Source organism: Chiloscyllium punctatum, chromosome 27 (assembly GCF_047496795.1).
Source record: "Chiloscyllium punctatum isolate Juve2018m chromosome 27, sChiPun1.3, whole genome shotgun sequence".
Taxonomy (NCBI): domain Eukaryota; kingdom Metazoa; phylum Chordata; class Chondrichthyes; order Orectolobiformes; family Hemiscylliidae; genus Chiloscyllium; species Chiloscyllium punctatum.
Genome location: NC_092765.1, coordinates 77,772,579 through 77,844,667, shown reverse-complemented (window position 1 = coordinate 77,844,667; position 72,089 = coordinate 77,772,579).

Genomic DNA, 72,089 nt, shown 5'->3' with positions numbered 1-72,089 from the left:
AACACCAGAGATGGAGATGAACATCACTCTTGTGAAGAACTTCAAAGATATAGAATACACCTAAAACAAGGAATGGTTACCTACCCCAGTGGAAATGAGCTGTCGGAATATGGTAAACACGCAGAGGAAGGAGCTATCTTTCCTTTGTTGTTCCCTCACGGGATGTGTGCAGCCCTGGTCAGGCCAGTATGTTATACCGATCTGAAACTGGGTGGCTGGTTCAGCAGTTCCACAGGACAGTAAAGAGTAAACTACATTGCTGTGGGATTGCAGTCACACGGAGACCTGTCCAGGCAAGGATGACCCATTGACTTCTCATAAGGACATGAGGCAAGCAGATGGGCTTTTTCTCACAAATGATAATGGTTTCATTTTAATTATATCAATTTGTTTCATGAGATGTCAATGGATTATTATTCGATGACAGTAGGTTAAGCGTCATTGACTTGAGCACTATACACTGTCTTACATTTGACAGATTCTGTGCAGAGAACAAGTTAAGCATCTCAAATGCAATTATTTTGTAGTGGACATGTGGTTTGAAGAGATTTGAAGAAACAGCTGTATCGGATTTAACAAAAACACAAACGTTGGTTCATTCAGGTATCGCACTGAGGCTGATGAGACGACTGGGATATCATAATGGTGGTATTGGACAGGATTGGTGGGTAGGGAGGATATGGAAATGTAAATTTGTGCAGGACAGAAAGAATTATGGAGTTTGAGTTCCTTCTCGCATATCAGTGAGTAATTTGTAAATAGTAATTTGCTTTATATATTTTATAAGGAAAGGAATTTTTGATTGGAACGGAAGACATTGATTGCCATTTCCTAATATTTACATATCATGAGCAGAAATTCAGTTCAACCCAGTTTAACAGTCGAAGAGAATGACTTACTAGGAACACCTACTATAGTGAGGATGGGATAGTAACCACCTTGAATAATTCAAAGGATTTCCTGTATCCGCCATGCTAATGATATCCAAGGCTGAGAAAGATAGTAAAGACCCAAGGATAAACTCCTGTCTGTTGTAATATTCCAGTCTAATGTTCACAGATTTTGATCCATTGTTGGGACATTCCAGTCTAATGTTCACAGATTCTGATCCATTGTTGGAACATTCGAGTGTAATGTTCACAGATTCTGATCTCTCCTCCCTTCCCTTTGGAGCTGCTGATCCCTGTTAGTGCTGTCGGTGATACTCCCTCTCACACTATGGGATAATACATTGACAGAGCCCATTTATCGTTTAACGATGGAAACCCTCCACTGGGATAATTAGAATCCACAGAGATTGACAATAATCACAGTCGGTGAACAATTAGCTCTAGTTAAACCCTTTCAATTCAATATCAATTTTATTAAAATTCAAAATAACGTTTAAAATTTACACAGTCCGCATGGGATATGTTGGAGTGGCTGAGGGAAGGAATGTTGGAGATGGTAGATTGTTTTCGTGTAATCATTCAATCTGCCTTGGATATGAGAGCAATGACAGAGAATTGTTGGAACGTAAACGAGTTATCAATGGGAATTATTGCTTGAAATTATTGATCAGTGATTATATTGATGAATTGACTTTTATAGCCCAAAATCTGATGGGAAATTGTGCTTCAGAAAACATGGATTATAAAAGGCAAACTGCATGGATATGTTAACAGAGAATTGTACATGACAAATACAATTCAGATTGTTATTTGAGAATGAGAAGGGGCAAGTAAGGGTCATGCTGTTGATGTTTGATGTCAATGAACTCTGATAAAGTATCATTTATTAGACTTCAATTACTGTGTGATTATGACATTGGTGAGGAGACAGAAATCAGAGAGAATAGGAGGAAATGGCTGCTGCGACTGGAGGGAGAGATAATGATATTGCCAGTCATCAGTATTGGAACGTGTCTCTTTATAAATCATTTGGTCAGAATCATGATGCAGCTATAGTAAGGGATGAGGACAGGCAACATTGACCATAAGACCAGAAGACATAGGAGCAAAAATGTGGCCTTTCTGCCCATTGAGTCTGCTCCGCCATTTGATAATATCTGTTCAGCTTCTCAACATCACTAACCCGCTTTCTCCCCATATCTCTTGGTCTCCCTGACAATCAAGAACAAGCTCAATCTTAAATATACATAATGACCTGGTCTCTCCAGCTTCTGTGGCCGTGAATTCCATAGATCCCCAACTCTCTGGCTGAAGAGGTTTCTCCTTATCTCTGTTCTAAAAAGTCTTCCCTTTATGCTGGGATCTCGAGTCCTCTTCTCTCCTATCAATAGAAACATCTTTCCAACATCCTGTCTGTCCACGGCATTCAGTATTTGGTAAGTTTCAATTAGATGCCCCAGATAATTCTAAACTCCATCAGGTACTGACCCAGAGTCCTCAAATGTTACACATATGTTTAGCTTTTCATTCGAAAACCATTCCTATGAATCTTCTCTGAACATCCTGCAGCGTCAGTACATCCTTCCTGAGATACGGGTCCTAAGACTGCACACAATGCTCCAAATGTAGTCTGACCAGAGCCTTATAAAGCCTCAGAAGAATATCCCTGCTTTTATATTCAAACCCTTTTGAAATGAATAGCTTCATTGTATTTGCTTTCCTTACTACTAATAACCTGCAAGTCTACCTTGACAGACTCCTGGACTAGAATTCCCAAGTCTCTGCACTTCAGACTTCCGATTTTATTCTTAATATTGAAAATAGTTCATGCCTCTTGTCTTTCTGGCAAAGAGCAGGACCACACACTTTTGCACACTGTACTCTATTGACCAGTTCTTTAACCAATCTCCCAAACTGCCCACATTCTTCTGCAGGCGAAGGTGAGGACTGCAGATGCAAGAGATCACAGCCCAAAAGTGTGGTGCTAGAAAAGCACAGCCGGTCAGGCAACATCCGAGGAGCAGGAGGTGCGACGTTTCAGATATTAGCTCTTTGTCAGGATTGAAGAGGATGGGCGAAAGGGTGCTGAAAGATAAATAGGAGAGGGTGAGGCTGGGGGGATGGGAGCGTGGAACGTGATAGTTCGATGAAGGTGGATTGTGATCGTGAAGGACAGGGAAGATGGAGAGATTGGACAGTTCAAAGGGACAGTGCGAAGTTGGAGTGTTCGATGTGACATAAGGTGGGGAACGTGAGATGACGAAATTGGTGATATTGACATTGATACCGTGTGGTTGCACGGTCCCGGGGTGGAAGATGAGATGTTGTTCCTCCAGGTGTTCGGTGACTTGGGTTTGGCAGTGGAGCAGACCCAAGACCAGCATGTCTTTGGCGGATTGGGAGGGAGAGTTAAAGTTTTCGGCCATAGGGTGGTAGGATCATTGTGTGTGTGTGTGTGTGTGTGTGTGTGTGTGTGTGTGTGTGTGTGTGTGTGTGTGTGTGTGTGTGTGTGTGTGTGTGTGTGTGCGTGCGTGTGTGTATGTGTGTGTGTGTGTGTGTGTGTGTGTGTGTGTGTGTGTCCGTCCCAGTGATGCTCCCTGAAACGTTCCAAAAGTTGACATCCTGTCTCATCAATGTAAAGAAGACAGGGAACAATGGCCAAAATACAATGTCTACGGGGTGTGGAAGGATCCTTTGGGGCTTTTGATGGAGTTGAGGGGGAAGATGTCGGCGCGCGTTTTACACAAGTTGGGATGGCAAGGGAAGGTGCTGGGAGTGGATGATGGCTTGGTTGGGTGTTTGGGCGGTGGACCTAATGAGGGAGTTGTGGAGGGAATGGTCTCCGCAGTATGCTGATAGGGGTGGGAAGAGAAATATATCTCTTGTGGTCGGGTCTGCCTGGATATGGCAGAAATAGTTGAGGATGATGATTCAATCTGGAGGTTGGTGGGGTGGAAGTTAAGGACCATGGCAGTCTATCATTGTTGTGGTAGGAAGGGTGGGGTTCAAGTTCAGAGGTGTGGGAAGCTGAGGAGAATCGGTGGAGCAACTTTCCGCAAGCTCACTACCTCTTCAATGCTATCGGACCCTCTTCATATCTTTGTACTGTCTGAACATCAAGCTGTCGGTGGCACGGTGGCTTAGTGGTTAGTACAGTGTCGGGGACACAGGTTCGATTCCCCCTTCGGGTCAATGCTAATTTGGAGTTTGCGTATTCTCCCCATATCTGCGTGGGTTCCCTGTGGGTGTTCTGGTTTCCTGCTGCAGTCCAAACATGTGCAGATTAGGTGAAATGGGTTTGTTAAATTGCCCAGATATTACGTTATTAGTCAGCAGAAAGTGGGTCTGCTTGGATTACTCTTCGGAGGGATGGTGTAGGATTTATTTTGCCAAAAGGCCTGTTTCCCAACTCTAATGATTCTAATACTAAAAATTAGCCAAAGTGCCCTCTGTTCCTTCATCTAGATCGTCATCTGTATAATGTGAAATTTGGTGCTCCCAACACTGAGCCTTGTGGCAATGCTTGTCACAGACTGCCATCGTGAGATGGCACATTTTATGCTCACTCTCTGCTGGCTTCAATCGATGCTAGCACGTTGCCTCTGACACCATGGGTCCCCTTTCTCTATGACCTCCAGTGTAGCAATTTGTCAAAGGATGTCTTGAGGTGTAGGGAGATAATATCCATTGTCTCTCCCAATCTGCTCAGTACTTCCTCAAAACATTCCAGTATGTTTGTCAGGCATGACCGCCCCTTGATGAAACCAGGTTAACTCTGCCCTATTTTACCATCTACATCCAAGTATTCAGAAATCGCATCCTTCATGATGGATTTCAGAATCTTACCCACAACTGAGGTTAGGTTAATCAGTCTGTAATTTTCTGTATTCTGCCCTACTCCCTTGTTAAACGGGGTGTCACGTTAGAGATTTTCCAGTCCACTTTGCCCATTCCTGATTCTAGTAATTCCTGAAAGATCACAACGAACGCTTGCACTACACCTTCAGCTATCTCCCTTACAAGGCTTGGGTGTAGTCCCTCTGGTCCAGATTATTTATCTGCATTCTGGCTGTTCAGTTTTCTAACCCGTTCTCTTTGGTGATGACCACCATACTCCGTTCTTCCCCTCACTCTGTTGATTTTTTTGGGAAAGTAATCGTGTCTTCCACTGTGAAGACTGACGCAAAGTTCCTCAGCCATTCCTTTGATCCCCACCACGACCTCTCTGCCATCATTTCCAATATCTACTTTTGCCTCTCTTTTGCACTTTATATGTCTCAGTGGCTTTCTTACCTCCTTATTTAATTTTCTCCCTTCTGAAACATTTTTGTTGCCCTCTGTTGGTCTTTATAAGCTTCCCAATACTTTGGTTTCACACTGCACTTCACCACATTATATACTTCTCTCCTTTGCTTTGATGATATCCCTAACTTCCCGCGTCAGCCATGGTTGCCTCATCCTCCCTGTACCATGCCTCTTTGTCCTTGCAATGTATCTCTGCTGTGTCTCCAAAATTACTCTTAGAGCCTCCTGCCATTGCTGTTCTACTGTCTTTTCTGCAAGGCTACTCTCCCAGTCAATTCTACCCAACTTCTCCCTTATGCCTCTGCAGTTGCCTTTATTCAGCTGAAGTACTGTTGCCTCTGATTCTATCTTCTGCCTTTCAAATTGTTGTATAAATTCAACCATGGTATGATCGCTGCTTCCGATGGCTTGCTTCAATTTAAGATCCCTTATCTAGTCTGCCTCTTCACACAACACTAAATCCAATATTGCCTGTTCCCTCGTGGATTGCACCACAAGCTACTCAAAAAAAATCTTGTAGACACTTCATGAATTTCTTTTCTTACAATCCACGACCAATCTGATTTTCCCATTCCCCCCTGAATATTGACATCGCCCATGATCACTGTAACCTTGCTTTTCCTACACATCTTTTCTATCTCCTGATATATCTGATGGCCCAGCTCCTCACTAGTCTTTGGATGCCTGTATAAGACACGAACTGTCGTTGCTTTAACATTGTGCTTCCTCAATTTTACATATGCAGATGCTACACCATCTGACCCTATGTTATTTCTTGCTATTGATTTAATTTCATTTCTTACTGATAAGACAACCCCACCTCGTCAGCCCACCAGCGTATCGTTTGGATAGGGTGCATATCCTGGAATATTTAGCTCCCAATCCCGATCCCCTTGCAGCTATATCTCCGTGATGCCCATCACGCCATACCTGCCAATTTCGATCTGGGTCACGAATTCATTTACCCTATTCCTCGTACTGCATGCATTCAGACATAACGCTGTCAATCCTGTATTAACCATCTCTCCTCTCATTGTCATTCGTATTCCAGTGTGCTTGAAGTTTGTTAATCATTTCTAGATACTTTATCCTATTTATGTCTGTGATGGAGATTTTAATAATCTATCCTGAATTCTGCACTCTTACCTCCTCTTTTAATTCAGGTTTCTAATTACCCATATAACTATTTTCCGTTCCCCCACTCCTATTCCATTTACATCCCTGTCTATCGCCCGAGTTAAGCGATTCATTCAGACTCTGGTCCCAACATGGATCTGATAAAGGCTGTCCCATCAGAACAGGTCCTTTCTTCCCCAGAAATGAGATGCATTTATTCAACACAAAATACAGCGACAAAATGATTTTCTCGACAAATCAAAATATAAAATGTACAAAGAGATAAGATTGTTAAAATACACTCATGATACCGAGCTGTATGATGTGAAATGTGGATTACTAAACTGTGGAAGTGGTGTGCAAACCTTTTCAGTCATTACTTGACCCACAGCTGAGATGCTGATTTCCCCTCTGACAGTGATCCCCCTCACTGAGAATCTCTGGCTCAGTCACTCGCACAGTGTCTCAGGGGGTTATCAGGTCTGATAGCATTGGCACAGCCTATTTAAATTAATCCACCTTCTCTCTGGAGCCAGTCAATTGATCTATTGGATTCTGTTGAGCTGTCAGCCACTCAACTCTGTGATATTATAGAAGATACATGATCTGGGATCACAACCACTATCACCATGGTGCTCACAGGGTATGGCTCCCAAACAAAGAGCTTTTGGTTCAGGGGAAATGTTTAAATAAAACTTCCATGTTCTGTCTATGTCTCCTCATACTGTGTCCTGATCGACCTAATTTCATCCCCATTTCACACCCCTTCATTTCTCACTCACTCTGTCACTCCGTTTTCTCTCCTCTCTGTTCATCTCCCTTCACATTCTTTCTTTCTATTTCATTCTCTCTCTCTCTCTTTCTCTCTCTCTCTCTCTCTCTCTCTCTCTCTCTCTCTCTCTCTCTCTGTCTATCTCCAATAACTCTCTCCTTTCTGATTGCACAGTTGGAGAGCTCGTGAATGTACGAAGGACTGAATGGCTTCTGTCTGTGCTCTATTAATTCTGTGGTGCTCTGAGCCACAATAAAAATATTAGGTGCCTGTAGAGACAATCTGATTCAGTGAAGGACACAGGTCACAATCATCCATGATCTCTTTCTGTTCTCTGGTGTACAGCGACTTCGAAATATCTGTTCAAATAAAATAGATTGAAATTCGAACAGTCGAGAGGACGTTCGCCAGATGATATTGCAATATGGATTTAATAAACAGTAGCCACATACAAAATGTGGATTTGCCTGAACGCTACTCCTCCCAATTAACACTCCCGAGCTCCTGCCTGATACTGACATAACTTGCCTTACTCCAATTCCATAGCTTATCAAAAGGTCCTGACTTATCCATGTTCTTAGCTATCTTAAAACTGAAGGAGTTTCCAAAATTATTCCACAATACTGTCCCCCTGAAATGTCAGTCAACTGTCCAGGCTCATTAGCCAATACGAGGTCCAGCATGGCCCTTCCTGTAGTGGACTACCCACATACCGATTCAAGTCACCCGCTTGGATGCACCAAATTCTGCACCGTCTAAGCCACTTGCTCTAAGGGAGTCCCAGTTAATATTGGGGATTTTGAAGTCACTCACTATGACAACTCTGTTTTTATTACACCTTTCCATAACTGGTCCACACATTTGTTCTCAAAGCCTCGGTGGCTGTTTATCGGACTATCGTATAATCCGAACACTGTAATTGCATCAATCTTATTTTTTGCTCTATTCATATTGCTTCAGTGGATGAGCCCTCCAGTACGAGCTCTCTGAGTGCAAATGCAACATGATCCCTGATTAGTGATACAGCTCCTCCACCTCTTTTACCTTCCTTTATATCTCATCTAACACAACAATACCCTGGAATGTTGAACGCCCACTCCTGTCCCTCTCCAAAATAAATGCCTGAAATAGCTGCAACATCATGGTCCCACGTATTGAATCAGGCTGTAAGCTCATCTGCCTTACCCATAATAATCATTGCGTTGACATAAACACACTTCAGCCCAATGCCATCAGATCCTGAGTCGATAGGATATACACAAGAAGGACGGGATGGACCTTAATTGGCAGCAATCTCCGAGATGTGGATCATTGGGATTTGCAGGTCGGTAGGATATTCGCAAGAAGAATGGGATGGACCTGAACTGGCAGCAATCTCCTGGCAGGCAGGTTTGCTGTTGTCAAACAGGAGGGTTTAAGCTAGTGTGGTCGTAGTGGGGAGGGGGGAACAGTGGGAACCAGAGCAGTAGGTCCACAAGTACACGACTGAGGCGGGGTTGGTGACTAATCCCAGTTCAGCTAAGACCAACAGCAAACAGACAGAGGTTACTGAACACAATGAGCCTGGCAGTCTGAAGTACACTGATTTTCATGTGAGGAGTATGACAGGCAAGACGGATGAACTTGGAGCTTGGGTGAGTATATGTCACTGCTATGTTAATATTATAGAGATTTGTTTGAGAGAGGGACTTGGGAATCCCAATGATACACAAATCGGAAGTGCTGCCTCCTCTACCAGTTCTTTGCCCATGTAATTAACTCTACCTCCATCCTATTCCTAACCTCACTGGCACATTGAATACTCGTGTCGCATGAAAATGTATATATCATTTCAGCACAACTCCGGCAATTACTTTTTCTTTAAAATGGACATACTTGACAATAAATACTTAAGAGTGAGTTCATTAACTGGGAAAGAGGAGTCCTCTGAATCAGTCCAGTGATGACAGGATCTGATATCTATCACCTCCACCAAACCTGCTTGACAACAACCTCAATTTTTCCAGAGCGGCGGGGAGAGGAGGAGGAGTGAAGCGAGGGCTGCTGGGAAGGTTAGGGCTTAATTTATATCTGGGCTGTTGTTATACCAAGATACTACACGTATCTCTCCCTAACGCCCCATGATGCAGAAATAACACATCCCCCGACCCACCATCGTTATTGTATTTAGCTACTGCTGAATTTTTTCTATTTTTAAATGTTTTTACATCTCTACTTATGCAACTTGTAACCAATAGATGAACAAAATTCAATTTAAGGCAGATTCATATTTCGCAGAGTCCCAATTAGCCAATCAAATCACATCCTTCCTTGTCAAACTTGCACATTATCCTCTGAAAGAATTCTGCTAGACTTGTCAGTGAGACCTCTCCTTGACGAAGTCATGCTGACTCAGCCCTATTTTTCTGTGCACCTCCAAGTACTGCATTACAAGGGCCCGGTTCTGCAGCGAAATATCCCAGGCTAAGCCATCTCCAGCTGCTTCATCAATGTCCTTCCCTCCATCATAAGTTCAAAAGTGGGAATGTTCAATGACAAATGTGCAATTAATACCATCCACTACTTCTCAGATTAAATTTAACATAGCACAATTCATTAGAGATTGGGTAACTTTAGATTTGGTCTTAGCAATGAGAAAGTCTAATTGCTAGGCCCCAAGGGATCCTTCCATATCCGCCACAAATTCACCTGCACCACCACACATATCATTTACTGCATCCGCTGCACGCGATGTGGCCTCCTCTATATTGGGGAGACAGGTCGCCTACTTGAGGAACGTTTTAGAGAACACTTCTGGGACACCCGGACCAACCGGCCAACCACCCCGGGGTTCAACACTTCAACTACCCCCCCCCCCCCCCACTCCACCAAGGACATGCAGGTCCTTGGACTCCTCCATCGCCAGACCATAGCAACACGACGGCTGGAGGAAGAGCGCCTCAGTTTCCACATAGGAACCCTCCAACCACAAGGGATGAACTCAGATTTCTCCAGTTTCCTCATTTCCCCTCACCCCACCTTGTTTCAGTCCCAACCCTCGAACTCAGCACCACCTTCCTAACCTGCAATCTTCTTCCTGACCTCTCCGCCCCCACCCCCACTCCGGCCGATCACCCTCACCTTGACCTCCTTCCACCTATCGCATTTCCAACGCCCCTCCCGCAAGTCGCTCCTCCCTACCTTTTATCTTAGCCTGCTTGGCACACTTTCCTCATTCCTGAAGAAGGGCTTATGCCCGAAACGTCGTTTCTCCTGCTCCTTGGATGCTGCCTGACCTGCTGCGCTTTTTCAGCAACACATTTTCATCCTAAATTATTCACAAGGTTGATAAATAAAACATGCAGAGCTGGCACAGCGTACGGAAAAGGAGAGATCAGCTCTGTGTTCAAAATGCGACTTCAGGCTCCCTCAGAAATGACCTTAACTACATCACTCTGTACATTCCCCAAAATAAGAACAGCAAGAGATTGTCCCACTATTTCCATCGCTGTGAGCATCATGTGGTGAGGAATACAATCTCCAAGGTTACACAGCATCCTGGCTTGAATCAATATCATTGTCCCTTCACTGTCACTTGTTTGGAAGTCTGTGGCTCTCTTTGAAACATATCAGTTAGTGTCCCTGCACCACGAGGATCACTGGGGTTCAGCACCATATTATGAATGGAAATTAGACATAGGCAATAAATGCTGGTATTGCTAACGGAATTCACCTTTCAAGAACAACTGACAGGAATCTGCTCAATTAACGGCATCCATTCTAACCTGTGTGATTTCGAACGCAGTTTTAATAAGGCTTTTACTTTGACCGAAGCAGCTGATCTTTCTGTAACTCCATGAAACTTCCACGAGTGCTTTCGCAGTGCTGATTAAAAATCACATTTGCAAGTTGTGCTCATCATTCTGAAATGGAGAGCATTTGTGCGCTTGGGAATGCTTTCATTATTTGTCAGTATCGATAGGCAATAGCTACAAAGAAACTAAGATCAGGAGTAAGTGATTGGACAACTTGAATCACGTCTTCCATGTGATAAGATCATGGATGATCTGATTGTGGCTATGCCCTATAACTTTAATTCATAATTCTTAGCCGATAAACGGTCAGGCTGTATCTTAAAATATTCATTGTCTTACCTTTCATCATTCTCTGGGAGGGAAGTTTCCACAGACGCAGAACCCTTTGAGATGGTTGAAACAATCACCAACTCCTTCACTGGGATATTCTCCAGTTTCCAGGATTCCATCCATTTCTGGAAATCTCTCGCACAAATTGAAATATTGTTTCAGCATTCAACTTGAATAGACGACTCAGAATATTATGGGTTTAAAAGGGATCATGCGTCGTTTGCCTAAACCCCAACTGATCCAAAACCAATTTGACAATGTTCTTCTAGAGATAAATGTTCCTCACAGGAATCAGTTGAGGGAATCTTCTCTGGACCGCTTTTCATGTCATTGGGCCCTCAGTTCTCCTCATGTGGTCTCACAGTGCCCGACAAAACTGTAGGATATCTTCCCTACTCCTGAATATATTCTTTTTCAAAAGGTTTGAAGATTTATATCGCCTCCCTATGATGTGCACGCAGAGCATGGAGATTTTTTGTGAGACCCTGTCATCGTTTTTTCAGCTAGCAGTGGACTCTTCCCCTCGCCCAATTGCCTCTCTGTTATATATATCTCCTTGACACAAGACATTCTTAGCATATGATTGGTTTGATATTGTTAACGCTAAAATGGATCCTTAATCTCCAGTGCCGTTTTAAGTTGCAGCATGTGAACTGTTACCTGTATAAAAATGCTGTTTGGGCCTGAAAACTAAACGGGTTTGATCCATTCTGTCAATTGGGAACCTGCAAACTGCTTACCCACAGACATTTGTTCTTTTGTTTAATCACCGAAAAGCACCTTACCTTGTCAAAGGTCATCATGGTATTGCCCAAACTTTTGCAAGTTCGCAGTTTTTACGCACCAATAGACTGATATGCACACTGACGCCTCCACCTCGATAATGATAGTCCGATCAAAAAATCCTGATGAAGATGTTTTAAAAATTCTTATTTCAAAACCAGACAGTCGATTCTTCTCCATATTCCTGTCTTCGTTTCTTGTTCTTGGGGATTCTGCTTCCCAGGTCTTTGGTTGATAAATGGTCCCTGTCAGAGAGTAGATCATTCTGCTGCCAGGCTCGACTTGTTAGCGGCTTGTTGCTCTTTGCTGCTCTGACCAACTGTTCAAAATGTTTGATATTTATACCCCAAAAGATTGGATTTTTCCATTGGTTTTAATATTTTAAAAACACTAAATGCAAACTTGATTCGCATTTGGCATCTTGGCACATTATTTAAACTGATTGGCTGAATTTGAATTGGAATTTGTCTCATAGCAACCCAGATACTGCGAGCTGTTTGACCAAATATTACATTTTTATTTTTTCCAGTACTCTGGTCAGCCTTTCAACTCTCTTGAAGGTATAGTACACTTAAAAATTCATAACACTGTCCACCCTATCTAACCGTCTGATTATGTTTTCTAAATCAATTCAGACAGCTCTCATCCTTCTTCTCTCGAATGAAAACAACGACAACTACCTCAGACTTTCCTTACAAGACCTTCCCTCAAAATCAGGCATCATTCTTGTAAATCTCTTTTGATCCCTTTCCAAGCGTTCCACGTCCTTCCTGTAATGCAGCAAGCAGAAATATATAGTACTCCAAGTGAGGCCACATCGGAGTTTTGTGCACCTGCAGTATGATCATGTGGCTCCAGAATTCTATCCCTCTTCCAATAAAAGCTAACATACTCTACGCCTTCTTAACAAGCCTATTAAACAGATTGGCAACATTGAGTGATCTACGTACATTGACACCGAGATCTCTCTGCTCATGGACACTGCCAAGAATCTTACCATTGGCTCAGTACTCTTTATTCATTTTGCTACTTCCAAAATGAATCACCTCACACTCTTGCACATTAAACTGAAGTTGCCACCTCGCAGCCCAGTTCTGCAGCTTATCTATGTCCCTCTGTAACCTGCAACATCCTTCAGCACTCTCCACTCTTCACCAACCTTAGTATCATCATTAAATTTACTAACACATCATTTTATGCCCTCATCTAGGTAATGTATTAAAATGACAAACAGCAGTAATCCCAAAACGTTCCTCTGTAGGAACTACAGTTTTTATCGTAGTCTGTGAAAACAGAAAACATTGCTTTTGTGCCTCTGCCATTTTTGAGTTTTTCATCGTTATCTTGTCAGTTTCATCCTGCAAAGAGCCATCACTTAGTTTCACTCTGCGATTCTTTTTTATGTATTAGTGAAAGCTAATGGCATCAGTATTTATGTTTCCGTTCATTTCCTGTCATAGCTTCTTTTAATGTTGTGTGTCAACCCTTTGCTGTTTTTTTTGTTTGTTTTCATTAATTCACAGGAAGAGGGCATTGCTGTGCAGGCCGGTATTTATTGCCCATCCTTGATCTCCCAGAGGGCAGTTAGGAGTTAACTACATTGATGTGGGTCTGGAGTCACATAACGGCCAGACCAGCGAAGGATGGCAGTTTCCTTCCCCATAGGACATTAGTGAAACAGGTGAGCATCTCCTGACAAATTATTCATCTTCACCATCAGTTTGTAAATCCCAAATTTGAATTCAAATTCCACCATCTGCCATAGCAAGATTCGAATCAAGCTCCCCAGAACATTATCTGGGTCTCTGGATGAGCAGTTCAGCTGCAATGCACGAGGCCACTGCCTTACCCAATCCGCGGAGCATGACAAAAATGCACAGTATGATTTGCCATAGTTTTTGCCCTCATGCTGTCATTGAATTCCTTATCTAGACATGGATAAATTTTCTCTGTCATGCAAATCCTCTTCTCTCAAAAATATACTTTACTAAAGACGTATTTGGTATCCCCTTAAGTATTTGCCAAATTTCTTCATTTGTCCTGCCTTTGACTGCTCCCCCCCACCCCCACCAACACCTTCCTTAGGCCACTGTAAGTACTATTACCCAACACTAAGACTCTCGTATGTGACTCTGTTCTCACTCTTTCAGACTAAATTTGAAACTACAGTATGTTGTGGTCATTCTTTTCAAGAGGATCCTTTCCTGCAAGATCGTTTTTCATTCCTTGCTTATATCAAATCTAAAGTACCCTGCTCTCTGGTTGGCTCCATGACATGTGTTCTTAGAAACAATGCTTCATATACTCTATGATTTGTACTTGGAGCCTACCCTTTGCCAAGTTGATTAATTGATTCAATATGCACGTTTCTCCAACCTTTGTTACCTTGTCACGAACCCTCATCATTTTCGACCTCAGAAGTACTTTGGGGAGACGGTTGTTGAAAATAACTCTTCCATAGAGGTTTCTTCAGTTGCTTTTTATTTGCACCTGGACTGATTTTAATTTGTTCCCTCGTGCCAATATTATTTCTTAATATCGCCTTGATATCATCCTTAACAGTCACAGGGCTATAGTGACATGGGATCAATCGTCAGAGTAAGGGCAGGTACTTCTGTGGCCACAGACATGAATCAAGGATGGCATTACCTCCCTGGTGCTAGGATCTGTAATAACATGGAGTGGCTACAGTGAGTTCTGCAGCTGGAGGGTAAATAACCAATGGTTGTGGAACACACAGATACCAACGACATCGTGAAACAAAGGGATGAGGGCCTGAAATATGTATAAAGGAAAATCAGAGATATATTAAAATGAAAAGTAATAATGTCAGACTTACACCCAGTGCCATGTGCTAGTGAGAGCAGGAACAAGAGGATAGATCAGCTGGATGTGTGGCTGGAGAAATGGTGTACCAGAGAATGGTTTAGATTTTCCAGACACTACGACCGTTTCTGGGCTAGGTGAGACTTGTCCCAGCCTGACTGATTACCCCTGGGCAGGGCTGGGAGAAATCTCTTGGTGGGGTGATTGCCAGTTCCATTGGTGAGATTGTAACTAGTCTGGCAGGGGGTTGGGTCTAAAGAGTGGCTTAGATGGGCCAGATTCAGGTCAGGGAATGGGAGATAGAGTATTCGTGATACAGGCAACAGCTCAGAAAGACAAAGGAAAGGAGAATTAAACGAGGATTTAGTCCTCTTCATCCATCGGTCCTGCCATCCCAGGGGTGAGAGTCAACAAAATATGAAGCATTTTAAATGTCGATGACTCTAAGTGCCTCAGCAAAATCGTGGAAATCTGAAATAAAAACAAACAAAAAAAAATTGCTGGAGATCCTCAGCAGGTCTGGCAGCATCTGAAATGGTGACAGTTGCAGGAAACATTGCAGTTTTGAAGACGTTGCATAATGCCATCCCACAACGTCCACTACTCTAGGCAAAATGTCCTCAGCCCCTCCTTATGGTTCACATGTTTCAATACTGGCAGCACCCTTATAAATCTTTTCTGGACTTTTTCAGGTTTCCCAACATCTTTCCTATACCAGGGATACTAGAATGTAAAGCAGTCTGGGCATTCCAAAAGTGGCTGAGCCAATAAATTGTACAATTGAACCATGATCTCCCAACTCCTATACTCAATGCACTGCCCAAAAACAGCTAGCATACCAAACAGCACCTTCACCGACCTGTCTACCTTCAGCCCCACTTTCAAGGAACTATCAAACCACTCTGCACACTGTATTTGTTCATCAACACTTCCCAGGAACTTGTTATTATGGGGCTGAGTCCTATCTTACTGAAATCAGGGAGACTAGAATTGAATGTAGTATTCTATAACTGGCCTCACCAATGCCCTGTACAGCCACAACGTGGCCTCCTAACTCTTACACTCAGTGACAGAATCCATACAGTGTGGAAGCAGCCCATTCAGCCCATGAGACCTTACCAACCATCGGAATAGTATCCCACCTGAACCATGTGACCCAGCATTACCCACAGTTAATCCACCTAACCTGCACGTCTTTGGATTTTGTGAGGAAACCAGAGCGCTCAGAGGATGCCCGTGCAAACACACAGAGGGAGAATGTGCAAACACGACACAGAGTGGAATCGAACCCAGGTCCCTTTATTGATGAGTGCACAGACCAATAAAAGTCAGTGTCCCAAAAGCATTCTTCAGTACCCAGTCTGCCTGAAACTCGACTTTCCAGGAACTATGCAGTTCTGAGCTCTTCAGAGGGATTGAAAGTGAGGAGGAGAAAACAGGAACAGAGTTGAGTTGTAGATCTATAAAATAACTCTCTGTTCCCCCCTCTCTGTTTCCCTCCCTCTCTGTTCCACTCCCCGTTCTCTGATTCTCCCCTGCCTCTGCCTGTCCTCCCCTGCCCCCATCTCTGTCCTCACCTGTGCGACCACTCTCAATCGCCACATCCTCTCTTTCCCCCACCCTTTCTGCCTACTCTCCCCTCACTCTCCCCTATTTCTGTATACCCCAACTACAGGGAAAGGACCTTGTCCATTTACCCTACCCATGACCGGCTGATTTTATAAATCTCTATAAGGTCACTCCTCAGCCTCCGACGCTGCATGGAAAACACCCTATCCAACGCTGGCAACATCCTTGTAATTCTTTTCTGACCCCTTTCAAGTTTGAGAACATCCTTCCAATTGGAAGGAGACCAGAATTGCTGGAATATTTCAAAAGTTGCCTAATCAATGTCCTATACAGCCACAATATGACATCCCAACCTTTATACTACATTCTCTGACCAATAAAAGAAAGCATAGCAAATGCCTTCTTCTCTATCCTATCCAACTGTGACTCTACTTTCTAGGAACTGTGAACCTGCACTCCAAGGTCTCTTTGTTTCGCAACACTCCCCAGGAACTTACTATTAACTGCAAAAATCCTGCTAAGGTTTGCTTTTCTAAAATGCAGGATCTCACATTTTTCTAAACTGAACGCCTCAGCCCATTCGCCCATCTGATCCAGATCCCATTGTACTCTGAGGTAATCTTTTTCACTGTCCACTGCACTGCCAATTTTGGTGTCATCTGCAAACATGCTAAAAATACCTCTTATGTTCACATTGATATAAATGGCAAACAGGAGTGGATTCAGCACTGATCTTTGTGACATTCCATTGTTCACAGGCCTCCAGCCTGAAAAGCATCACTCCACCACCACTCTCTGTCTTCGACCTTTGAACCAGTTCTATATTCAAATGGTTAGTTCTCCTAGTATTCCATGAGATCTAACCTTGCAAACCAATCTGCCATGAGGAACCTTGTCGAACGCCTTACTGAAGTCCATGAAGATCATGTTCACCGCTCTGCCCGCATCAATCCGCTTTGTTACTTCGTCAGTAAACTCAGTCCAGTTCATGAGACATGATTTCCCACGGCAAGGCTGTTATTGATATCCAAGACTTAACTCTGTACATTGGGGTCTGTGTTGCCCAGTTATAGGAGTTAATATTCTGGATAAAGTTCACGTACACTAGCTTTGTGTTAGTGACTATGAACTGAGTCTTGTTAATAACACCAACACAGGTGAGTTCCTTTTGAAAGGCAGTCGCTATATCCCTAACCCCCTCCGACCTGCTCTGTCTGCTCCATCCCTACCGTAGACAGTAAGTGGGAGGAGATCATGGAATTTCCATGTGTGAGGTTGAGAAAATCTTCCTTTCTTTCCACCACCCCATAACGAAATGGTGGTAGTGTCCTTTCCTCTGGACCAAGAGGATTGGGTTCAGAGTTTGGTAACAGCGGCTTTGAAGAGGATGATTAGAAAACATGCCCAAGCCACCAGGCCGTACTGTCTCCCAGCTATCCCTGCCTGAGCCTCCAAACAGAACCTTCCTGTTGTTTCTCTCCTGTCAGACTCTCCCATTACTCAGTTTGTCCAGGATCCACTCCTGATGCTGCACTGATCCTGTCCCACACTGACCTGTCCATCCCCCAGTGTCCTTCACATTCATTCATTGTTTGCAATCCCATTATTTCCCGTCCTCCAGCCCCGCCCCCTCCATTCTATTGAGCTTCAGCTGATATCAATCCTCCAGGCTCCTGTGTGATCGAGAGCATGTTCCGTAGGAAGGGAGATCAGTGCACGGGCGCAGTGCTGGCCAGTTGTTGGCGTATGTGCAGGGCGGGTCAGTGCCAGGGAGGGAGGCTGTGGATGTGTGGGATTAATCTGTAATTGGCAGCTCCCTTCCTTCTTTCCTCTGACAACCCGACCCAGGGGAATAGCCCTTTGCCTGGTGTCCTGACGAGTGGCCAAAGTATCAATGGGGGAGCATTTTGCAGCAAGTTGTCAGAACTCTTATGAAGAGTCAGGATTGTTATGGAAAATGACAAGGATGGGCCTCTAATTAGAGTTCTAATTTGGTTAATTTTAGTTCAACAAGATATGATTTGGCCCGTGTGTGCAGAATGGTTCTCATCAGAGAATGGGGGTTCAGGGAGATGGGGGGAGGATTCACCAACTCCCTGGAGGCTCCAAGTCAAACTCATTGATTTGGTTCTTAGTCTGCAGACAGCAGCTCGGAAACTGAATTCAAGGCGAGGAGAGAGACTGTGAGAACTGGGTGTGGAGGAAAGGAGGGGCGAGATTGGTTTGGATTTCAGTTAACAAGAGAGAGAAATTGTGAGACTGAGATTTAAAGCTTTGGGGGAACAAGGAAACTACAATTTAATACTATCATTGTCTTATAAATTTCCATCCTGTATTAACAATGGTGGCTTTTTTTTCTGTTGTAGGGTACGGAAAGGGTGGATTTGCAGATGAGAAATACAAATTGAACTATATGTTCTGATCTGATAGTTACTTGATCTGTGCCGATCTGAATATCATTGGCCTTTTCATCTGGATGGAAAGGTGTGCATTCTGTCCGTGGGCGAATATTTCAAATCTCAGTGTGACTGGAAAACGTACTGAGACACAGCCAAGTCCATGTTAACGTGCTTTGTGGCTTTGAATGTAGGCTAGTTGTCAGGATTATCTCCGTGGCAACGGCAGTTTAAAAAGTCTAGTTCAATTCAGCACTTTGTGTTTAAACAACACACCCTTCCCCAACACCTCCGTGGCTCAGTCAAGTACTTGTCAGGTGCTTCAGTTTCGGTCGGGTTGTCTGTCAGGATTCTCATGGGGAGGAGCCGGTGTTGGAATGGGGTGGACAAAGTTAAAAATCACACCACACTAGGTTATCGAAAAACAGGTTTATTAGGAAGCACTAGCTTTCCAAGCACGATGTAATCTTTAACTTTATCAGGTTCATCTCTATGCTGACAGACTTCTTCAGATAAGTACTTCAACAATTACATAGGCCATATGTTCCCCATGCAATAGGTTTCCTCGAGCAGTGTAAACTGCTATTCTTGCCCTGGGATAGCTACTCATTTGTATACCCAGTCAAAATCCCATCAAGGTTTTTGTTGATCTTTAAAGTATTTCTCATCTCCTAGTTTCTCCTTGGTCTTTGCCAATTTGTATGCCTTCTATTTCAATTTGATAGACTCCCTTATTTCCTTAGACACAAATGGCAGATTACTCTTTTTCCTACATTCCTTCCTTTTCACAAATATATATAATTTTGCTGTGCACTTTGAAAAATTGCTGCCTCATCCTGTTGTAGTCTACTTTGTTTTAGCACAGGCTCTTGGGATTGGACTTAATCTTCCAGCTTGCCATCTGTGTTATAAATTCAACCAAACTTCTCACATATTCTTAAAGTGCTTCTTTGGATTCATCCTAATCTTCTCAGCCAAGGTTCTTTCATATCCACTTTGTCGCCCTCCTGATTTCCATCAAAGGTAAACTCCTATATCCCTTATTGTGCGCCAGACACTCCCTTGATCCCAGTTGCCTGTGCCTGAGCCACGCATCCCTCTTTTTTCCAGTCAATGCCTAAATATCTCTTGTCATCCTGGGTCCCCCATTCCTGCCAACCTTGCCCTTCACCCTCACAAAAACGTATAGACCTTGAACTCTAGCTATCTCACGTTTAAAGGTTTCCCACTAACCAGCGGGCCATTTACCTGCAAACAAATTACTCCAGTCGACCCCTGCAAGATCCTGTCCAATCCCATCAACATTCCCCTTGTCCCAATTTAGTACTTGAACCTGTGGACCAGCTTTGTCCCTCTATATAGCTATTTGAAAATTAATAGGACGATGGTCACTGGTCCCAAAGTGCTCCCCCACTGTCACCTCAGTCACCAGTCCTGCTCTGTATCTCAAGAGTTGTTCGAGTTTTGCCCCTTCCCAAGTAGGACCCTCTACATACTGCTGGAGGAAACTTTCCTGAATTCACTTATCGGATTCGACTCCATCAAATCCCTTCCCGCTCTGGCAGTCTCAGTCTGTTACAAAAATTAAAATCCACTCTTATGACAACCATATTGCTCCTGCATGTCTCCTTTCTCCCTGCATATTTGTTACTCAAATTCACGTTGACTATTTGCAGGCCGATAGTACAACCCCGGTGGCATCATCATCCACTTCCTACTTCTTACCTCCACCCGCGAAGCCTCACTGGATGATTGGTCAGTTATTTTATCTCTGATTACTGCTGTGATAATCCCCTTAATCAGAAATTCAACTCCTCCTCCCCTCCTTCCACCATCCCTGTCCCGCCTAAAGCACCTGTACCTGATTCGTGAAGCTGCCAGTCCTGACCCTCGATTAGCCATGTTTCTATAAAGGCTATATTATCCCAATCCCATGTTCCTATCCACGCCATTAGTTTATTGGTCTTACCTTCCAACACTCTTGCACAGAAATAAAAGTAGTTTAATCCAACAGGCATTCCTTACTCCTTATCATGTTCCAGCCTGTCCTGTCTCTTCACTTTATTGTTTCTGATTACTGCATCTCCTACCAGCCTCGTTCTTGCCTCCCTGATCATCAGGGTTTCGCTCCTCGCCAATATAGTTTAAATCCTCCCTTGTAGCATGAACAAAATTCGCCAACAAGATACTGGTCCCCTTCCCAGTGCATGCAAAACCTGTCCCTCCTGATCAGGTCAACTCTGTCACAGAAAAGACAACAATGTAAAAATCTGAATCTCCCTGCCCCCCACCCCTGCACCAATTCTTTATTTACTTATTTATCTGCCATATCCTCCTGTTCTTACTTTCATTAGCTCATTACAATGGAAGTAATCAGGAGATTACCACCGTCGAGGTTCTTGGTTTTTAACTTTTCTCCCAGCTCTCACTAATCACTCTGTACGACCTCATTCCTACATCTACCTGGGTCATTTGTGCCAACGTGCATAATGATTTCTGGCTGCTCCTTCTCCCACTTGAGAATGTTCTGCAGCCGCTCGGAGACATCCTGGACCCTGGCGCCTGGACGGTAACTCAACATTCTGGATTCCCATTTGAGGCCACAGAATCTCTGATCTGTCCCTCTAACAATCGACTCTCCTATCTCTAAGGTCCTGTTAACTCTTACCCTTTCCCACTATGCCCCAGAGTCAATGGTAATGTCACCAACCTGGCTACTGCTGCTTTCCACTGGAATGTATTTCCCCTGAACAGGTTCCAAATCGGTGTACTTGTTTTCACGGAGAATTGCCACAGGGGATTCCTGCATTCTCTGCCTACTCCGTTCGCCATTCCAGGTGGTCGCCAACTTCCTCTCTGTCTTGAACACAACAGGGAGCAAGGACTCATGTTGGATTAAATTGCCTTTATTTAAATGCAACAGGACAGATAGGTAAACCTGATGTACTCACAGCATGGATCTTAACGCGGGACTGGGGTATTATAGTCATTACAGAAACATGATTGGGGCGAGTCTTGGTTGTGACCACAACACGAAAGCTCTTATCTATGAAGTTCTCAATATCTCAGATGATCATGAGGGCATCCAGCTCCAGCTCCCGAACACAGTCTCCCAGGAGTTGCAGCTGGGTGCATTTTCCACACGTGTAGTTACCAAAGACTGTGGGAATTTCCCTGAGCTCCCCACATCCCGTCGGAGGAACGTTCAACAGTCCTAACTGCCATCTCCATTGCTGCAAGACTAAAGTTGAAAGGATTTTATTTGAGCTTGCCTGTAGTTTTCGCTGAGCAGCTGCTGGCCAAAACCTCTTGATCCAAACATTACTCCTGACGCTGCTACCAACCGCATGTCAGTTAGGGAAGGAGGGAGACACTGCAGTGATGTAGCACTTGGGCATTAAGCACTCCTTGACACCTGGCCACTGACTACCTGCTATCCATCCAAGATCACTGATTGGCCTTGGAAGATGTCTTACTGAGATTTTCCTTCTGGTAGTGCTAACTGCGCTGCTGCGAATCTTCACCCCGACAGACAATCTGCGTTGTTACAGTCCCTTGGTCCTTTCTGTCAAAGAGTACTGCATTTATTAATTCCTTGAATCTATCGACTGCATTCCAAACTGTCTCTCATTCCACAGCGAGAGAGGTTGATGTTCCAGTGAATACAAGTCTATTGTAAAAATGATACAATTCGACATAGGGACAACAGTATATGTCTATCCGCTCACTGAGTCTGCTTTTCCACTCAATTCGGTGAGATCGATTTTGATAACCCCCCTATTCCACTTGCCTGCATTTTCCCCATAAACCTTGTATGAGAATGTCTGCCTCAAACCTAAAGATATTCAATGAGCCAGCCTCAACAGCCCGAAGAATTTTCGAAAATGATTTCCCTCTCACTGATGTGAGACTTGGTGGTCTTTAACCCCATGCGGTATTTCTAGCACTCTGTTTGAAAGTTGTATCAATATTAGGTGTTATCCTTTCCTATCGCACCTTCTCTGTGGCCAGAGGCAAAACAAAAATGAAAAGTTAAGAGACTGTAATCTCCTCACTTCAGCCTAAGATAAAGCTCATTCTGGTATGTGTATTTGCCTACTCTCTATCCCACAAAAACTTCCAATTCTTTGTCAGCTTCTGTATCAATTCACTCAAAGATCACACGGTCACTCTAATGAATCCAGGAACTCCTTCTTCAAACTGAAGACTGAAAGAAAGTCAGCGTTTAACATATTCTCTGGCTCCTTGCACAGGCTGCCCCCTTGGTCCTTGATATTCCCCATTCTTTCCTGTGTTATCCTCTTCCCCTTAATAACCCGAAAGAATGTCTTTGAATTCTTGCTAATCTCTACCCTCGAATGTTTTAACTCCCCGCCACCACTTCTGCTCTTCTACTGACTTTTTAAGTTTTGCCCTACACTTTCTATATTATTTTCGGACCTCCGTTGACCTGCTCACTTTGGAACTGCATTAAGCTTCTTTTTCCTTTTTAATTCTGTTCGGAAATGTGTCGACACCCGAGGTTCTCTGGGCTTGTATTCCTAAAATTCATCTTCGGTGTAACATGCTGGGCCGACACTGTCATCAATTACATTTTGCTCAAGTGACCCCCTAACTCGCGCCCCACGCTGTTCTGCTACAGTTGCACCCAGAAGCATCTGCACTTTGGCCAGATCCTGTCATATTTTTTCATAAAATCTGTGGCCCAAATCCAAAAAGCTTTTATTTTCCAAACACTTTTGGGTCTTTTCCTCAGCAAACTCAAGACATAGGAGTCACGGTCACTGGTCCTTTCATGCTCAACCCAATCCTGCTGCAACATCTGACTGGCTTCGTTCCCCACGGTGAGGCCCAGCACAGCCCCGCCCATTGTTGTATCTGCGACACGTTGACATAAGAAGCTCCCTGGAATAAATTTCAAGGCATCTGAACCCTCTTAAAAAGGTTATCACTGCCCGAATGAATGTTTGGAATTGAAATGCCTGAATATAATGATCCTTTTGTTGTATTAGCACACCTCAGTAAATTGGTTCTATATCAGTTCCTGTACTTTCTTTTGTTTCGGAGTCTATAATATATCCCCAGCGGTGTGTCTTCATGGTTTTGATCCTGAGCTCTAACCAACAAGCCTCATTAGATCTTTCTTACTGCAGTAACTAACTCCACAATTAGTAATGCAACCCCACTTCCTCTTTTACCACCTCTCCTGTCGTGCCTATAGATCTTGTACCACAGGATATTGAGTTGTCAGCCCTGACCTCCCTCAAACACATCTCTGTGATGGCAAAAATGTCACACTTCCCCATTTCAACCCATTTCACCTCATTCCGTTATCACATCTGTTTACCCGATAATATTCCCAACATTAAGGTAAACGACATCCAGCCTGGAATATGACACGATTAATGCTCTATAGCGCGGAGATCTTTCGTCATTCATTGTTTGTTCTCAAGCTGCCCAATTCATGAACCAAAACTGTAACTCTGGGAATGAATGAATATTTGTTGAATTGTAATACCTCTTTTAATAAATGTATTCATCAAATGCAACTTTCCAGAAGTAAACAGTCAGCTCCACATGCAATGAATTTCTGCTGATTAATTCCCTGTTCAGTGTGCAGATGGGAGAGCTCTAAGTAATGGAGAAAGTGAGAACTGCAGGTACTGGGGATCAGAGTCGAAACGTGTGGCGCTGGCAAAGCACAGCCAGTGGGGCAGCATCTGAGGAACAGGAGAGTCAAAGCTTTGGGCAACAGCAGTTCATCAGGATCTGCAGTTCTCACTTTCTCCATTACTTAGTTCTGGAAAGTTGCATTTGATGAATGCAAAGGAGGATGAGAGATGACTTGATAGAGGTGTATGAGATGACGAGAGGCAATGATAGAGTGGATTGCCAGATACTTTTTCCAATGGTGCAAATATCTATTATGAGGGAGAAAAACCTAAAGGTCAGTGGAGGAAGGTTGAGTGGAGATGTCAGAGATAGGTTCCTTTCACAGAGAATGGTGGATGGTTGGAATGTACTGCTGGCAACTGTAGTAGAGTCATCTGCATTGGGGATAAACTCAGAGACCATTGGATAGGCAATTGAATGATAGCATAATGAAGGGTATGTAGGTTATTCTGATGTTAGAGTAGGATAAAGAGTCGGCAGGACGTCGAGGCCAAAGGGTCTGCACTGTACTATTCTATGTTTCACTCAGCATGTGGATTCTTTTCAATTGTTGAATGTGTGAGGGAGTGATGTGTGTGATATCAGGAATATCTGTAGGGGCGTTAGGCCAAGACGTCCACTTCTGGGGTGCATTCTTCCAGTCACCTGAGTACCAGTACAATATGTGTGTGATGACCTACACCAGACAGAATCCATCAAGTTGTTATTAAGGTGATTCTGGACTTGTCATTTTATGCGGTTTTCTTCAGATAGATTTCGTTGGTTGACCCATGCATTAAGTTTTGTCCATCAACAGAGATGTACAATTTTATTTGTATACTGGTGAATGTGAAGGTGACATTTATTGGACATGGTTTTGGAGCTTTCTTTGCGAGACACAATGTACTGCAGAATACTGTTAACTTGTTAACATCTTTACCCAGTGTCTGGTCCAGATAGCAGATGCTTGGAGTCTGGGAGGCAGGCCAGATATCATCACCATAATTAACTTGTGCGATGTGATTCTGACACTCCATGTCCATTCATCTGCCCCCAGTCAAGGCTCAGGCCAAAGATGGAGTCGAAATAATTTGTTGTGAAATAATGTTTGAATGACTGCCCTGACCCAGGTGTAAGCTCTCTGGATTCATTTAAGAGCAGACAAATGTCTTACCCAGTATCACAGGCAGCTTTGACTGAATTCAATTCTTTTAAAGTCTTTTTTCAATGTAGGTTATGATTGCAATCTGATCTGAAAAAAATCAGATATTTGCTATGTTCATGAATTGTGATTCACAAAAGTGTGAAATATCATTATTCAACTAAACAATAATTGCATCACCTCCGAAAACAATTAGGTTGATGTTATATTGATGGAACTAAAATATAATTTCCTGCCAACATTTTATGATACAAAAATAAAGATTGTATATTTTATTTAATATTGAGCAAAGAACGTGTTATCTGACTATAGTGCTGATCACAATTAAATGCTTTTGCATACATGAGCATCAAGTAACCACAAAAATACATCATCCTCTCTCACTAGTATTCTCACATACGGATGAGGAAGGACACCACTTCAGCTGGGACAACACATCCATCCTAGGACAAACCAAATAGAGGCACGCACGAGAATTCCTAGAAGTATGGCATTTCAACCTGATCTCTATCAACAAAAACACCGAGTTAGACCTCAGCTATCACCGCTGAGAAAAGGAGCAGGACGTGACTTCACCACAGGAAATAACGTCACACAGGAAATGACATCACCAACCCAAAGAAGCTCAAACATATAAATAGAAAGCAGGATGTTTCAGCGTTGGTTCCCCGGAGGCCCACTGAAGATGAAGATGTTAAAACATCTCGAAATGAACCTCGCAGCTCAACGAAGAAGCCTACATGCAAAACTTCAACCTGAGCTACAAATCTTCTCAAAACTCGCTACAATTGCATACTCATTGTCAGTATTTAAATGAATACATCGTTGCTCCAACATTTGGAATTTCGTTGGCTTCTGAATGATTGTATTTTTCGAGTGAGAAAACGATTGAACAGTCATATAGAAATTGTGTTCTTACATATTTATACATAATCGATCAGTTTAATTTCTCACTAAATGTGCAGGCTTCAGTTCTTTACCAACAATTGAAAAATGACAATTAATCAATATGAACAGAGAATGTTAGATTAAACAAATTATTTGTGTTATTACATTGAACTGAACAACAATTTGAAACCTTGCAATTTTCACAATGTATTTAATATGAAATGAGAAAAAGAATGAAGAACATACATCCGAATGAGTGAACAGTCAGACATTTTCAAAAGAGTTTTGTGGCAAAGCAAAGGAAATATTTGTTTTATTTGTTGGGATTCAAAATTTAAAATATTCGTGTGCTGAGTACTAATTAGACTTCGTCATCAAGCTGAACTTGCAATACTTGCATTATAAATGGTTATGCTGCAGCAAAATGATCAGATATTTGCCAACATTTACAGCTGGAAATAATCTGATACTGGCTTTGACTTGCATCTGTACATGATAGAGTACAGAACTTTAATGTACACAAGGAGGTTATTGGGCCACTGTGTATACATCAGCTTGTGAAGTGTCTCCCAAATGCTCCCATTTGCCACCTCTCTCACTGTTGCCCTTTAATTTGGGAAAGTTCAAATATATATCCAGTTCCCTCCTGAGTCTTCATTCACAAATCTCCCAGATAGGGCATTCCAAATCCTAACAACTCTCTCAATAAAGAGCTTTTGACTTTTCTCACTCCAAGGTCTTGTGCCGACGATCTTGAAACTGGGATGATGCAATGCCAGCTAAGAGAAATGAAGTATTCTTATTTTACCCTTTTTTTCCCATAATTTTGATTACTGCAATAAGTTCACATCTTCGTCTGTTCTGATCAATCAGGAGTAATTTCATTACTCTAATTTCTCGCATCCTACCTTTAACTAATTTCTTCATTCCACTTATCATTCTGATTATTTATAAGGTTCCAGGTATTCTTCTACAAAGTAATGAAGGGTGTGTGTGTGTGTGTGTGTGTGTGTGTGTGTGTGTGTGTGTGTGTGTGTGTGTGTGTGTGTGTGTGTGTGTGTGTGTGTGTGTGTGTGTGTGTGTGTATGTGTGTGTGTGGGTGTGTGTGTGAGAGAGAGAGAGAAAAACAATTCTCTGTAATGTCTGAATTGCACCCAATGCCTCGTATAAAAGAGATAAGCAGTAGGTAACGATTAACGTATGGTAAAAGAGCGAGTTCAGGGGCGATGGTTTCAGATTTCTGGATCATTGGGCCCTCTTCCAGGACAGGTGGGGGCTTTAAGAAATGGAGAGTTTGCATATTAACTGGACGAGCACCACCATCCTAGTGGGGAGGTTTTCTCGTGCAAATTGGATGGATTTAAACTAATAAACCAGGAGGCTGGGAAACAAAGCAGCAGGTCAGGAAGTGAGCAGAATGTAGAGGTGAGTAGGACATCAGGCACGGCCAGTCTCATGACCATGCTGCGAGAAGGAATCAAATCAGTCCAAAATGTGAGTTGGAGATTGGAATAAATGATGGAGATGAATGTCAGCGATTAACAAATGAAGATGGAATGTGTGGGGTTCGTGAAGGAGTGAGGTGTGTGAGATCAGGAAGCTCGTACTCAAGAAACTAATAAAGGGGAAAAATAAATGGAAAAACTCTTATTTAAAATCCTTCGGCCTAAAAGCACACAGTATTTGGAATAAAATTGATGAGCTGTCAGTAGATACAGAGATAAATTGTTATGACCTGTTTCGGATGATTGAAACATGGTTACAGGAAGATCAGGACTGGACAGTGAACTGTCCATGGGTACTCCGTATTCCGAAAGGATAGACATGAAGGTAAAGGAGGTGGAATTGGTGTATTGGTTAAGGATGATATCAAGGCTATATTAAGAAATGATATTGGCACTAGGGAACAAAATTAAAATCTGTCCAGGTGCAAATAAAAAGCAACTGAAGAAACCTCTTTGGAAGAGTAATTTTCAGCCACCGTCTCCCCAAAGTACTTCTGAGATCGGAAATGATGAGGGTTCGTGACAAGGTAACAACTGTGGGAGAAACGGGCATATTGAATCAATTCATAAACTTGGCAAAGGGTAGGCTCCAAGTACAAATCGTAGAGTTATATGAAGGATTGTTTCTAAGAACACATGTCATGGAGCCAACCAGAGAGCAAGGTACTTTAGACTTGATATAAGCAAGGAATGAAAAACGATCTTGCAGGAAAGGATCCTCTTGAAAAGAATGACCACAACATACTGTAGTTTCAAATTTAGATTGAAGGAGTGAGAACAGAGTCACATACGAGAGCCTTAGTGTTGGGTAATGATACTTACAGTGGCCTAAGGAAGGTGTTGGTGGGGGGGTGGGGGAACAGTCAAAGGCAGGACAGATGAAGAAATTTGTCAAATACTTAAGGGGATACTAAATACCTCTCAATTAAAGTATATTTGTGAGAGAAGAGGAATTGCATGACAGAGAAAATTTATCCATGTCTAGATAAGGAATTCAATGACTGAATGAGGGCAAAAACTTGGGCAAATCATACTGTACAATTTAGTCATACTCCATGGATTGGGTAAGGCGGTGGCCGAGTGCATTACAGCTAAACTGCTCATCGAGAGACCCAGATAATGTTGTGGGGAGCTGGGTTCAAATCCTGCCATGGTAGATGGTAGAATTTGAATTCAAATTTGGCATTAACAAACTGATGGTGAACATGAATAGATTGTCAGGAGAAGCTCACCTGTTTCACTATTCTCTTATCAGGAAGGAAACTGTCATCCTTACCTGTCTGACCGATATGTGACTCCAGACCCACATGCAGATAACTCCTAACTGCCCTCTGGGTAATCAAGGATGGACAATAAATGCTGACCTACGCAGCAATGCCCTCTTTCTGTGACTTAATGAAAACAAACAAAAAAAATCAGCAATGGGCTAACACATAACATTAAAAGAAGCTATGACAAGACATGAATGGAAACATAAATTCTGATACCAGTAGCTTTCACTAGTACATAAAAAAGAATCGCAGAGTGAAACTAAGTGATGGCTCTTTGCAGGATGAAACTGACAAGGTAACGATGAAAAACTCAAAATTGGCAAAGGCACAAAAGCAATGTTTTCTGTTTCCACAGACTACCCTATAAACTGTAGTTCCTACAGAGGAACTTGTTGGGATTACTGCTGTTTGTCAATTTAATAAATTACCTAGATGAGGGCATAAAATGATGTGTCCGTAAATTAAATGATGATACTAAGTTTGGTGAAGTGTGGATAGTGGTGAAGGATGTTGCAGGTTATAGAGGGACATAGATAAGCTACAGAGCTGGGCTGAGAGGTGGCAACATCAGTTTAATGTGCAAGAGTGTGAGGTGATTCATTTTGGAAGTAGCAAAATGAATAAAGAGTACTGGGACAATGGTAAGATTCTTGGCAGTGTCCATGAGCAGAGAGATCTCGTTGTCAATGTACATAGATCAATGAAAGTTGCCAATCTGTTTAATAGGCTTGTTAAGAAGGCGTAGAGTATGTTAGCTTTTATTGGAAGAGGGATAGAATTTTGGAGCCACATGATCATACTGCAGGTGCACAAAACTCCGATGTGGCCGCACTTGGAGTACTGTGTATTTCTGCTTGCTGCATTACAGGAAGGGCGTGGAACGTTTAGAAAGGGTTCAAAAGAGATTTACAAAGATGTTGCCTGATGTTGAGAGAAAGTCTTATAAGGAAAGTCTCATGTAGTTGTCGCTGTTTTCATTCGAGAGAAGAAGGATGAGAGCTGTCTGAGTTGATCTACATTAGATAATCAGAGGGTTAGAGAGGGTAGACAGTGTTATGAATTTTTAAGTGTACTATACCTTCAAGAGAGTTGAAAGGCTGGCCAGAGTACTGAAAAAATTAAAAATGTAATAGTTGGTCAAACAGTATCTGTGTTGCTATGAGACAAATTCCAATTCAAATTCAGCCAATCAGTTTACACAATGTGCCAAGATGCCAAATACTAATCAAGTTTGTATTTAGTGTTTTTAAAATATTAAAACCAATGAAACAATCCAATCTTTTGGAGTATAAATATCAAACATTTTGAACAGTAGGCCAGAGCAGCAAAGAGCAGCAAGCCGCTAACAAGTCCAGCCTGGCAGCAGAAAGATCTGCTCTCTGACAGGGACCTTTATCAACCAAAGACCTGGGAAGCAGAATCCCCAAGAAGAAGAAAAGAAGACAGGTATATGGAGAAGAATCGACAGCTGCCTGGTTTTGAAATAAGAGTTTTTTAAAAATCTTCATCAGGATTTTTTGATTGGAATATTATTATAGAGGTGGAGGTGTCAGTGTGCATATCAATGTATTGGTGCGTAAAAACGGCGAACTTGCCGAATTTTGGGCAATACCATGATGACCTTTGAAAAGGTAAGGGGCTTTTCGGTGATTAAACAGAAGAACAAATGTCTGTGGGTAAGTAGTTTGCATGTGCCCAAGTTGACAGAATGGATCAAACCCGTTCAGTTATCAGGCCCAAGCAGCATTTTTATCCAGGCAACAGTTCAAATGCTGCCAATTTACTTAAAACGGCACTTGGACATTAAGGATCCATTTTAGCGTTAACAATATGAAACCAATCATATACTAAGAATTTCTTGTTTCAAGGAGATATATATAACAGAGAGGCAATTGGACAGAGGGGGAGAGTCCACTGCTAGCTGAAAAAACGATGACAGGGAAGTGTCATCTGTGAAAGAAGTATTGGGGTCTCACAAAAAAATCTCCATGCTCTGCCTAAAAAGCTCTATCCATCAATAAACGTACACAACACGCTGAGCAAATATTCTTGAAACCAGAAAACAACTGAGAAGGCATTTCAGACAGAGAAAGACGAAGGAATAAGATACAGAAATTTCAAGGGATTCCATTCTGGATGAACTTTGAGAAACTAAATTTTAATTTTACTCTTAGTAATAATGGATTTATGAGTGGAATCCGCATTAGTGAGACCGCATATCAGGAAAGTCTTGTATTTTTTTCCGGAAAACGTAATTAGTTACAGACTGATTGTTCAGTTTGTTCGTGATTTGTTCACTGTTAAAGTTAGAATAATAGAATACGTAGAGTAGGGAAACTATTTTATTTGAACAGATATTTCGAAATCGCTGTATACCAGAGAACAGAAAGAGATCATGGATGATTTTGACCTGTGTCACAAGCTGAATCAGATTGTCTCTACAGGCACCTAACATTTTTATTGTGGGTCAGACAACCACAGAATTAATAGAGCACAGACGGAAGCCAGTCAGTCCTTCGTACATCCACGAGCTCGCCAACTACGCAATCAGAAAGCAGAGAGAGTTATTGGAGATAGACAGAGAGAGAGAGAGAGAGAAAGTGAAATAGAAAGAAAGAATGTGAAGGGAGATGAACAGAGAGGAGAGAAAACGGAGTGTCAGAGTGAGTGAGAAATGAAGTGGTGTGAAATGGGAATGAAATTCGGTAGATCAGGAGACAGCATGAGGAGAAATAGACAGAAGATGGAAGTTTTATTTAAACATTTTCCCTGAACCACAAGCTCTTTGTTTGGGAGCCATACCCTGTGAGCACCATGGTGATACTGGTTGTGATCCCAGATCATTTATCTTCTATAATATCACGGAGTTGAGTGGCTGACAGCTAAACAGAATCCAATAGACCAATTGCCTGGCTCCAGAGAGAAGGTGGATTAATTTAAATAGACTGTTCCAATAATAGCAGGAACTGATAACCCCCTGAGACACTGTGCGAGTGACTGAGCCAGAAAATCTCAGTGAGGGGGATCACTGTCAGAGGGGAAATCAGCATGTCAGCTGTGGGTCAAGTAATGACTGAAAAGGTTTGCACCCCACTTCCGTGGTTTAGTAATCCGCATTTCACTTCATACAGCTCGATATCATGAGGGTATTTGAACAATCTCATCTCTTTGTACATTTCATATTTTGGTTTGTCGAGAAAATCATTTTGTCGCTGTATTTTGTGTTGAATAAACGCATCTCATTTCTAGGGAAGAAAGGACCTGTTCTGATGGGACAGCCTTTATCAGATCCATGTTGGGACCAGAGTCCGAATGAATCTCTTAACTGGGGCGATAGACAGGGATGTAAATGGAATAGGAGTGGGGGAACGGGAATCAGTTATAGGGGTAATTAGAAACCTGAATTAAAAGAGGAGGTAAAAGTGCAGAATTCAGGATAGATTATTAAAATCTCCATCACAGACATAAATAGGATAGAGTATCTAGAAATGATTAACAAACAAACTTCAAGCACACTGGAATACGAATGACAATGAGAGGAAAGATGGTTAATACAGGATTGACAGCGTTATGTCTGAATGCATGCAGTACGAGGAATAGGGTAAATGAATTCGTGACCCAGATCGAAATTGGCAGGTATGGCGTGATGGGCATCACGGAGATATAGCTGCAAGGGGATCAGGATTGGGAGCTAAATATTCCAGGATAAGCACCCTATCCAAAAGATACGCTGGTGGGCTGATGAGGTGGGGTTGCCTTATCAGTAAGAAATGAAATTAATTCAATAGCAAGAAATAACATAGGGTCAGATGGTGTAGCATCTGCATATGTAAAATTGAGGAAGCACAATGTGAAAGCAACGACAGTTGGTGTCTTATACAGGCCTCCAAACAATAGTGAGGGGCTGGGCCATCAGATATATCAGGAGATAGAAAAGATGTGTAGGAAAAGCAAGGTTACAGTGATCATGGGCGATGTCAATATTCAGGGGGGAATGGGAAAATCAGATTTGTAGTGGATTGTAAGAAAAGAAATTCATGAAATGTCCACAAGATTTTTTTTAGTAGCTTGTGGTTCAATCCACGAGAGACCAGGCAATACTGGATTTAGTGTTGTGTGAAGAGGCAGACTAGATAAGGGATCTTAAATTGAAGCAAGCCATCAGAAGCAGCGATCATAGCATGGTTGAATTTATACTACAATTTGAGAGGCAGAAGATAGAATCAGAGGCAACAGTACTTCAGCTGAATAAAGGCAACTGCGGAGGCATAAGGGAGAAGTTGGGTAGAATTGACTGGGAGAGTAGCCTTGCAGAAAAGACAGTAGAACAGCAATGGCAGGAGACTCTAAGAGTAATTTAGGAGACACAGCAGAGATACATTGCAAGGACAAAGAGGCATGGTACAGGGAGGATGAGGCAACCATGGCTGACGCGGGAAGTTAGGGATAGCATCAAATCAAAGGAGAGAAGTATATAATGTGGTGAAGGGCAGTGTTAAACCAAAGTATTGGGAAGCTTGTAAAGACCAACAGAGCGCAACAAAAATGTTTCAGGAAGGAGAAAATTAAATAAGGAGGTAAGCTTGCCACTTCGATAGATAAAGTGCAAAAGAGAGGCAAAAGTAGATATTGGAAATGATGCCAGAGGTCGTGGTGGGGAACAAAGGAATGGCTGAGGAACTTTGCGTCAGTTTTCAAAGTGGAAGACAGGATTACTTTCCCAAAAAAATCAACAGAGTGAGGGGAGGAACAGAGTATGGTGGTCATCACCAAAGAGAACAGGTTAGAAAACTGAACAGCCAGAATGTAGATAAATCATCTGGACCAGAGGGAGTACACCCAAGTCTTGTAAGGGAGATAGCTGAAGGTGTAGTGCAAGCGTTAGTTGTGATCTTTCAGGAATGACTAGAATCAGGAAAGGGCAAAGTGGACTGGAAAAACGATAACGTGACACTCCGTTTAACAAGGGAGTAAGGCAGAAGACAGAAAATTACAGACTGATTAACCTAACCTCAGTTGTGGGTAAGATTCTGAAATCCATCATGAAGGATGGGATTTCTGAATACTTGGATGTAGATGGTAAAATAGGGCAGAGTTAGCCTGGTTTCATCAAGGGTCTGTCATGCCTGAGAAACATACTGGAATGTTTTGAGGAAGTACTGAGCAGATTAGGAGAGCCAATGGATATTATCTACCTACACCTCAAGACGTCCTTTGACAAATTGCTACACTGGAGGTTATAGAGAAAGGGGACCCATGGTGTCAGAGGAAACGTGCTAGCATCGATCTAAGCCAGCAGAGAGTAAGGGTAAAATGTGCCATCTCACGATGGCAGTCAGTGACAAGCATTGTTCCACAAGACTCAGTGTTGGGAGCACCAAATTTCACCTTATACAGCTAACGATCTAGATGAAGGAACTGAGGGCACTTTGGCTAATTTTTAGTATTAGAATCACTAGAGTGTGGAAACAGACCTTTTGGCAAAATAAATCCTACACCAACCCTCCGAAAAGTAATCCAAGCAGACCCATTTTCTACGGACTAATAACGTAATATCTGGGCAATTTACCATACCCATTTCACCTAATCTGCACATGTTTGGACTGCAGCAGGAAACCCACGCAGATATGGGGAGAATACACAAACTCCAAACTAGCATTGACCCGAAGTGGGAATCGAACCTGTGTCCCTGACACTGTACTAATCACTAAGCCACCGTGGCACCGACAGCTTGATGTTCAGACAGTACAAAGATACGAAGAGGGTCCGATAGCATTGAAGAGGTAGTGAGCTTGCGGAAAGTTGCTCCACCGATTCTCCTCCGCTTCCCAAACCTCTGTACTTGGACACCACCCTTCCAACCACAACAAGGATAGACCGCCCTGGCCCTGAACTTCCACCCCACCAACTTCCAGATATAATCATCATCCTCAACTATGTCTGCCACCTCCAGGCAGACCCTATGACCAGAGATATATTTCTCTCCCCACCCCTATCAACATTCTGCGGAGACCATTCCCTCCACAAGTCCCTCATTAGGTCCACGCACTAACCACCCAACAAAGCCATCATACACTCCCAGCACCTTCCCTTGCCATCCCAAGTTGTGTAAAAAGCGCGCGGACATCTTCCCCCTCAACTCCATCAAAGGCACAAAAGGATCCTTCCACACCCCGTAGACATTGTACTTTGTCCATTGTTCCCTGTCTCTTTTACATTGAGGAGACAGGATGTCAACTTTTGGAACGTTTCAGGGAGCATCACTGGGACACACACACACACACATACACACACACACACACACACACACACACACACACACAAAATTACACACACACACACACACACACACACACACAAAATGACCCTACTACCCTATGGCCGAAAACATAAACTCTCCCTCCCAATCCGCCAAAGACATGCCAGTCTTGGGACTGCTCCACTGCCAAACCCAAGTCACCCAACACCTGGAGGAACAACATCTCATCTTCCACCCTGGGACCGTGCAACCACACGGTATCAATGTCAATTTCACCAATTTCCTCATCTCACATTCCCCACCTTATCTCACATCGAACACTCCAACTTCGCACTCTGCCTTTGAATTTCCAATCTCTCCATCTTCCCTGTCCTTCACGATCACAATCCACCTTCGTCGAACTATCGTGTTCCACGCTACCATCCCCCCAGCCTCACCTTCACCTATTTATCTTTCAGTATCATTTCGCCCACCCTCCTCAATCCTGACAAAGAGCTTATGTCTGAAACGTCGAACCTCCTGCTCCTCGGATGTTGCCTGACCGGCTGTGCTTTTCTAGCACCACACTTTTGGTGATCTCTTGCATCTGCAGTCCTCACCTTCGCCTGCAGAAGGATGTGGGCAGTTTGGGAGATTGGGTAAAGAACTGGTCAATAGAGTACAGTGTGCAAATGTGTGTGGTAGTGCTCTTTGCCAGAAAGACAAGAGGCATGGGCTATTTTCAATATTAAGAGTAAAATCAAAAGTCTGACGTGCAGAGACTTGGGAGTTCTAGTCCAGGAGTCTCACAAGGTAGACTTGCAGGTTGTCAGTAGTAAGGAAAGCAAATACAATGAAGTTATTCATTTCAAAAGGGTTTGAATATAAAAGCAGGGATATACTTCTGAGGCTGTATAAGGCTCTAGTCAGACTACATTTGGAGCATTGTGTGCAGTTTTGGGCCCCGTATCTCAGGCAGGATGTACTGACACTGCAGGATGTTCAGAGACGATTCAAAGGAATGGTTTTCAAATGAAAAGCTTAACATATGTGTAACATTTGAGGACTCTGGGTCAGTATCTGATGGAGTTTAGAATTATATGGGGCATCTAATTGAAACTTACCAAATACTGAATGACGTAGAGAGACAGGATGTTGGAAAGATGTTTCTATTAATAGGAGAGACTAGGACTCGAGATCCCAGCATAAAGGGAAGACTTTTTAGAACAAAGATAAGGAGAAACTTCTTCAGCCAGAGAGTCGGGGATCTATGGAATACACGGCCACAGAAGCTGGAGAGACCAAGTCATTATGTATATTTAAGACTAAACTCGATAGGTTCTTGATTGCCAAGGAGACCAAGAGATATGGGGAGAAAGCGGGAGAGTGATGTTGAGAAGCTTAACAGATATTATCAAATGGCGGAGCAGACTCACTGGGCAGAAAGGCCACATTTTTGCTCCTATGTCTTCTGGTCTAATGGTTAATGTTGGCTGTCCTCATCCCTTACTATAGCTGCATCATGATTCTGACCTAATGATTTATAAAGAGGCACGTTCCAATACTGATGACTGGCAATATCATTATCTCTCCCTCCAGTCGCAGCAGCTATTTCCTCCAATTCTCTCTGATTTCTGTCTCCTCCCCAAGGACATAATCACACAGTAATCGAAGTCTAATAAATGATACTTTATCAGAGTTCATTGACATCAATAACATCAACAGCAAGACCCTTACTTGCCCCTTCTCATCCTCAAATAACATTCTGAATTGTATTTGTCACGTACAATTCTCTATTAACATATCCATGCAGTTTGCCTGTTATAATCCATGTTTTCTTAAGCACATTTTCCCATCAGATTTTGGGCTGTAAAAGTTAATTCATCAATATAATCACTGATCAATAATTTCAGGCTATAATTTTCATTTATAAATGGAGAAACTCGTTTATGTTCCAACAATTCTCTGTCATTGCTCTCATCTCCAAGGCAGATTGAATGATTACACACAAGCAATCTGCCATCTCCAACATCCCTTCCCTCCATCACTCCAACATATCCCATGTGGACTGTGAAAAATTTAAACGTTATTTTGAATTTTAATAAAATTAATATTGAATTGAAAGGGTTTAACTGGAGCTAATTGTTCATCGACTGTGATTATTTTCAATCTCTGTGGATTCTAATTATCCCAATGGAGGGTTTCCATCGTTAAACGATAAATGGGCTCTGTCAATGTATTATCCCATAGTGTGAGAGGGAGTATCACCGACAGCACTAACAGGGATCAGCAGCTCCAAAGGGAAGGGAGGAGAGATCAGAATCTGTGAACATTACACTCGAATGTTCCAACAATGGATCAGAATCTGTGAACATTAGACTGGAATGTCCCAACAATGGACAGGAGTTTATCCTTGTGTCTTTACTTTCTTTCTCAGCCTTGGATATCATTAGCATGGCGGATCCAGGAAATCCTTTGGATTATTCAAGGTGGTTACTATCCCATCCTCACTATAGTAGGTGTTCCTAGTAAGTCATTCTCTTGGACTGTTAAACTGGGTTGAACTTAATTTCTGCTCATGATATATAAATATTAGGAAATGGCAATCAATGTCTTCCATTCCAATCAAAAATTCCTTTCCTTATAAAATATATAAAGCAAATTACTATTTACAAATTACTCACTGATATGCGAGAAGGAACTCAAACTCCATAATCCTTTCTGTCCTGCACAAATTTGCATTTCCATATCCTTCTCACCCACCAATCCTGTCCAATACCACCATTATGATATCCCAGTCGTCTCCTCAGCCTCAGTGCAATTCCTGAATGAACCATCGTTTGTGTTTTTGTTAAATCCGATACAGCTGTTTCTTCAAATCTCTTCCAACCACGTGTCCACTACAAAATAATTGCATTTGAGATGTTTAACTTGTTCTCTGCACAGAATTTGTCAGATGTAAGACAGTGTATAGTATTCAAGTCAATAACGCTTAACCTACTGCCATCGAATAATAATCCATTGACATCTCATGAAAGAAATTGATATAATTAAAATGAAACCATTATCATTTGTGAGAAAAAGCCCATCTGCTTGCCTCATGTCCTTATGAAAAGACAATGGGTCATCCTTGCCTGGACAGGTCTCCGTGTGACTGCAATCCCACAGCAACGTAGTTTACTCTTTACTGTCCTGTGGAACAGCTGAACCAGCCACCCAGTTTCAGATCGGTATAACATGCTGGTCTGACCAGGGCTGCACACATCCCGTGAGGGAACAACAATGGAAATATAGCTCCTTCCTCTGCCTGTTTACAATATTACGACAGCTCATTTCCACTGGGGTAGGTGACCATTCCTTGTTTTAGGTGTATTCTATATCTTTGAAGTTCTTCAAAAGAGTGATATTCATCTCCATCTCTGTCGTTGGCTTTATTGATGTTGATGTACAGACGTAAGGAACGTGTAAATTTCACGTCAGTCTCAGGGCATAGAGAAGGAATGGCTTTTTCACACCACAGGAAAGAAACAGAGACGGCAAAGTGAGGGAAGGGAATTATTATTAAGGGCAGTATTAAGGGTATTGTGGGCAGATTTTCTCTCCTTTATAAGGAATGATCTCCTCGTCACAGAGAGATGTGTGAAAGAGTGTCAACAGATTAATCACTGGGATCATGGTACCATGAGGAGTGAGTGAAGATTAATCTGTAGCTCTGTGACAGAATAAGAGGTAATTGCATTGAAACTTGAGGGGAATGGGCAATCACTCATTATGTTCTAAACAGACACGAAGAACGTGATAAATTCCATTGTTTGGTTATTTTTACGCGGGTTATAATTCTCGATAGTTTAAGTGCCTCTGAGAACGTTTCTCCTGCTTTAGTCCCACTCTCCATGTCGATTGACAGAGACAGGTTCAGGGTTTGCATACAGTCTCCGACATTAATATAATGCATTCGGTATGTGTGATTCTGCACAGAACGTCATGTTATCCACAATCCCGACTGCAGCCAAAATACCTTCACTCTCAAACAGTTAACTATTCCCAACAGCTTTTGTCCTGGATGGAGAACATGGGTCTGTCTTCTCGGAGGGGGAAGATGTCTCCTTGAGACTTCGCACAAAATATTTGGCTTCTCTCCTCACTGCCAGGAAACTATGTTAAAATGGCACACGTTCCACATGCAATGGGGCTACGAGGAACATCATGGAGCCGTCTCTGAGTGCAGTCTCTGCTCCTTTTGTTTGTCATTTTGGAGCATCAATGACATCCTCCTTTTTCTGCATAAGCCCTTGAGGGGATGAATGTTCTCTTCCAGGTCGCATGGAACACGCTCAAGGGTCTGATTGGACTTTTCACGTTCCTGTTTAGCAGTTAGATGCACTGAGGAGACTGCTTCTTTTCTTGTGGAACTGGCAGAAGGGTTGAATGGCTTGTCCCTCTTCTTGTTCATTCGTTTCGATGGCCTGAATTACTTCCTCATATCCGGGTTCAACCACATTGAGATGCTGAATGAGATCCTATTTTAACTGGGGAAATGTGCAGTATCTGGCCGTGCTGTATCATGAATGTTACCGACACTTTAACAGCACAAGCCTGAATGTTGTCCGGGTCTTGCTGCATATGGACGCAGACTGGTTCAGGAGCTGACAGTGTACAAAAAGTCCTGAATATTGTCTGATCTTCAGTGACCATCACAACTTCTGATCTTATGGTGGTGGAAAGGATTGATGCAGCAGCTGGAGCTGTTTGTGTTAAGGAAGCTCCCCTGAGGATATATTGAAGTGATGCCCTGGAACTGAAAGGATTGATGTCCACAAACCACGCATATCTTCAGGTGTGCTATGGATGACCCCAACCAGAAGAGATATTGTGGCTGATGCCCACTAAATTTAATTTCGTCAGCGTTCCTTGATACCATACTGAGTCAACACCGGCCTTCATATCAGGGTCTGCCACTCTTAGCTGGGCTCCTGTGTTCACCTCTTTTGAACTCATCAATAGGTTATTGTGTCTGTGTGGGGAGTGTTTTCTTCTCACAGAGGGTAATGCATGTCAGGAACTATCTGGATGAGAGAGTTCGGGGATCTATATCACTGAAAGTAGTTACAGTGGAGGTAGACTGGTTTTTGCCCACTATCATTTTGTTGAAGGGTGTGAAGAATTGGGAATTGAATGGAATTGCTACAAACAGTGGATCAGCCATCATGGTATATAATGGCACAGCAGGATTGACTGGCCGAATTACCTCATCCTGTTCCTTATGTTCTGATAGCTTGTTTCTGGAAAGTAAATGGTTGTAATTTTCCTGAATGTTGCAGTCGGAGAGCGCAATTTATTTTGTGTATCATCTCTGAGTGATGTCTGTGGGCTGTATTCAATCTGGGCTGTAATCTGGGTCCACTACATCACCAACAAATGAACCGCAGGTTGCAGAGCGGAAACACTCTGTAAAGAGACCAGAGGCGTCTTTCAAACCCAGCTTGTATTACCCAATAGCATTTTCCAACCCACACCATACTGTGTGTGTCAGTCTGGAAGAACTGAATGATATCCTATGTTACTGTGAAACAGGTATTTGGAGCAAGTGGCCTCCATCCGTTCCTGTGCGGGGCTGAATAGAACATTGGAACATTTGAGTTAGGAGCAGGAGTGGGTTATTAACCACTTTGCCACTGCTGTACCAGGTACTAAGTTCGTAGCTGATCTGGTTGTGGTCTTAAAAGCACTTTTCTGGATGCACCATTGACATTCATTCATTTCTCTGTTCAATGCAATCAACTAGACATCACATATTTCTGGAAAAGGGAATTCCCACTTTTACAGCTTTCAGAATTTCTCATTCGTGTTCCAACCAATGTTACATGGTCACTGATTCCTTTCGACTCTGACCTCCAACATCTGCAGTCTCGCTGTCCAGATGCAGTAAAACATTGCTACGATTAAACCCGATACCCTTTCCCAGTAACAACATCATTTCATACCACTTGCTACATCTGCAGACTAACTTCATGGATCGGAGCAGAAGTTGGCCATTCGTCTGCACCATTCAGAATGCTCATGGCTGATCCGAATGTTGTGACCATCTTCTGGTGTGTTCCCAATAAACATTGACCCTCCTGTCCAGGAAAGATCATTCGAGGTCAGCCTTGAATAGCTTAAAAAACCGCGTCTGTACTGCTTTCTGAGGAAAAGGGCACCACAGATAGCATAACACGAAAGGGAAAAGAACGTCCTTATTGCATTGCAGGACCCATTATTTTAAAACTGTTTTAAACTAACATCAAATTGCCACCTTTTTTGAAACATTAAGGCAGATTAATTAGAAATAGACATAGACTATACAGCCCTCTAAACCTGTCCAACATTACCACTGACTCTTTCCAATCAAATATGTATTAAACTCATTCTCCGCTCCTGTCCCAGGAAGAGAATACCAGATAGCAGAACACCACACGAGCATTAAAACAAAGGGAGCAGAATTAGGCAATTCGGCCCATCGAAGCTGAATGTCATTTAATATTGGCTTAGAGTTTTCTGAACATCATTCTAGTGACTTCTCTCGGTAACCCTTGGTACCCTTATTCATCAAAAACCTATCTATCTCTGGCTTATAGACGCAAGCGCCTGCGTTTCTGTGTATCTGCATGTGTGCGTGCGTGTGTTTGTTCATGTGTTTGTGCGTCTGTGTATTTGTGTGTATACATTTGTTCTTCCATGTATTAGCCTCTGCGTTTTATCTGTTTAAGTCTGTTTGTGTGTGACTGTGTATGTCTCTGTATGCCTCTACATGTGTGCGGGTCTATTTTGTTGCATGCGCTGTGAGTGTTAGTATATTGTGGTGTTTACATATGTCTCTCAGTATTTCTGTGTCTGCATCTTTCTGCAATGAGATATTTGTTGTTTTGAGAGGGAAAGAAGTAACGGAAAAGACAGAGCGGTTAAAGTGAGAATTGCCCACCATAAAACATTGCTTCTTACTCAGTTGGTAGGAGGTGGATATTACAGAATCTCCATACGATTCACTCTGTGGTCTCCAGCTCGTGCAAGGGTCCTACCAACATGGCGGGGAGAGGGGAGGGGGGAAAGCGAACGGATATCGGGCACTCCACCACACAGCTTGGCCCTTTCTGCCTTGTTCCAGGCTGTTTATCCTGAAAGGGGAGAAAGGGAAGTGGGGAATGAGCTGTTCGTACTGTGGTTGGTGGTGGGGGTGGCGGGGGGGGGGGTAGGGTTGCTGAATGGTGAGGTGCCTGGAGGGAGTCAGTCCACAGTGCAGAATCCATAAGGTGTTATTGGTGCGGGTGTATTGCATGGGCGACAGACAAAATGATGGAAGGAAGGTGCTGAATTCAACAGTGAGATTGGAAGAACATGAGCTTTATTTGGAGATAGAGCATAAGCCTTGTTTGTGGGTAGGTGCGATAACAGATATACAGTGAGTGTGAGTGAACAGAGAGAATACGGTTATACTTATCCTGGTAGAACGAGGATACAGAACGTCCTGAACATTTCTTCAGATCATCTCAGCGTCGAGGTGAGCCTCAATGAACATCTTCTCTAGGTCTGTCACTAATAATGCGACCGACCTGTCCCTCTGATCCCACAGAATCGGTTTGGGAGGATCTTAGCAATGAGAAACAAGCATTGGTGTGTTCTGCAGTGCAAATTTTGTATATCTTATGCTGTGGAAAATTGGTATTGTTGGTGCTGCAGTAACACTGAATTATCTCACGTTACATCTAAACTGCATAAACTAAGTGACTGCTAATGCTGTGAAAAATAAATTACAGAAGTGTGTATCAGGCAGCTGGAAGAGTGTGTTGTAATCCAAACTAGAGACAAGGTTAGTTTGAATTTGGTGATGTGTGCTCAGAAGGACTAATTAATAATCTTGTTCTCAGGAAATGTGAAATTAATAGGTTGCATTTTACACGGCATCTGCATATAATATCGAATGTTGAACATGATTGTCAAACATGAGGGAAGCCTGCAGGGTGGAGGGTCAAGTTCGCTCCAGTGAATTGGGAAAGTATAATATGACATTCAGTGGGAGACAAGCAATGGTTGTGAGAGTCATAGAGTCCTCAAGCACAAAGGCAGACCCTTTGGTCCAAACTGGCCCATTCTGACCAAAATGTGCATTCAGACTAACCCCATATCTCTGCCATTGCCCCGTAACCTTCTAATCCTTTCCTGTACTTTAAACTCTATGGAGCAGCTCCACAGTAAGCTGGAATTCAAACCAAAACTTTTGGTTGAGACTTTAACACACCATGAAGCACAGTAAAAACCAGACACTTTGTTCACTTGTGAACTTGCTGTTGTTTCAGTAGGTTGGATTTCACATAAAATCTCCTCCCACACCAGTGCAGGTGAACAGCCTCTCCCCACAGTGAGATGGCGCGTGCACAGAGAGTCCAATTAACCACTTTCATCCAGGCCCAGTTTGGGAGGAAATGAAGTTTTTCATCAGTGTCAACATATTGATGGGTCAATAGATTTGCAGAGATTTTAGGCCGTTTCCCACGTTCAGGGCATTTAAAAGATATTTCAGCTATGCAGACTTGCTGTTGTTATAACAACGTAGTGGATCAAGTCAATTCTGTCCCACACTCGAAACACACGAATGGTCTTTCCCTCGTCTGACTGTATTTATGTTCTGACTAGGCAGATGATCTGGTGAAGACCTGCCCACACGTACAACACGTGTACAGTTTCTCCACACTGTGAATGATGCTTTTCCCTTTCATGTTCAAAAGCGAATCATATTCAGGCAACAATCAACTGGACAACACCATCAGATACTGAAGTGATATTTGCTTTTTGGCCTTCGCACTGTAAATCTTCTTTTTCTAATGCATGGTAAATACATTGATAAAGGAAAAACAGAAGCAATTGAAAGTCCAGAAAGGAAAGATAATAAGATGCAAGAACAGAAGTCGTCAATTAAACTTGTGCAGTCTGCTCTCACCATTCAGTGTGATTTCAGCTGATCTGATAATCCTCAGATTCAAGTTCCTGCAACAGCATCTTTGAATACCTTGCTGATTAAAATCTGTTTCTCACAGTCTTAGAACATAGAACATAGAACAATACAGCACAGAACAGGCCCTTCGGTCCACAATGTTATGCCGAACATTTGACCTAGCTTAAGCACCTATCCATGTATATATCCAATTGCTGCTTAAATGTCACCAATGATTCTGACTCTGCCGCTCCCACAGGCAGCGCATTCCATGCCCCCACCACTCTCTGGGTAAAGAACCTTCCCGACATTCCCCCCATACCTTCCACCTTTAACCTTAAATTTATGTCCCCTTGTTACACTCTGTTGTACTCGGGGGAAAAGTCTCTGACTGTCTATTCTATCTATTCCCCTGATCATCTTATAAACCTCTATCAAGTCACCCATCATCCATCGCCTTTCCAATGAGAAAAGGTCGAGCACTCTCAACCTATCCTCATACGGCCTATTCTCAATTCTAGGCAACATCCTGGTAAATCTCCTCTGCACCCTCTCCAAAGCTTCCACGTCTTTCCTAAAGTAAGGCGCCTAGAACTGCTCACAATACTCCAAATGTGGCCTTACCAAGGTCCTGTACGACTCTTGAAGTCAATCCCTCTGCTAATGAACGCTAATACACCATAGGCCTTCTTAAAAGCTCTATCCACCTGAGTGGCAACTTTCAAAGAGCTATGAGCAGAGACCCCAAGATCCCTCTGCTCCTCCACCTTACTAAAAACCCTACCGTTATCCCTTTATTCTGCATTCTTATTTATCCTTCAAAAATGGACAACCTCACACTTGACAGGGATGAACTCCATCTGCCACTCCTCAGCCCAACTCTGCATCATATCTAAGTCCCTTTGTAGCCGACAACAGCCGCCTCACTATCCACAACTCCACTAATCTTCGTATGTCTGCAAATTTACTGACCCACCCTTCGACACCCTCTTCCACGTCATTAAAAAAAATTACAAACAGCAGAGGACCCAGAACTGATCCCTGCGGAACTCCACTTGTAATTGGGATCCAGGCGGAATATTTACCATCTACCACCACTCTTTGACTTCGAGCGGTCAGCCAGTTCTCTATCCAACTGGCCACATTTCCCACCATCCCATACCCCCTGACTTTCCGCACAAGCCTACAATGGGGAACCTTATCAAATGCCTTGCTAAAATCCATGTACACTACATCCACTGCTCTACACTCATCCACATGATTGGTCACCTCCTCAAAGAATTCAATAAGACTCGTAATGCAAGACCTAAGCCTCGCAAATCCGTGCTGCCTGTCCCTAATCGAGCAGTGTCTTTCCAGATACTCATAAATCCTATCCCTCAGTACCCTTTCCATTACTTTGCCTTCCACCGAAGTAAGGCTAACTGGCCTGTAATTCCCGGGTTTATCCCTATTCCCTTTTTTGAACAGGACCACAACATTCGCCACTCTCCAGTCCCTGCTTCCACCTCCATTGACAGTGAATACGAAAAGATAATTGCCAACGGCTCTGCAATTTCCTCTCTTGCTTCCCACATAATCCTAGAATATATCCCATCAGGCCCGCTGGACCTGTCTGTCCTCAATTTTTCAAAATGCCCAACACATCTTCCTTCCTAACAAGTATCTCCTCGAGCTTACCAGTCCGTTTCACACTCTCCTCTTCAACAATACGATCCCTTTCATTTGTAAATACTGAAGACAAGCATTCATTCAAGACCTCTCCTATCTCTTCCGACTCAATACACAGTCTCACACTACTGTCCTTGATCGGACCTACCCTCGTTCTCTTCATTCTCATGTTTCTCACATATGCATAAAAGGCCTTGGGTTATCCTTGATCCTACCCGCCAAAGATTTTTAATGCCCTCTCTTAGCTCTACTAATCCCTTTTTTCAGCTCCCTCCTGGCTATCCTGTATCCCTCCAACGGTCTGTCTGAACCTTGTTTCCTCATCCTTATCGAAGACTCCTTCTTCCTCTTTACTAGATATTCAAACTCCCTCATCAACCAAGGTTCCGTCACATGACCATCTCTTTCCTGCCTGACAGGTACATACATGTCAAGGACACATCGTATCTGTTCCTTGAAAAAGTTCCACATTTCAATGACATCCTTCTCTGACATCCTATGCTCCTAACTTATGCTCCTCAGATCCTTTTTTGCAGCATCGTATTTACCCTTCCCCAATTGATAAACCTACCCTGTTGCATGCACCTATCTCTCTCCATAACCAATGTGAAAGTCACAGAATTGTGGTCACCATCACCAAAATGCTCACCCACGAACAAGCCCATCCCTTGTCCCGGTTCGTTACCGAGTACCAAATCCAATATGGCCTCCCCTACGGTCGTAGAATGTACATACTGGGTTAGAGAAGCTTCCTGGAAGCACTGCACAAACACCGCCCCGTCCAATCTACTTGATCTAAAGAGCTTCCAATCAATATTTGGGAAGTTGAAATCGCCCATGACTACTACCTTGTGGCTTCTGTACTTTTCCAAAATCTGTTTCCCAATCTGTTTCTCCACATATCTGCTGCTATTGACGGACCTATAGTAAACACCCAACAAGGTGACTGTTCCTTTCCTATTTCTGACTTCAGCCCATACTACCTCCAAAGGCAGATCCCCCTCGAACTGCCTTTCTGAAGCCATTATACCATTTCTAATTAGCAACGCCACACCCCTTCCTTTTTTACCACCCTCCCTAATCTCAGTGTAATCTTGGATACACTGAGCTGCCAATTTTTGAGCGGCCTGCAGTAAATATTTTCACATATTCAGTCGGCTCGAAGAGAATGAAATTCCTCAACATCTTTCTTAAATAGGTGAGTACTTACTCTGAGATTATGTTCTCTGGTCTTCGATTCTCAGACAAGGCGAATCATTCTCTCCTAAGTTATCCTATCATGTCCCTCATAATCTAATGTATCTCAGTAAAGTCTTGTTACATTATTCTACACTCCAATGAGTATAGGGGCAATATTCTCAGTTTCATCTCCCGAGAATATCCTCCCATATCCAGGATGATTTTTGTTAAATTTCCCTGAACTGCTATTCCTAAAATAGGGGGACTAAATTTGTTCAAATTAATCCAGCTCTGATCTGACTAATGCCATGTGCATTTTGGAAAAAAAAATACATATGTCTCCATTCCGTTTAAATAAAGTGAAACAAAATTATTTAACTTCCCGATTACCTGCTGAAACTGGATGCTAATTTTCATATTTCATGTGCAAGGAAGCGAAGTGCTCTGTATGCTGATGCTTTGTGCTGTGTATTTCCCCACTTAATATTTATACCTGCCAAAACGCATAAACCTCTTTTTTTTTGCATGTTATATGCTGCTACGTTTTTGTCCACTTGTTTATCCTAATTCTGTCCGTCCACAATGTTGCTGTGCCGCCCACATTACTTGCATCCATATCTATTTTGTGTCATCTCCAAACTGAGCAACAGTCCATTAACTTATGTTGTACAAGTGATTAGTACATGTTGTCAACAGCTGTGGCACCAATATTGTTGGCTCCGGGAATCTGCAAGTTACAACTTACTATCATGAAAATGACCTCATTACCTCGCCTCTCCATTCATTCCCCAATCCTCTACTAATACATACCCCCAACTGTGTTGGTTCATGGTTCTATGTTTGTGAAGTGCTATCGTATAAAACACCTTTTTGAATAATTTTAGAAATTCAGATATATTCCATTTCCTGCATTCCCCTTTATGTGTTGTGCTTGTGATGATCTGAAAATACTTGTAAACGTGTTAGGTCTGATTTCGTCTGCTCAAAGCCATGCGGAATCCATTTTATTCTGTAATGCATTTTTAATGCTCTGTTGTTCCAACTTTAATCACAGACGAACATTTTCCCAGTGGCAGATATGCTGTCAACCTGAGCTGAATTTGTCAGGCTGGTCACTCACAAGACGTGACCATTATTGAAAAAAGGTGTTGAGGAACAAATCAAGTCGAAAGAGTATTCTGTATCAGACAGACAACAGAGTTCAAGTGAAATTCTTGTAGCGACTTCAATAAAGTGCAGACCAGGAAGGAAAGAGGGGGTATGAAATAATTTAATATGCCAGGGCTGAAGATAATCCAAAGAGGGTCTCCAAGTTCATATCTGGCAAGAGAACAACGCGAAAAATATTACCTGAAAGATCAAGGAGGTTGACATTGCTTTTGAGCTCAGCAGATGGAAGAGGCATTAAACGAATTTTTCATGTCATTTTTTTATTGTGGAGACAGCGAGACCAAATGTTCACTCTCCATATGTGAAGATGACGATACCTTTTCCGAAACTATTTGACCAAGCATCAAGAGTTTGAGATTCGGTGATGTTTCTAGCAGCTGGATTACATTCGACTCTGTCTGGCCTCATGCAACAAGGAATCGACATGTACTCAGGACTGGATTTTTAATATAACGAGCAGAGACTGTGTCGGCTTTGCCTTGTCGGACTGCAGCATCGGAGGTCGAATTTTGACTTTATAGAGATTCATAAAATCAAGAGTGCTCTCGATAAGACGAACAACAAAGTTCTTTTTCCCTTGGATCCGGGAGTCCAGACCTCGTAAGATTTACGTCGCATGACAAGACATCCTTTTCACACAGAGGATGGCTTGCACATGGAATCCACTGCTAGAGCAACTGGTATTAGAGGTACTGTTACATTATTTTATAAGACATTTGGACGGTTAGATGAAGAAAAAGTATTTAGAGCGATTCAAGCAAGGTGGAACAGCTCCGTTTGCGAAGTCTGTTCGCCGAGGATATGTTAGACATAAGGAGGCTACAGAAATCGTGGAAATACATACCGATAAACAATTCATATTACAGGAATATAAGTGCTGGATATCTCAGAAAATGTAAAAGGCGTATAAAACTCCAGACCCTGGACTAGTGTATTGTTATGAACGTTGTGTGCAAAAAAGAGTTGAAAAGCTTACAAGGACACAGAACAACCTGTTCTGACCAAGGGAACAATGTGATATCTGTTTGAAACAACCACCAGAGCTCCATTGCCATCAGCTTAAATTATGAATCAAGATCCGAAATCAAAATCAGGTGTGAACTTCACATTTTGATAAAATTAAAGCCAATGAAATAATCCGATGTTTTGGGGTATAAATCAGGACATGTTCAACAGCTAGGACTGCGTCGGAGACGTCCAGCTCAAGAGATCCTCAACTGTACCTTCCTGGAAATGTGTTTGCATGACAGAACATCGAGGAAAACCTGGAGAGACTCTTCCAAGAAAAATCCACAAAATGAGACTTGAAAAAGTTTTGAACCATGATTACTTTTTAAATCATTGTTGGGAATCTTTTAGAATCGGAATATTATTGGGGATTGGAATGTAACAGATGGGTATAAGAGAAACTAGCTGTAAATAGTTGTTAGTTTTCATACTCTGTTAGACATAAAGAAAAACCTGATATTTTCCCTTTAAATCGTGACCTTTGCGAAACGTTTTGACGATCGAATTTTCACAGATTACAGCACGGGGTAAATATTTTTCTGTGTTGCTGGTTTCAATTCGCATCGAGGTTTACCCTGTTTTTTAACTGAATCCCAAAGCATTATGGGAGGTAAGCGCGGAAATTGCAACACTCCTTGCTGAAATAATTGTGTCATCTCTAAATATGGGTGTGATTTAAAATGACTCGACATTGACGAACCTTGTTGAAGAATGGATACAGGGAAAAGACTGGAATCTCCAGGCTTGTGACTTCGAAATTGGTGGTTCGCAAGTTTTTTGAGGTCGTTTTGGAAGGTAGCATTTTCAGAGTCCAGGAAATATAGGGGTTCATCAATATGGTTTAGTGAGGTGAAAACTGGGTCTCACAAATTTCTGAGGTTTTGATCAAGTCGGCAAGAGGATTGATGAGGCAAGAACAAATATCTTTGCTTACTTAGGCTTTAGGCAAGCGTTTAACAAGATTCAACATGGAAGACTAACGAGTAAAGTTAGATCAGATGTGATTAACAGAAAGTTTGCAAATTGGATACAAAATTCAATTAACAACAAGAGAAAGGGTGAGGTTTTGCTGTGTTGTTTATCAGACTGGTGGCTTATGACCGGCAGTGTTCCACAGGGTTCAGTGATGGCTCCTTTGTTTGTGACTGATGTAAATGTTTTAGATGACAATATGGAAGGTAGGGATCATCAGTTTGTGGTTGACACCAACATGAGCGACATGCATTTCATGAGATGACAGCATAAGTCTTTGTGTGTACACGAAGAATATTTAATAAGGCTTTTGGACAAATACATGGATAGCAAAGAATTAGAATGATGTGGTCCAAGTGCAGAGAAATGTGGTTAATGTGGACCGCCATTATGATCAGTAAGTACCAGTGTGCTCCAAAAGACCTGTTTCTGTGCTGAGGGACGCTACAACTCTCCATGGTGGTGCAGTCGACAGAGAAGAAGGTGATCTGAGGTTATAGAAGACTAAAAGAGACATTCATCATTCGGGTATATGATAAATGAATTGTAAAGAGAAATTATCTTGAACATATGTAACGTACTGCAGTTTGAGTTATAAAGGCATGCAGTACTTGTACAATTACAATTACTGCTTTGAATAGTCCTGCGCAATAGACACGTGAATAGGTCACGGAATAGACTTTGGAAGTCGTGTCACATATCGTCAGCTTCCTTAAAATGCTGTTAGAACGTTTAAATGCGTTGCTCAGTGTTAACGTTGGGACGTTATCCTGAGGTTGTACAGGATGTTGGCGAGGCATCTTCTGTAGTATTGTGTCTATGTTCTGGTTTCCAAGTCAGACAAAGAAGAATATTAATCTGGACAGAGGTAAGAAGTGATTTACCATTACGTTGCGAGGAATGAAGGGATTGAGCTGTAAGGGAAGGCTGGAGAGGCTGGGACTTCTTTCAAAGGTGCATAGGAGGTTGACGTTTACCGTATAAATGGTTTTTAAAATCCTGAGGGGTACGGATTAGCTCAACTGCAACGGTGCTTTCCTTCCTTGGGGTATTTCAGGACGAGTGGGCGTACTTTTAAGGTGTGAGGACAAAAGTGAAAAAAAGACATGAGGTTCACTTTGTTTTATCTTACACAGTATGTTTCCTGTGCAAAGTTCTAGAGGAAGTAGGAATGTGGATAAAGTTACAACATTAAAAAGACACTTAGATAAGTGCATGAATAGGACATGTTAAGAGAGATATGGGCCCAGTACACGTAGTTGGTAGTACGTTAATTTCGGTAAATGGTAGTATGGACTGTTTGGAACAGCGATCTGTTTCAATGATGTCTGAGTCAATGACTCGAGTTATTTGAAATTTACAGAGTGCTGAGAGGCCTGTGCAGAGCCAATGTGGCAAAGATGTTTCACCCACTATGATACACAAGAACCCGAGGGCACAGAAACAAAGTGAAGAGATAACAATTTGGAAATGAGACGTGGAGGAATACCTTCAGTCAGAGAGTGGTGATTCTTTGGAGATAGTTGCTTTGGAGGGCTGCGGTTTCTAAATCAGTGAGCAAATGTGTGGCACGATGGCTCATTGGTTCACATGGCTGCCTCATAGCACCTGGGTCCCTGGTCCGATTCCAGCCTCGGGCGACTGTCTGTGTGAAGTTTACACGTTCTCCCTGTGTCTGTATGTGTTTCCTCCGTGTACTCCGGTACCCCCCACAATCTAAAAGATATACACATCACGTGAATTGGCCATGCTAAATTGTCCATAATGTTCGGTGCATTCGGCAGGGGTAAACATAAGATTGGGATGGGTTGATCTTCGGAGGGTTGTTGTGAACATGTTGGTCCGAAGGGCCTGTTTTCATCCTGCAGGAAATCTAATCTAATACTTTCAATTCAGATTAAAATAGCTCAGGATCTTTTCCCACGACCCAATGTCCTCTGTGCCACGTCAGCAGTAGTTTCACCGAGCGAGTTTGCAGCTCCCAGCCTCGGCGTTTCATGAGTCTCTACCTTCACAGTAGGAATGCATGCTCATGGAATTTGTCACTGGCAGGCAAAGTAGATATCCACTCGTTCATTCCACTCTCAATGTCCAATCAGATCTTCACCGCTCCGTACACAGTTTCACTGAGTCCAGACCTGGGAACCGGTGTGATGTGAGTGTGCAATAATAGTTTCTTCCTTGTTACGATGTTAAACTTCATGTTTATTGAAACCGATATTTCAACAATATTGGTGAACTCTCGCCTGTACTTGTAATCTTTTATTGAAATCTATCGAATTCAGTGTTCAACATTCTCAATGATGGAATCTCCACAGCCACTGGGGACATCCAAGGTGACGATTCAATCCAGTCTCAGTGGGCTTTCCTGTTGTGCATGTGATGCGGTTCCTCGACTATCTCTGCCATTGCATTAAAGGCTTTTTGTATTGTGATTTTTCATGTAATCGAATAGCGGTTCGTCCTCTGCGTTGTGGTCACGCAACCTCCATTCAAATCCGAGTATCTGTAATGAGCATTTGTTCCATGTTACTGCACATAACCTGTGCAAAACAAACGCAGAAAGGACACAATCAATTTTAAGGTGAAAATACTCACTCTGGTGTTGGTTTTAATGCTTCAAGCCGCCACTCTTAGCACCCAATCTCGGAGATTTTTCTCCCTTTAACAATCACTATTCCCCCTTTCCATCACTCCTCCCATGTGACTGGGGCATTGGAAAAATTAACATTCATTTTCACATTGACACCGTTAAGTCTGTGCTGCAGCTGTCACTCTTGTTAGGTGAACGTGACCCAATATCACCATCAGGACCATTAAGCCACTTAATACTATCAGACAATGTGGTTGCGTTTTGAATCCTCACGTATAGTCTTTTATTTGCATGGATCAGAGGTCATTGGAGCATTGGGATCATGGAAATGGAACAGAACAGTATCGAGGGAATGACTTTATTGGTAGAGACCAATGTCTCTGGTCTCCCCACATTTATTTCAAGTCATCATTTGTCTCTCGCTAGATAATTGTGTATAATTTTACAATTCACATTATAGCAGTGATGTGACAACTGTGGAAACGATGCAGAAGTGATTTACCAATATATTATCTGGATTGAAGAACTTCAACTATTAAAGAGTTTAGACAGACTGGCGTTGTTTTTCTGAAAGCAGGGAAATTGAGATGAGACAGTATTGAGATGTACGAAATGATGAGCAGTATGGATTATGTACAGTTAACGAATGAAGGGCTCAATCACCAAGGAGCCATAGATTTAAGATAAGGGTAAAAAGCTTTGGGTAGCTGCACATAAAAAAACGTTGCAGTTATTTTGTCAAGAGCACGCACAAGTAGCTTGCAAGAGCAGTTCGCACTGACGTCCACTGGAGTATGGCGTTTCGTATCTTCAGCTGTCATGTGGGATGCAAGGGTTCATTTTCCCGCTTGGGCGGCCCTGACTGTTTCAGGGTTTCAAGGTTTGTGTAAAGATTTGTAGTTCCAGTGATGTTTGCAGATGGTGTGGGGATGTTCGTTAGTATTGGGAAGTTGGCTTGCAGCAGTTTCCCGCCCTTTCTCGGTGACATCCTCAAGGCTGATGAGACTCTTATGAAGCTCTGCTGTCCTGTAGCGTTTCGAATTGGTGTGATTTCCTTCTCATTACTTTTACTTGCTGCTTCTTATCGTTCATTGCAGGTCCCGGTATGTTACGTCCAGGTCAACATGTTCTTTGATGGAGTCATTGGATGAGTCTCGTCATTCTAAAAAATCTCTAGCTGCCCAATATTGTCCAATTATTGTTGTGTTGTTCTGGTCGAATTTGTTGACGTCGTCATGTCTATGCATTGCCACTCTGAACAACTAATTGTGGTGTTTCCTGGATCCTCCTTAAATCCTTTGCAACAATAGATATTCCCGCAAATTCCTTGCAGACAAACAACGTTAGGAGGGTACCCAACGCATCAAGCAAAAATGTCACGGAACGGACAGCCTTTGACTACTCTGATCTATGAAAGAATATATACCGAAAGCCACATTTAGACAACAACTCGCCAGAACAATGGACCCAATATGCATCATGTACAATACAAATATCTTCAAACAATGTTGCACGTAGTGAGAGCAGGGAACATTATACAAGACAGACAATTCACGACACGCATTCATGAAGATCTACTTGACACTAAACACCACTGCCAGGTGTCCTCATTAGGTTGACTCATTACACTGAGTGTTGCTGATTCTGCGGCTGGATGCTTGGATTGTATGACAGTCTGCAGCAATGGAGACGGTGTTGCTGGAAAAGTACAGCAGGTTAGGCAGCATTCAAGAAGCAGGAGAATGGACGTTTCTGGCATGAGCAAGTCATCAGACACATGCCCAACACATCGATTCTCGTGCTCCTCAGATACTGTCTGACCTGCTGTGTTTTCCAGCACCGCACTCTGGACTCTGATGTCCAGTATCTAAAGTCCTCATTTTCTCCTCCGTTTGCAGCAGTTGCTGGTTCCTTGAGTGAGGGATCAGTTGATATAACCAATGTAAACTTCGATTGCTGATTGAGAAATATAACCAAGTCCGTCGCTCAAAAGCGTGTTTCTGTTGTTTCTCAGGTGCCGTTCCTCTCACGGCCTCTGGCACTGTAATTATTTTGAGTGTCCTGGCTGTTAAATGTGTGCTTCTGTGATCACACAGTTGCCAGTACTCTGGGGAGCGGCTGCAGTTAGCTGCCTTCACAGCCTAGATGCAATTGATGCGCTTTCGTTCATTCTTGATTTGTGCAACAGTAGCACAGTGATGAATCAATTGATATTGCAAGAAGGCAGACAGGCGTGGAAAATGTCGAGGTTCTGGTGATATTTGCACAGTGTTTAGAGATTATCTAGATTCAGGAGAAAAGAATGTTGAATTCTTACGAGTCTTGTTGAAGAACTGTCTGGGAAACAAGTCACCAGCGGTATGGTTGACAAGCGCTCTCACAGTAACCACAATGCGAAATAAAACATACAAAAAAATGAGGAAAACAGACGAAGGATGACAGTAAACATGGGTGACCTGACTTTCACTCCCCAGCTCCCCCAATTCCCACTTCCAGCTTCATTAGAAACACATTTTAGAGAGCCATAAGCATCAAAGTTGTCCATTGGAACGACTAAATTCATTCCTTTGTTTTCGATTTGCCTATTTGTTTCAGGGTTTTTTACTTTCCGTGGAAACCATCTCTTTCATTGTGAGCATTCGGAAAGGAAGCCATCCTTTTTGCCAGGGAAAGTAGATGATACTAAACATGTTTGTTTCAGGCATGAAATTCCTCTGTCTCACACGTTTCTTCTACTTTCTCTCGATTTTAATAGTGTTCTTTCTTTTGACTTCTCCGACCAAAGTGCATGACCTCATAATGCCGGCATGAAACTGTATCTGACAAGTTATTCCCCATTCATTCAACCTATCTATATGCCTGTGCGAAATGTCACGTTCTCAACATAATATGCGCTCCCACGAGTGTGAATTGTCAGCACATTTGTGCACATTTCACTCTACCACTTGCTCCATGCTATTAATAGAGAGATAATTGATGGCTTAAATATACTGAGTCCTGCCAGACATCTGCTGTAAATACTTCTACATACTTACTACCCTCTGAACGTGAGAACATCCTCCTCATCTGTGTCTTTGTGGGTAACACCTTCCCCTGAGATTAGAACCTCCAGTCCTGCACTATTCTGGATATAAACCAGAGAGGAACAAACGCTTAAAGTAAAGCATAATCTCACCTGCGTCTCCAGGGCCAGTTCTGAGTGGTCTTTTTTGACCTCTGGTTGAACATACTGCCCTGATTAGCACTTTAGTTTTCACAATGACGTATCTACTTCAAAGTTACTTCAGTGTCTGTGACTGAAGTGGTGCTGAAAGGTGCTGTAAAAATACAAGAACATCTTTGTTACTCGACCATTGCCGTATTGTTAATCTCTCTGCTCATGGAGATGGATCTTTCCCATCCACTCTATCTCTCATCAATACAGAACATGTTTCCCTCACTGTTGATTTTAAATGATTTCCTCTTGGATGAGTTATCCCTGCAACTCCAGAAAACCCGTCTCAACAACTCGACACTTACTCAGGTCTGCTCAATTGTTGACATGCAAAAAACTTGTGTTCTGAACGAGAAACGGATCTGACTCAAAACGTTTGCTGTGTTCCTCTATCCACAGATGATAAGAAACACATGATGAATATGTAGGTTTCACTGAGTTTATTTGATACAAGTTGTGTGTTCCCTTAAACGTCTTCACTCCTGGTCCTTTGGGCATTTGCCCTGGTCAGGGGAAGGAGTTCCTCCTGACCATCAACGGCCCATCCACACCACTTCCGCCCACATCATTGTAAACATTCCGAAGAAATCTCCCATTAAACGTCTTTGCTCCAAACAAAACATTCCCAGAGTCGGGAATCTCTCCACAAAGTGAGATTCCTTTATCTCTGGACATAGTGCAAAGAAGAGGGTTGTGAAGAGATTCTTCGAAAATTTTGCCAATTGGCAGTTGGCGAAACTGTCAAGAAACAAAGCAGGAATCCTGGTCTCGAGTTTTTTGAATCTTTATATATTCCTTGGGAAGCGGATCCAGAGGCGAATGAACGATGAACTGTTCTACTGTGCAGAGACAGTTTAGACATCTTGCCGTGCTTGCGGAGGCCAGTGCTTTCACACTGATGCTCTCCGGACTTGAACTGATCTGTGACATTGAAAAGATTCTCGTTCCTGCACGTCAGGATGTCAAATCTCATTTCAGCTCCCGGACAATGAGAAAACACGGTCACAGACAAGACACTGAAAGGCTGGAAGAGTCACGGTCCCGGTTGGAGGAGAACTGGTTCCTGGTGTCATGGTTATGTCTTTAGAGGGTGGGAGCAGAATATTCCCATGTCTTCAGAATGAATTTCCAAAGATTTATTTTCGAAAGGTAAAGCTAATTAAGGAGTATTTTCCATGGGGGACGAGCAGACTAAAGCTTGCATTCAGAGATCATTGACGCCGTTGGCTCATCAGTCTATGTGGCGATGTTAGTCAGTGCTTTCGGCTCTTCACTAACAGGTGCTGTTCTCCTACGACCCAGGAAGGGAGCGACAATCACACCATCCGTTTTTCTTCAGCTGCACAGTTCCGGGGTTTTACCGTGGTCAGGAATATGTTCGTCACGAGGCTCGAAGGGAGGAGGTCCCGGTTTTAGGAGAGCTGGTTCCCGGTGACATGAGTGTGTCGGCAAGGCGTGGGATCAGACTGTTCCCATTTTCCACAACGAATGCCCCAGGATTCATTTTGGAAACGTCAAACCAATCGAGGGCAATTGTCATTCTATGAAGGTCAGGCGAATTCTTGAATTCGCTAACAGTCTTCTTTATGAGATCCTGCAAGGGGCTTGCGACAAGGAACTCCCCAGTCTCTGTGGAGCAATTAATTCTCTCGTTCGGCTGTTAACCGATAGGGTGTTGCCACACATGGAGCGGTCGCTGTTCTTATCCATCCGAATCCTTTAGTAGGTTCGGGAATATGCTCCCAATCGGAAAACCTATCCAGTGAGGAACGACAAATGTGTTTCTTCATAGTTTAATGGCTAGTAAAGTGCTGCGGATGTTGGGAATCTCTGACAGAAACAAAAACTGGTCAAGGAACTCGGGCAGGAATGGAAGACCCTGTGAGAAAAACAGAGTTCTGAGAAACTCCTGAAGAAGCTCTGAATCGTTGTCTATGTTTCTCTATCTCCAGATGCTGCCAGACAAGCTTAGTTTATCTTGCAATCTCTGTCTTTGCTTCTAAATGAATGATAATTTGAAATATCGAGATTGATTACACAGACCAAACATGTTTTACCCTGTCGAAGCTGTGGTGATTCAATTCAAACAAACCTAACAATGATTGCCTGTTCCTCAGCTCCACAGGAAGGGAGAACTTGAAACCAGTTTAGTAGCGTACTTCTGCAGGTGTGGCCAAGTGATTGAGGCGATGGGCGTTAAATCCACTGTGAGTTCCTCATGCAGTTAAGCATTTTGCTGACTGTAATTGAGAGTCGAGAGTGAACTAGAAGTGTGTTTGTTCTCTGCTTTTTTGTTTAAAATTCAAATCGCAGGATGAAGTAAAATGCATATAACTCAGATAAGGAAGCTTGGGAAACTGCAACCAACCGCCTGTCATGATTGAAAAGGCAGAAACCTCCAAAGCATGAAAGACCCATATAGTCGAACACTTACAGTGCTGAATTCGTTTGATCTTTGGAGCAAAGTGCTGCCAAATGAGGTAAGAACAGTTCAGGAGATTGCATTGGAATGTGCAGACTCAGTGGGCCAAAGGGCATTTTCTGTGCTCGACGCATCCATGGTCAGCTGAGAAAAACTCAGTTTGTGTAGGAACAGGACCTTGTTTGCAAAATGGCACTCGGCGAGGAAGGGGTCGAAGCTGCTTTCTGTCAGGCACGGTATTCATTGGAAGATTTTAATTGGTAATAACGGGTACGGTGCCCATTGGTGGAATCAGTCTATACGATAATCAGAACATGAACCCCTGCCATGAGCAAGCCCTCGCAGCTTACATTCCCTGATTCTGCTTTTCAAATAAAGATCATTTTCTCAATGTGTCTGCATTTGTATCAAAGAGCTCATTGATCTCGGGACTATACATGAAGAGGCATCTGGAGGTGTGACAGGGACAGAAACAGAACGAGACGAGACGAGACGTGAAAGTGTCTAGAGTTTGCCGTGTGTCATTAGTTTTCGTGAGGAATGTTTGCTGGGCGCTATCCTGTCTGATCCCAGGAGCAAGATGCCTTGATTTGGTGGGATTTGTGTTACTGAAAGTTGCACATGCGAAGCGTGTGGGACTATTTCAGCTCAGTATCCTCTTCATATCGCAGCTCACAGCAACGGTTTACTGTTTTTGGAGAAATGGCTTGTATTCCACTTAAAACCGCCTTTCAACAGAGAAACTTGCGGACGTTAAGCACATGGATTGCGTATAATGATGAGGACTTTGTCACTGTCGGGGAATGTACCGGCGTGTCTGCCTCTGTGTTTGAACATGAGAATACGTTCCTCAAAGATGTTGCAACCCAATCAACCGTCAGTACCTTTGTTGTGTCATTTAAGCTCACAGAGCGAATCTCATTGACATTTTCCCTGGAAAGTCAGAACACTCAAAGTTATGGGGCAAATGCTGCAAACTGGGACGAGAATAGATGGACGTCTGATAACCTGGTCTGTGCGATGGACTGATGGCCCTTCACTGTCCCGCCCCAACCCCACTCCTCCACGCTTTAAAATCTCGAGGACAGAGAGAGGAATTGACCTGACGAGAAAATCTCTTCACAATCTTCCATCACCTTTTTATTGTTCCTTTTCCGACAAATTTTGCAAATTACTTACCATGCTTTTTATCTTCTCACCTAAATCATGTATTTAAAGGAAAAAAAATGAATGTGGGCTAATCATTGATCCTTGTGGAACACCATCGGTTATAGTCCTCCAGTCTGAAAGCTACTTTCCACGGCTATTCCCAGCCTCCTGCTGTTAAACTAATTTTATATCGAATTGGAAATCTCATCGAACTCTCTGTGATCTCACTTTTTGAATCAGGCAAACATGTGGAACCTTGAAAAAGGTTTTATTAAAGTTCAAGTGAGCAATATCTACCACTTTGTCCGGATCAATCATATTAGTTATGCCCTTGAAAATTCAGTCATGTTTTTGAGATACAACTTCCCTCGCGCAAAAATATTCTGGTTATTCCTATTTATTCCTTGTATCTCCAAATGTATTTAAATCCAATCGTTTATAATTGCATCCAACAATTTACATAAGACCATCGTCAGAAACACAGGTCTATCGTTCCCAGGATTCTCCATGTAACCCTTTCTTAACAAAAGCACAAAATTAGCAACTCCCCTTTTTTTTCGGCGCCTCACTCATAGTAATAGCTTACACAATTAGTTCTACGAAAGGCCCAACAGTTTCATTCCCTAACTTGCCACAACGTTCTGGGATACATGAGATCAAATCCCAGAGAAATATCCTTCTTAATATTTTTCAAGTCCTCCAGCACTTGCCCTTTACAATGAAAACGACTTTATAAACATCAATATTTAGTTGCAGGGTTCATTTCGTTCTCCACGAAGTGAACATTATATATCTCTCCTTCTGCTGAGGTTAAAAAAAAGAGTGAGCTCTTTCAACTTAAAGTGGTCCTATTTCGTCTCTAGTTCTTAATGTACTTGTGGAATCTCTTTAGATTATATCCTTAACTTTACGTGCTAATGTGACCTGACATTCCCGCTTGATTTATGATGTCCTCTTTAAAAATGCCCATCCCCTCCTTATATCATTCAACAGATTCAATTGAAATTATATATTTATATGGAAATTGTGAGCTTTTTTTAAAAAAAGAAATTCATATGACAAAAACCTTAATCCCTGATAAGTCCGTTGCAGGATTAAAGGATTCATGTGAGCATATTTCTCAGAGATGAAGCACACAGAGGTTTGATAACATTTTCCAAAGTCTGGCGAGAAAAAAGGTTTCTAATTAGCATGAGCGTTGTGCTGGACGTTTTAAAGCATTTTCGGCAGTCCTGACTTTGAAATGGTTTCTCCTCATTTTGAACGAGCAGGTTCTGCACCAGGTCAGAGACAGAGTGAATCCCTTTCCACACTCTTAGCAGGTGAATCGTTTTTTTCCTGGAACCTTTGCCTCCATGGGAATTCAGCTCAGACAAGGAAATGAATACTCACATTTCCATAGACTTTCCTTAGTATGACTGCATTTGTGGTTTGTGAGCTCTGATGATGGGTAGAACCATTGTCCACACACACAATAAGGGAACGCTTTCCCTCTCACTGTAACCAGAGGGCCTTTTTTCCTTTCATGTTCTCTCTCTGATCAAGTTCTACTTGTGATAAAATGTGCGACTTTATCAGATCACGGCGGAGAGATTGGTTTGGAAATCTTCCCCTTCTAATATCCTGCAAAATGTATGTTATCCAAAAATGAGAGTGGGAAAGTAACTTTCAGAAGACTCTGGATACTTTCTAAGATATGGTCTGAGGGTGAGGGATTTCGACACTTAGAATGTGACCAGAATTTCGTCAGAATCTTTCATGCACACAGCATCCACCACAGAGAACAAATAGCTCTGCAGATGGATATAAACACGATCACCTCCCTGTTCCTTCCAGGTCAAACGCTGTCCTGCCTTGTCTGACATGCAGTTCTGTTGGAACAGACATTTCTTAGAATTGCATCATGGCAAAGCTGAGGCCTCTGTCTTCAGTCCCGAAATCAAAATCCACTGACTCGCTCCTGAGTCGAAAGTGTGCTGCTGGAAAAGCACAGCAGGGCCGGCAGCATTCAAGGAGTCGGAGTATCGACGTTTCGGGCAAGAGCCATGATCAGGAAATAAGCTTGTAAACCGAGGGGGTAGAGAGACAAATTGCAGTGGATGGGGCTGGGACAAGGCAGCTGAGAGTGTGATAGGTAGATGGAGGTGGGTGTAGTGGTGATTTGTCGCAGAGCAGTGCGGAGCGGATAGGTGGGAAGGAAGGTCAATATGAAGGACAGTTCATGAGAGCGATGGAAGCCCAGGACCTGAATGAACTTGGCTGACTGGGAGGGAGAGTTGAAGTGTTCGGCCACGGGTCAGTGATATTATTTGTTAAGGGTGTCCGGGGGTGTTTTCTGAAGTGAACTGTTATTAGGTTTCCTGTTTCCGCAATATAGGTAGACTGCATCAGGAGCAATGGATACATTCAACATTATGTGTGGAAGTGCAGGTAAAACTCTAATGGATGTGGAAGGCTCCTTTGGGGCTTGCGACAGAGTGGAGGTGTGGGTGGAGGTTTTGCTTATCCCGTGTTGGAATGAGCATGGGGCGGAAGGGGAGGGTGGTTTTTTGAGGGGCGTGCACTTGACAAGGGAGTCATAGAGGGAATGATCTTTATAGAAAGTGGATAGGGGTGGGGACGGAAACACATCTTAGCTGGTGGGGTTCATTTTCAGGTGGTGGAAATGTCGGAGAATGGCATGATGTCTGCGGAGGTTGCTGGAATTTAAAGTGATCAATAAGGGAGCTCTGTCCTTGTTGGAGGGATGGGTTTTGAGAGTGGAGTTGCGGTAAATGGATGAGATGAGCTGGAAAGCATCATTGACCATGTGGGAGGAGAAAATGCCTCACCACTGACTCCATCTTCTCTCTCGCAACTGTCTGAGTCTGAACGAGTCATGTCATAACCATAGTGACATCCTTCACCGTGTTTTGTGCATTCAACCACATATCGTCATCATCAACATGTCAGCCTACTTGCACCTCATTAACATCATTAACTCTTCCACGTCTCCGCTCTTCTGCAGCTCAAACTCTCATCCATTCATTTGGATTAAACGGTGGTAACACACTTCCATCCATCCTCTCAAATTCCCTCTCTGCTCTGGCCTAACTCCCTCTGCCTCTATTCAAGGGTGCACTTGCGTTCTGTTCAGTGTTTCATTGTTCCTTCCCTGAATGATTTTTTTTACCACTGCACATTTTCCTAAACGTGCACTGCTGCCTTCGCAGCTTTATCTTTCCACACGTGCTCCCACATGCTGGAAGGGCAAGGATTGCGGGTTATTCATCCAAAGATGTAGTCCTGAGATCTTTCAACAACTCTGCTGCGTGTGGGAGTATTAACAACAAGGGCTGTTCACCCATTACCGGGCAGCTAAATACCAACGTTTTTATCACTTCTGCAAATATCTTGACTGTCTTCCCTCTGTCTATCACTGTCATGTCCTCCAGCCCACTCAAGAGCAATTAGTGTTGTTCAATAAATGCCAACCCAGCCAGTGTCCACGGCACCCAAGATTTTGTTTTAAAATGCACTCTCAGATACCTGCATAGCCTGGAATTCCAATTTCCGGAGTATGTTCGATTTGAACTGTTCCCCGTTTGGTACCTCAACTTCATCAAACAAGGTCATAAATTGTGAAATCTCTTCACGACGTTAATCGCACAATGCTCTAGGAACGAATTAGTCAACAACGGGAGAAGAAAAACTATAATCTTTGTTGAAATGAAGGGCAATAAATTGCTATCAATACTACTTCGTGCCTTTCACAGAATGGAAACTTCAAAGCTGTTCCTCTGGATGGAGTTTAAAGAAATTTTGATCCCAGTCACATTATGAGATATTGGAAAGCTGACAAAGTGTTATATCAAACAAGTGATCAAACAAATGGGTTTCAAATTGTGTTTTAAAACAGAAAACGAAGCTTGCATCACGAACCTCGGACGACGGAATTTGCTGTGCTAGAGTTCATCATTTTCTGTAAGTCACAAAAACGCTTTCCTTGCCAGTGGCTCCATAGCTCAGAGGTCTTATCAACCATTGGTCGTGTATTCGAATCTCGCTTGGGTCTTGCTGAATTTGTTTACAACTGTTGCAACAAACATTCACAGAAGCATTTTCCGTGCTGCTTGGAATTATTTCTGAGGGAACATCGTGAAGTGATTTTCCCCACGGACCAGGCCTCATCTGCTTGACTTTCGAAATCCCCCTCTATGTTTCTACTTCGAGGAACGCAAGGACGACAAGCGTCTGATGCCAAGAATGCTCTCGTTTAGCCGGAAGAACAACGTGATACAGTCGAAACAGTAAAGCAACGGTGAAATAGTGGGGAAGGATAACATACAGTGAAGCGGCTGAATGCTTCCATTCCTTATGTAGAGGCAGGAATCTGCTGGAATCCAAAGAAACAGGTAGGATGCTGGAAGAGCACGGCTAGCCAGGCTACCTCAAGAGGTGGAGAATTCAACGATGAGCATGTACCAATTATTCACGACTGTGCCAGCCCTCGAAGGACAGTCGCCTGCCTGTTTACCTCTTTGCTTATGCAAACAGAATCGGGTTTTAAAGCCCGAAGTAAAGAAAGAAGAAGCAAACAGTTCAATTCCTCATTTTCTGGATGTTGGCCTCTCCTAAGGCCTTTGTCATTCTCACAGGATGTGTCTGTATATTTCCTCTTTGGTTGAAAATGCAGTTCAGTTCCTCCGCAGCTCATGATCAAATTGAATGGTATCTGACTTCAGTCTCATTCCTTCTTCACTTGAGATTAAACCTTTGCAGGGAACTTCTCTTTAATATAAACACTTCAGAAGTCAGTCTGCGGGCTACTGGAGCTCGAAATGAGAATGGATGGATGTTTGATGGACTGCCATTGACATAATGCATTATTCTGTGCTGTAACAGCTCAGTGTCACGAATAGTATAGTGGAAGAAACGTCTCATCGCAGGAAACAACTATGCTCTTAAGAAAAGATGCAATTGCACCTGCCATCCTAAATGTTAGCTAGTGGTTACAATTCAGCACTATCACCGCTGTGGTTTGGTTTCATTGCCTGGTCAGGGAATCAGGACTATTGTTCCTGATTACGACAACAACAAAAGCGGAGCATCTTTGACAGGAAATGCATTTTACACGCTTCCGCATGTGCCTTGAAATATTGCTGCAGGACCGCAAGGTGGCTCACTGGTTAGCACTGCTGCCTCACAGAGCCTGGGACATGGCATGAATCCAAATGGGTCGACTGTCAGTAAGGTGCCTTATTCAGGAACAAATGAAGAGTAATAGGGTCAGGAATTGTTCTGTGGGGGTTAATACCTGGAGGATCGGTTTGAATTTGTTGGATCAAATGGCCAGTTTCTTAACTGTCGGCATTCTATGATATCTTACTGTGTTGTTTTAGCACATGTTCAGATAGGGGAGAAAAGTGAAGAAAAACAGTCTTTTCCCAGTCAGTGGTTGATCCATTGTGTGACAACCAAGCGATTCACCTGTGACTGAACTAGCTCCCATCTTCCCTATACTGGTAGTGACAGTATACACCATTCGAGCGGGTTTTCATGTGTTGCATCGGAACAGCATTCTTTCTCAAGATGGACTTCCCTGGGATATAAAAGAGATGATAAAAGACATGGATGCCGATGACTGGAATCAAAAGAAGTTAGGGAGAATGGACAGCGTCTACTGAGAAACAAAAAGGAATGGAAAGGAAGCCAACGAAATATTGGGGCATAACGCCATTAGAAAAGACAAGGCGGGGTTTCATGGGATGGTGGAACAGATGAATAGATCATATGGCGTGAAACCAGTTAAAACTGAGTTGTGTCCATATGGACGTTTCCCTGGTGATGTGAATTTGCTGAGAGTAAACAGGAGGGAAAATCCTTCATTCAGATGGATCTATAACTAGACTTTCGAACTTCAAAACCAGCGATGAATGATACGGAAAAGTTTGGAGCACTTTTTTTTCATTCAACTGTAATTGAAATCGAAAATGATTATTTTTCAGGAAAAATGTGTCAGAAGCTGATTCTAAAGTATTTGCAAAAATGCGTGCAGAAACATAATGAGTGAATTTCACCAAGACATGGAGTCTGGTCGGCCGGGTCGGGGAAGCGTTAGGTGCACAATTTCTAATTGGTTAACGTTAATTGGAAATATACCACATATCACCTCCAACTGAGTACGACTCAGTGTAGAAAGTGCTGGATTTTAAGAAAGATTTAACAGCTTGTTCTACGTGAACTTCTATAAATTGTAAAAGAACTGAGCTTTTTCTGTTAGCTTAGCATTAAAGGGAAGTCGGTAAGCTCAGTCCCTTGCCTAATTGGCTTATGATATAAAGTGATGCCAACAGTGTAGGATTAAGTATCGCAATGTCTCAGCTTACCATCAGAATCCCGATCTCCCCACTCACCTAACCCTTTATACGATGGCGATAATCAAAGCAAAATTATACTATAGTGACTGGGAACTGACCTGTCGATGGAATGCACCATTTTTTTTTCATCTATTGCCTTGGACATTTGGCTGCAATCACAGAGAAGGGAGTGAGACCATTTGCTGCACACTCATCTCCCCCAAAATTTCCAGTGACAACACTCGAAAAATGTTCCTGTTTGAATCCTATAATCTTTAAAGCAATACTTCAAACATCTTTATCATTTTGGTTCCGGTTTTGCCGACAACATTGTCAATTGAGATAAATCTAATAATTTTTGGATTGTTTTAATGGCCTGTGCGAGGTTGCAACAAAATAAGTAACATGAACCAAACAAACGTCCTTTCCAGAATTTAAAACAGCACATGATCAGCGATATTAGAAACGTCAACATCTTCAAACGTCACCTCTGTATCTCTATTGAGAGATGGATATTCACTCAGGGAATATTTCTGCTGGTTATAAGTAACTGAGGAATTTCCCAAGGACAGAACACTCCACAAAATCATTTTTTTTAAAAACAAATGCCGTTTCAATCAACTTCCTTTTGCAACTTTTAAATGTATATGTGCACACGCATACATCAAAGTGCACACACATTTTTATATACATGTATATATGTTCGCATCTATACATATGTGAGTGTGTCTATGTGGACAACATTAGGAATGGATTGCCAGACATTTGAAATTTATTTCTGTAGAATGTGAGAGGTAAGGATCTATAATAATGTCCCAGACATCCACATCTGCAGGAAGTGCACCCAACTCTTTCTCCTTGGCAACTGCGTTCGGGAACTGTAGTTTGATGGCAGATCATTTGGAGTCTGAGTGGAATTGAGCGAAGTTATAGGGAGGCAGTAACGCTTCAGGTACAAGAAATAGATGGGATACAGTCGGGAGCCGAAACACTAACGGGCAGAGAGTGCAGGCATGTGATTTGGCCGTGCCCCTCAGTAACATGTGGAACATATTTGTTATTTTTCGGTGGGATGACTTCCGAGGGGATAGCCACTGGGTATAGGTCTTTGGCACAGAGTTTGCCCTTTTTCTCAGAAGGGTGGGGGAGAGAGGAGGAGAGCATTACTTAATGGGACTCCATATCGATGGGAACAGATTGAGATTCTGTGGATATCGGGCAGACTCATGATTGGTGTGTTGTCTCCCAGCTACCAGGGTTTGTGATATCTCGCATCGTGTTTTCCGGATCCTTAAGGGAGAGGGTGGGCAACCGCAAGTCATTGTCCACATATGCACCAACATCGGTAATAAAAGAGATGTGAATGTATGACAGAATTTCAGGGATCGAGGGTGACATCTTAAATCTAGAACAAACAGAGTGGTTCTTTCTGATTTGTTGCCCATTCTACGTCGTAGTGAGATGAAGTGTAGGGAGAGAGCATTTAAAAATGTTGTTGGAAGGATGGTGCAGGAGGGAGAGATTCTGATACCTGGATAGTTGGGGCTCATACTGGAGTCGATGAACATTTACAAACAGAATGGTCTTCACCAGAACTAGAAGAGTACCAATACCCTGAGGGGATAATTTGCCAAAGCTCTTCATGAGGGTTTGAACGAATTCAGCCGCGGAGTGGGAAGCTGAATTGTACCTCCAGTTTGCAGGTGGTTGTGAGTGGTTTTGGCAAAATTGCGTTTCAGGTTTACAAGAGTGTACTGGCAAGGATGAAGGTGGCTTGAAGTGTGTTTGCTTCAACGCCAGAAGCATCTGGGATAAGGTAGGTGTCATTGGTTGTTACCTGGGACTTCGATGTTGTGGCCATTTCAGAGACATGAACGGAGGACTGAAGAGAATGGTTGTTCCTGGTACCTCAGTTTCGATTTTTCAGACGGAACAGGAGGTTCCTTTCAGAGGGGGAGATGTGGCATTATTCGTCAAGGACAGTATTATGGTAGCAAAAAGGATATTGGTGAGGACACGACTGAATCTGCTGAGGTAGAATTGACTGAGATTAGAATCAGGAATGGAGATATCGCCACAAAAATGTTCTAGATTTATGGAGGAATAGATTGCAAAGATGATTCTGGATTGGAACAAAAGTAACAGGGTACTTTGTATGCGGAGCTTTAACTTTCCAAATATTGATTGGAAATGTTATCGGTTCGGCACCTCAGATTGATCAGTTTTTGTCCAATGTGTTGCAGGAGGGTTTCCTGACGCAGCATGTAGACAGGCCAACAAGACGCAAAGCCACATTGGATTTGCTTATGGGTAATGAACTCAGCCAGCTGTTCTCTTGGGAGGTAGGTGAGCACTTTGTTGATAGTGACCACAATTCGGTTCTGTTTATTTTGTGATGGATAGGCATAGGTATTTATTGCAGAGCATGAGGTATCGCGTGGAGAAAGGCCATTATGATCCGATTAGGCAAGAGTTAAGATGCACCGCTTGTGGAAAGTAACTTCAAGGGATGTGCACACCTGAAATGTGGAGCTTGTTCAAGGAAAAAACAAGTCCTTGGTAAGTAGGTATGCGACATGCAGGGAATATGAGGTCGACACAGAGAGCTGGGTTTACTGAAGTAGTTGAATCTCTTGAGAAGGAGGAGAAGGAGGCGTATGTAAACATGAGATATGAAGGCTGAGGTAGGACGCTTGGGAATTAAAAGTTAACCAGGAAGGGCCTAAAGAGAGAGCTACTTCGAGCGAACAGGAGGCATGAGAAGTCTTTGTCTGGCAGGAACAATCCTGAAGCTTTCAATTGATAGTTCAAGAATAAAAGAATGTCTAGCAAATGATTATGGCCTGTCAAAAACAGAACTACGAAGTTGTCAGCGGAGTCCAAGGATAGCAGAGACGCTGAATGTATTTTTTTTATCATATCAAAAATGAAAAACACAATGTTGTCGAAGAGAGTATTGAGATGTAACCTATTAGAATAAATGAAATTGGCATTCATAAAGAGGAGCTGTTAGCAATTCATGAAAGTCTAAAATTAGGTTTGTCCCCTGGACTTGATGGAATGTATCCGAGGATTCTCTGCGAATCGTGGGAGGAGATTCCAGAACTTTTGACTGTAAGCTTTACTTCGTCAGTGTTTATGTCATTAGTGCTAGAAGACCCGAGTTTAGCAAATATTGTCCCCTTCTTCACGAAGTGGAGTAGAGACAATGCTGGTAATTATAAAACAGTGATCCTTAACTTTCTTGCAGCTAACTTTTTGGAACAGATTATAAGAGATAAGATTTATGATCATCGAAAAAGGAAGAAGTAGATTCGGGACAGTGAGTACGATTTTATGAATAGAAGGTTGTGCCTCACAAAGCTTATTGAGGTCTTTGAGAAGGTGAGCAAACAGGTGGATGAGAGTAAAGGGGTTGATGTGGTGGATATTGTTTTCAGTAAGGCACTATCGGCTGTTGAATGAAATACAGAGTCATGGGATTCAGGATGGTTGAGCGGTTTGGATCAGAAATTGGCTCGCTGAAAGAAGACAAAGTGTGGCAGTTCATAGGAAATGATAATCCTGGAGTTCAGTAACTGATGCTGTACTACAAGGTTCCTTTTTGTGTCCGCTGTTGTTTGTCATTTTTATAAATGACCTGAATTAGGGCATGGAATGATGGATTCATAAGATTGCAGATGACATTAAGATCGGCAATATTGTCAATAGTGCCAATATCTACTGACGGTTTCAGAGGGACATGGATAATCTGCAGAGCTGACCTCAGAGCTGGCAAATGGAGTTTAATGTGGAAAAGTGTGAGATAATTTACTTCGGAAGGAGCAACAAGAATAAAGATTTCTTGGCTAATTGTTATATTCTTGGAAGTGTAGATGTGCAGAGCGATCTCGGAGCCCATGTATATAAAACTCGGAAAGTTACCATCCACGTTGACAGGTTTGTTTGCAAGGAGTATGGTGTGTTAGTTTTTCTTGGGAGAGTGATTCAGTTTCAGAGTGAAATTATCACTTTGCAGCTCCAGAAATTGACTGATGTGGCCGCACTCGTAGAGTTGCGTGCATTTCTGGTCACCACATTATACGATGGATGTGAAAGCATTGGAAAGGGTGTAAAGGACGTTTTCTAAAATGATGCCTTCTATGGACAGATGGTCTTACGAGGAAGGTTTGAGGGACTTGAGGCGGTTTTTGATAGCGATAAGAAGTTTGAGGGGTGAATTTAAAGAGACATAGAAGATGATCAGAGGTTGCCATAAGGTGGACAGTGAAGGCATTTTTCTTCAAATGGTAATTTTGGCACAAGGGCACATCGATGTCAATTGAGGGTGATAGATACCGAGGAAGGTTCCTTTATCAGTGAGTAGAAAGGGTGCTGAACGCCTTGCCTTCAACACTCGTAGACTCAACAATTTTCAGGGCAATGAAATGGCCATTGTATAAACTTGGGGATTATGATGGTAAAATACTGGTCTGATTGGTATCACAGGTCGACGTAACGTTAGGGCCAAAATGAACTTTATTGCGGTGTAATATTCGGTGTTTGAACTGTTCTTCAGCTTGAAGTTGCAATCATCTCTGGTCACTATCAGTAAAACCAACACCTGGCGAGAACCGAATGTGCAACTTTGGCACCTTACGCACTTCCAGTCTGTCATGCAATTACATCAAACTGACGAATTGCACCACTGGAGCTGCCGTGTACTGATGAGCAATGGCTACTGATCTTACCACTGGGCCCCTGAAACCAATTACTCCTTTTTTGCTGAATATCTGAAATGAAACACAGCGCAGAAAAGGTTATACTGATGATGGATCTTCGATTATGGAGCATCGGGTTCAGGAAAATGAATAGTAAAATGTGGTGAACATAAGCATAATTAAATTCTGTGTTCGTTTACCGTGGCTTCCTGCGTTGATCACAGGCAATGTTATGTCGCTACTGTACTGGGATTTTCCTTCTATCGGTATCAATTTGTCAGAGAATTCGATTCACTGGAACTTCACCAGCATCCTTTGGAATGTTCATACGGCACAATGACCCACACTGTACACAACGTCAACAATCTTCTGCATTACTACACCCAAGGGCACGTGGCAAAGTGTTTTTTTATAAATAGTGAAAAATTAATCATGTTATGCAAGGGCAAATTGAATTTTAGTTTAATTAGTTATGTCGAAAGAATCCAGAGTAAGTTTTAAAATGTCACAAATTCACGTTCATTACCTTGGCCGAAATTCTAAGCCCAGCAAGAGGGAAATCAGTCCTTCAATCCCCAGCATCCATGTAATCGCTTGCTCCATGTGTCCACTTGGAAACCTGTATGAATCGATGTTCAGCCTGACAGAGAACTTGTGAGAATCCTCCACTGTCTGACCTAAAGCTGAAACAGGAGCTATCTATTCCAGCTTGCAGGGTAGCGAAGTGGAGGTGAGGCAGAAAATATTACTTGGTGTAGATTCACATTGTTCTCATTGTGATTGTTTAAAAACCTGGGCCAGAAAAGACTCAAGCAGAAATGAGCAGAAGTAGGCCATTCTTAACACCGCTCCTGCCCCGCCACGCCATTCTGTACCATCATAGCTCACACAGCACTTTTATGACTTTTTCCAGCGTATCCATATCATCGTGTTCCCAAGTGGCTAACACATATTTATCGAACTCTAACATAAATAGACATCGACGTTATTCATCGCTGTGAGGAAAATGTTGCATTTCGAGACAGTTGGGTTTCTGCATGAATGTTATAGGTTTTGCAGATGAGCAGCCGAGTCTGGTCTGAACACCTTTCAAACCATAAACTAAAACTCGACTCTGATGAGAGTTGCATCCACAACTTTCGAATGGCAGTCTTAAGAAAGGCGTAGAAATTCAACGCGCTTTCCATTGCACCACAGAGTCGCGGCCT